General features: G+C 41.4%; 4 protein-coding genes across 4 annotated transcripts in view; all 4 read right to left on the reverse strand.

Moving 5' to 3' along the window:
* The window catches only part of LOC145438300 (uncharacterized), a 7624-nt gene extending 2693 nt beyond the window's left edge, over positions 1-4931 (reverse strand). Inside the window, exons 1-5 of the mRNA XM_080315693.1 lie at positions 4772-4931; positions 4389-4517; positions 4049-4280; positions 3785-3986; positions 2465-2603 (exon numbers count right to left, since the gene is read on the reverse strand). Coding sequence (XP_080171819.1) covers positions 2465-2603; positions 3785-3986; positions 4049-4280; positions 4389-4517; positions 4772-4847 — 778 coding nt within the window. The 5' untranslated portion in view covers positions 4848-4931. The remainder of the gene's footprint in view (positions 1-2464; positions 2604-3784; positions 3987-4048; positions 4281-4388; positions 4518-4771) is intronic.
* A 16314-nt stretch (positions 4932-21245) lies between these two features.
* On the reverse strand, positions 21246-25365 carry LOC145438298 (uncharacterized). The gene is made up of 6 exons (XM_080315691.1): positions 25204-25365; positions 25017-25145; positions 24651-24879; positions 24388-24589; positions 23767-23905; positions 21246-22606 (listed from the first exon to the last, which is right to left on the reverse strand). Exons 1-6 carry the CDS (start codon positions 25340-25342, stop codon positions 21354-21356), a joined length of 2091 nt encoding a protein of 696 aa, XP_080171817.1. The 5' UTR covers positions 25343-25365; the 3' UTR covers positions 21246-21353.
* A 12508-nt stretch (positions 25366-37873) lies between these two features.
* Positions 37874-45423, reverse strand: LOC145438020 (uncharacterized). Its single transcript, XM_080315383.1, has 6 exons — positions 45351-45423; positions 45159-45287; positions 43411-43660; positions 43135-43333; positions 42145-42283; positions 37874-39004 (listed from the first exon to the last, which is right to left on the reverse strand). The coding sequence occupies exons 1-6, from the start codon at positions 45421-45423 to the stop codon at positions 37935-37937; spliced, it is 1860 nt and encodes a 619-aa protein (XP_080171509.1). The 3' UTR covers positions 37874-37934.
* Positions 45424-52245: 6822 nt separating this feature from the next.
* Positions 52246-58240, reverse strand: LOC145438021 (uncharacterized; the record flags this gene model as incomplete). Its single annotated transcript, XM_080315384.1, has 5 exons — positions 52246-53524; positions 56711-56849; positions 57440-57641; positions 57703-57931; positions 58081-58240. Coding segments are annotated over 5 exons (1983 nt in total), but the record flags the coding sequence as incomplete, so codon positions are not given.
* Between the last annotated feature and the right edge of the window lie 13849 nt (positions 58241-72089).

The raw sequence follows: 72089 nt of genomic DNA on the forward strand, positions 1-72089 counted from the left end.
TTAATGAGCTTTCCTTAGTCATTAGGTTCACAAAGCTACTTAGAGGTGGTCAGCAACAAATACTTCAACTTTTTTGGAGGTATGCAACTAGTTCCCCTCGACTTGTAGTACGTACTAAGGTATTATGTACTTCCTATGAGGCAGTGGTCGGGAACCTATGGCTCGCGAGCCATATGTGGCTCTTTTGAGTATAAGATATTGCTCTTTGCCAAATATTTATTTTTGTATTGAATTGATCAATATTGCAGCGATGTGTTGGTAAATTTTCATCACAGCCAGAACAATTATTCTCGTGGCAGTATCAACATGTCTTTGAGAGGTAAAGACAATGCCGTCTTCAGGTTCAGGGGCTCGGACCCCCTCTTTTCAAAATCATCAAATTTTAGTTACTGTCACTGTAGCTGACTCAAGATATTGAATTTTGCGATACGTTGATTAATCAGAGAGCATAGCAGACATGACGACACCCATTTCAAAACGCAGTTTTCAAATACGCATTGTCTTGCTGATATACGGCGAGAAACAAACTGTCGTGGATGTGACATTCACAATGACAAACTCGAATTACAAACAACGTCATAGCTATCCACGCTCTTGATTGGTAAGTATAGCGCTGCGTAGTACCGGCGATAAAATGTAGGCGTGTAGCGCAACGTTATGTTAACGGTGAATACTTTGAAGATTGAGAAGTCGATAAGTATTCATATTTTCGGAATCAGTGTGACAGTCACATTCGATTAATATCAGGTATTATGAATTCTAGGCTACTTACGATGAATTGCGTTATCATTGGTGAGGCTTGGCCCGTCTGTGCCACATCTCTCGTTTCGAGCTTCATTTTCGAACAATAAATACCAGTTTTACGGAGAAGATATGGTGCACACGAGGAATCCCGTGTAGCGAGTTCGAATTGGTGCTACCATTTAAGTCATGAATTTTCAATTGTGACGTAGCAGTCGGTTGGCATGTGTGACTCTTCGGGAGTTGAGATGAAAAAATAGGGCCAATATGGCTCTTCGGACAAAAAAGGTTACCGACCACTGCTATACGGGATAGAGAGAGACCAAGACAGAGAAAATGCGGGTATTTTTTTCACGTTGATTCTAAAGCTTTCGTCATTCTTGCCGCAAAATATATATTAGTGCGGAGAACGGATCTAAGCCGGAATTTTTTCAATTTCGGCCGGAGCCGGATCAGTACTTTTTTGATACGACCAGAATATCTATTAACAAGCATGGCTTTTGTAACTGAATAACTACAACCACACGTCAGTCACTACCAAGCCAGTGCGAAAATAAACGAGCCACATTTATCAATTCACGGAACCCACCGTGCCGTCGTAGGGCGGAGCATGAACCGGAGCCGGATTGGATAACCAGCCGGACTGTTTCATTTTGGACGGAGCCGGATCAGTAATTTTTCTGATATGGCCGGAGCCGGACCGGAGCCGGACCAGAAAATTGGAAAAAAAAACAGGATCAGAGTCTGACCAGAGAAATTGTCGATCCGCTCCGCACTAGTATGTATCTACGACAGTCTCGGTCAATATAATAACGTAGCGGCTGCGTGTTTCATGAGTCAAATTCTATGTCGCTTATAATCACCCATATGACAGCTCCATTACGGCGAATAGAGCTCAGCAAAACGGTCGCATTTTCGGAAGGGGCACTGGGGTGAAAAAAAGATATACCACCACTGATATAAAGCAACGGTATCATTTGTGCCACATGATGCGGTCTAATCGAAAATGCTGTTGAAAATATATATCTCTTGCATGGAATGTATAGCAAGAAAAACTGCAGCGTCTGTTTATGCCAATTTCCCGGTTGCGACGAACAATGAGAACGTATTTATGACTGTTTTTCAAAACTACTTAATTGCCTGAGTAGTTTTCAAATACAGCGTATTCTACTTTTAATTGCTCAGAAAAGCAATTCTTCCACTTTTTGAAGCCTGCGTCGCTGCCTCTACTTGAGTAGCCTTATTGACTACACTCCAAACACCTGTGACAGAATTCGCATGTCTAACTGTTTCATGTCGACGGCCACCATCCTTACCTCATTTTTCCGCGTCGTAATCTGAACAGTTCGGTCGGCACTTTGGTTAATTACCACTGGCCTAATGACTGTCATTCGACAGAATAGAAGGAAAAATTAGGGCGGGATCTGTGATGTTCGCTAATCGCAATTGGGATTGCATGAATTTCGCTGTATATGTTTGGTACATGTATAGGCACAGCTTTTCGAACTTTCTAGTCATCATGCTCACAACTAAATCCGGGATTTGGGCAGGGTTTCCGGGTGTAGGCCTACATCCGGAAAGTTATGCAGAATTGAACATATTCAAGCCGCCCATCTCAGCTCACTATCGGATTGCGGGGCTACCGCACACTCATGGAGAATGTCTACATAATCTGAATGCTAACCAGTGCTACATGAAATCAATAGATCTGAGTCGGACTTACTTTTCCACCCGGCCATTTTCGGCGTTACGTGAAAGGTTTCCAATACCCGGATCAATTCGCACCCGACAGGTCCTTTGCGAATTTCGGAGTCATATTCGTTCAAAAGGCAGTTGGTAAAATATGGATTGAATGAACCGAACTGTAACAAAGAAAAGGTATCCTAAGATACTCCTCGCCATCTCATCCGTGCAAGCGCGGTATCTCAAAACACATGGAAGCGGCCATGCTACAAGTTGGCGAAAAACGGAATCAAAATAAAATAGTCTGCCTGGTGTGATTGGCGATTGTAGTCGACAAGCACCACGAATACCACGAGCAACATCGTAGCTGGAGTGCTGAAACGGGCGTGGAATGTGGCCTTAGGTAAAACCCTATGTACGAGAAGATTTGGTTAAGCAGGCCGCCATTACAGCGGGTGTATGTCACCGTGGTCACTTCACTCAGGGCGTATGTCATTCAACGTTGATATGAGCATTCTATAAACCTATTTATAATGTCATTGAGCAGGCCTACCTCACCTGCGTTGCATAATTTACAGGCTTACAATTGCAGTTAATGTTGCATGACAAATGCATGATAGTGGCTACACTTCAATAATATGCTACGTGACAACTATATCTCCAATAGGAACAGAACATTGAAAGCGCGGTTGCTTCTTAACAATATTGCGTTGCAATAGATAAGTCACGTAATTATTAGGGTGGTATTTAAACAAGCCATTTGGGACTTGTCGTGGAAAAAGCGATCAATGGAGCATCCACTCCATCGACCAAACCTCGATCGCCCATTATTATATTATGAAGTCATGGATATTAAACTAGTGTATTACACAGCTCAATAGGACGTAGAATATTTTTGTTCTTGATGTTTTTGCGGCATATACACCGACTCATGATTCAAATACAGATGATCTGTGGATATGCCTACCATGATTACATATGCCGCTGTGGACAGGGAAGTTGCAGAAATAGCCTTGTAAGGGTTGCTATAAGTCTTGAGCCACCCCTCCGCGTTATGCCAGTGATGCTGAGGGCAAAGCAGGGAGCCCATGGATACCAATGCTACTAATCAGGTCTGTGGTCTCACCCGACCGGGGATCGAACCAACGACCTACAGAATAAGCCGGGTGCTACACCATTACGGCATCTTGTCGGTCATACAGCTAATCAACAGTCATCATTTCAATGGCTACGCCGGTATGCCGTATATATATATATATGAGATTTTTGTTTTTCAATACCAGTTTACGCTTCATAAATTCAAAATCAATCAGGCATTGCTGCCGATGACACGACCGAATATACAGGAAAATTCAATTACCTTCGAAATAACTTTCTTTGCGTTATCTTGGAATGCTTTATTGCGGATCGCCAAATGACAAACTGGAACGCCGGACAAAACACTCGGGCCGAAAGCTTGCCTTAATTCAAACAAGGCAACGTCGAAATAGCACCCTGGCTGCACGCCGCACGCCCTGTGATTTGTCTCAAGCGGTTGGTTATCGCTCGCCTTGCAAGGGATTCTAAATATAAATAAAATGGATATGAAATCGGTAACGGATAGAACCAATGTTGAGGATCGCACCTCACGCAGTACGGGATGTTAACCGGAGGACTCAGGACGTAGGGCTCGTTTCTCTGCGGCTCGCAGTTACCCGGGAACGGAACAGGCGGTAAGCAGTGAAGCGGGATGTTCGGTAAAAACGGGCTCAGTATTTCCAGAGATTTGGCTCCGACCAATGCAGACTTGTTGATCGGTTCGTCTTTCTCTCTGAAATATTCCTTCATCATTTCACATTCGTCTTCCTCATCGATGACTGAAAAAAATATGTGATAAATTTGCAGCTGTCATCTCGAAATATACTGGAACCGATTTGAAGAGTTGACGACACTTCACGTGTGGCTGTAATGATAGGGAAGCTCACCATTACAGGCTTCGCAATTGCCATTCCGAAAGCAGCAGCGGCCGTTGTATTTTTTCTGATTGCAATCTGACGGACTGGTTACTTGGAATGCGTTTCCCTCCTCGTCAATATCCCAGCATCCCGGATTGGCTATAAACGAAGGAAAGTACAGCGTCGTTGAAGTTGGTAGTGTTAATTTAGTATTTGCTACATATTCTATTGATCGAGTTGGCGTAGTTGGTTGATCTATGGTCATCACAGTATACTTGCTCATTTTATGCTGTATGTTGATTACATCGTATTGTGTCTGGTTTGTAGCATTGTAGCCTACATTGTGTGTCTTGAGCGGATAGAAATCATATAACCACGATTATTACGAATATGATAACAGGTTTTCTACTTACGAGCTTTTTGCTTTGTTGCACAATCCTGCGCTAGCACGGCAGAGGTGCCGAGCAGAATGGCTACAAGTAATCTCATCGCTGCAGCAATTGAACCTTTGACTTTCTCTGTTTCGGATGTATATTGAATGCACCCTTCATTCGATGTGGCATATCTTGAGCCGAGCCTCGGATATATACCAAAGCAAGACGTCCCGAGGGCATGGTATGGTGGCTACGAGTTGCGAAATATTGAGATTTTCAACCGTCCAAGAGCAAGATGATTCATTTTCATCACACTAGCTAACATATGCGCTCTCGGATGAAAGAAGACCGCAACTCGTCATCGCGACAAATAGTCACGTCTGGTGAGATCGGTGTGACTCGCAAACGAGATTCGAAATGGGAAGTTACCGCTGAAATATTTTGGTGCGCGCGTCCAGAAATGCCAATTTCCTCATGATTTTTTGTGTCTAATTGGTCGATTGTGCCATGAGATTGAAAAATGCTTTCTGGAATATAACATGCCGGTGAGTGGCCATAAGCAACAGGTATGTAACTGCCACTTCCCGAACGTCCAATTTTTGTTATTTTTATAGGGGGTACTAATCTCAAAGAAGTCCAAAACCTCTTTCATAAATCAACATAAAGTAGAATTGTTTGGGGCAGGTATGTTCAACTTATTAGTTTACCTCGCGCGATTTAGTGTCAACAGATTTTCTGGTACTGCAATGTGTACCCGCCTCTCGAAAATTCTCGAAGCATACCCCTAAGTTAGAGAAACGGGCCCAACTGTATTCGAAATTGTGAGAGAGCGGTAAGTATTGTTTAGGTCCTTTGGAATGCTTTATTCAACAGGTTTACAACCTGCGTGGACAGGAATATTGAGGACAGGCATTTTAGCGCCGACCATATCCACGCCAGGATACATAAAAAATACGAAGTTTCGGCCAACTGCACGTAGTGCGCTGCCAAAAATATCAGCGACAGTAACACTTTGACCCAAGATAACTGCGGCATGTTTGCCGAAATATTCGACATTGGTGTGTCCATGCGCTGAAATGCCAGGTCCTGGTTGGTCCTGTATTGTCAATCTGAACCCAGCGGTACCAAAGCGGTCCGCATAGGAAACTCGTGAAGAAATGCAAATTATGAATCACGTGCATCTCACGAACTGTGATTTTGTTTTAGTTTGATATGATACGTATTATGCATATGCGCAATTACAATATCTTATGAGTAGCGGAAATCTATGCCGGAGCCCGCTGGAAGTTGAATCCACAAAATCCTCGTAGATCAGTGGTCGGGAACCTATGGCTCGCGAGCCATATATGGCTCTTTTGGGTATAAGATATGGCTCTTTGACAATTTTTTAATTTTGTACCTGATTTATCAATACTGTGGTTATTTGTTAGCAAATTTACATGGCGCTCCGAATTATTATTCCCGTGACAGCATGAACATGTCTTTGAAATGTCAAGACAGTGAGGTAGCAATGGTAAGGGGCTCTTACCCCCATTCAAAAATCCCCAAATTTAAGTTGCTGTCGCGGCTGACCAACACCACTAGCAAATTCCATATATCCGCCGTCGCGCACCTCGAAGTCTTGGATTGCACGATAACATGGTCGATCAAAGAAAATAGCAGACATAGCGACGCTAGTCGGACAATGCAGTTTTCTTCCTGATATATGCCGAGAAGTTAAATGCCTTGGAAGTGACCTTCACAATTACAAATTCCAATTAAAAACATTGCCATCGCTATCCTTGTTCTTCATTGGTAAGTAGCTTTCTACAAGCGCCGTAAAAAGATAGGTATGTAGCGCCAAGTTATGTTAGGCCGAATGCTTCAGAAGATGATCAATATTCAGATTTCCGCAATAGGCGCGGCAATTGCTTTTGATTAATATTAGTTACTATAAATTCTATGCTATTTACGATGAGTTGCGCTATCACAGGTGAGGCTTGGCTCGTTCGTGCTTCATCCGTGCCTTGCGTCTCCTTTCGCGGTTTATTTTCGAACAAGAAACATGAGAATTCCATGATTTTGGGAATGTTTAAAATCTGATAATTATTAAACATCGATAGAAAATACCAATTATAAGTAAATAGAAGGTTTCACAAATTTCCTTCCCACATCCCTGACGACATTTGAGGCACTGCCTCTCTTGCCTCCCCTAACCCCACGCCACTGACGTATCACACTTTGTAGTGCAGGGGTGTCAAACATACGGCCCGCGAGCAGCATACGTCCCGCCAAACGATTTCGTCCAGGCCGCAAAGCAACTCTGGGTGAATGTTGTAAAAGTAGGTAAGAAACTTTCATTAGAAAATCCCTCAATACAGCAAATGTCGAGCATGTTCATAGGCCACATCATAACCAACCGACAGCGTTGTTGTGATTTCAGTCTATTCCCCAATAGGAACGAGCCGGTGACATTTGCACACAATGCCAAGAAGGCAAAAAAGTGCACAGCGAGTTTTATGGAAATATGAATCAAAAATTAGTTATTCATAGAAGCTAAAACGCCGATGCGAGAACGTTATATTTTGGGTACGCATGGACAATCTACAAAAATATTATTGAAATATCAGTAGTCGCCCTGCTGTAACTCCAGGCTCAGGAGGCCGCAGGCCTCCAGATAACTCGAATCGCGAGTAAATAATAATACACCAAATTCCAACATCCGCGTGCAGTTATATTACTCAAAATGCATACGCTGCAGGGCTAACGCCATATAACGACGAAAACAAACGGATCTTAGAAATATGCCAACCTATAACGTCGTTATACACTCAGCTGTATTTAATCGAACAATCATCGTATTTTGTCAATTCCGTTATTTCTGAGTAATGGTGGTGCTAGAACAAAACCACGATTGACCAAAATATCATGTAATCCCTACTGTTATAGTCTTGAATATACAGTACTTAAGTGAAACAAGGGCATAGACTTTGAGGTAACATTTTAGAACCATTCGGCTTGTTCGACCGCGAGTGATCTGAAGGTTTGCATCCGGCCTGCGACGCAAGTTGAGTTTAACTGTAGTGGGTAGTCTCTATGTACTGCTGCTGTTACCATGTTTGGCTGCACCTATACCGATATGGGCTGAAAAATACGGCGCACACTACGAATCCCATATGTTGGTGCTACCAACGTCACCAATATTCAATTGTGACGTAACAGTTGATTGACATGTATGGCTCTTTTGGAGTTACAATTGAAAATTTTGGGTCAATATGGCTCTTCAGCCGTAAAAGGCTCCCGACCACTGTCGTAGATAGTATTGAACGTATGTTATGCACTTATCTCACGATTGGTATTTACGCCCCCTACATTTTTGAAGGCACCGCCTCCATCAGTTTCACCGGCCAATTTCAATATAGTCAATATCATAGCAGATATTTCTCAAATTTCTCAGCATACGGGTTAAATTTCAAAACAAATTTAGCGTAACGGCGAATATTCAAAATCAATCCAAGATAAAGCTACGGCAAAAGTATGCAATTCGAAACAAAGAATTGAAACTTTGATTTAATGAGAATTTCCCGGTTGTCATATCGATATTATAATTGAAGTGTCTTCAATTACAATGACTGTTGAAACCACCAACTCGATTTAGTCCGTTCGGTAGATTTGCAACTTCCCCGTTCGCTGGATTGTTTTAAATGTTGTTAAATTATAGTGCCGTATTTCGTCAAATTCTGTTTAAGTAAAGCCTTTCCAACGTTAACACATGACTCGTCCTAGATGAGGTATAGACCAGTGGTTCTCAACCTTTTTCCCCTCGCGGACCGGTAAAATTTCATAAAATGTCCTGGCGGACCGGTGAACTTTCAAAATTGAAATGAAGCTAAAATCTAGAGTATGAAACCGTTTTTTGCAATTATATGGTGCTAGCGAGTGACATTTAGCGGGTTATGATCGTAATTAATTACCTTCATGATGCCATCCATGTGATTTTATGGTAGTCAGTCTGCTGAGTGGAGGTAAAATTGCCTCGTCCAGATAAACGTGGCACCGCCGAGAGTCGTTTATAGTCTCTCGCGCCGAATGCCATGGGTTTAACCGACCTCGTCAACTCGAAAAATATTCTTCTCTTTGATAATATCGAGAGAAGAATCGTTTCGGAGTCGAACCAAGCACCTTGTCGTGCTACCTCGATCATGACCCACTGCCACCGGGCGCATAAGCTACTCTGGCAACTACGAATACAATGCGTGCCGCAAGAAAACACCATACAGCAACTATAGAGAGTTTATGTAGCTTAATCGTGCCAATAGCGAAAATTTCCGATAACTCATGACTGAATCGGTTTTCTCCCTGACGAATTTTTAGCACACCTTCCAGAGTCCCATGTTAGCCTAAACTTCATTATGTGTTGGTGCGTCGTGGCGTGGTGATGGCTGACGCCGAAATGCCTATTTCCATAACTAATGCGTATTTCCCGGAGAAGGACACCTAATAAGCAAGACATTTAGTGACAAGAAATCGCGCAAAGCGCAAAAAGAAATTGAAAAATGTTGGAAAAACTTTTAAAATAATACGCTGTGATGTATGTTAATTTGCAAAATAATTTTGGGTTCTTTTCAAGCTCGGCCCCTCTCCAATCGGGTGGTTTGGGGTGCCCAGTTACGGTCCTGCTGCACAAAATGAAAGAAATCGAAAACGAATGATCGCGATAACTGCGCTGTTTAGCGATGAGTCAGCTCGTACCTGTTGTGTACTTGTCGCTCGCATGTTGTCAAATGACACGTCTTGAACTTTGAGTCAAAACGAACATGTTACCAGCCCTAATGTTACCTCACGAAGTTTTGAATCAGTTTAAAATTTGATGTTTTATTAATTTTATCAATGGACAAGCCTTCGTCATTGCATCTTGAATTTAAGGTTAGAATTGAAATATACCTGGCGGACCGGTAGGAATGTCGTCGCGGACCGGCACCGGTCCGCGGACCGGCGGTTGAGAACCACTGGTATAGACTATCTAGGACAATTTGGTACAACACATGTGGCTACAGTTTTTCATTTGAAGGTTATTTCCACGCGAAAATATCTCCGAGATGAGTCAACGGCACATAGTTGATGTTATTCACAAACAGGCTTTCCTACGTAACGGCGGGAGGCGATTGAAGACGTTATCCAGGCGACTCAAAAATCGCTGGGTATTCATTAATCGATTCTTTTTTGTATACGTCTTCGAATTGCCAAATTTGATCAATGATTTCACCAAGAATTTCAATTGAAAATATAGCGCTAATATGGTTACCTTGGCAAAAAAGGCCCCTCAGCCGTCTTACACGGAGCAAGGAATATCTTTGACCAGGACTACATCATCATGCAGCAGTTTCACGTTCGGTGGCGATCATCATCAGAACATCAATGCTATACAAATAATAACCTGCATGTTATAATTGCTGAACCGACGACGATTTTATGGATTCCAATCATTCCATATTGTATACGTTGACTATGCCTACATCTAGTCGTTTGAAAGATCATACTACTACATTGGAGAAAAGCTCGTCGTTGTAATATCCCACGCATATATTAGCTAGGATCGGTCCTTAACATGATACCATTGCAATGCAAGCATTTTGCCGATACATAATGTTGTTAAAGTTAGATCTAATTGAATAGACTGCGAATAGGCTTAACGAAAACGTTACGCGGTAATGATGGAACGAAACTTTACCACCTAAAGAGCATTGGCATAATTACCGATGGTCTCATGCAACAGAACGTTCGTAAAGGGACTAGAAAAATCAAATGAGATATATTTCTGAGCTTGATAAATCGAGGAGTCGCATCTTGCTATGGCGAGAGTGTAGGATTGAAGTACACAATACACATAGATTGCCGTACAATTTACGAAGAGGCTCCAATACCCCAATAAGACATTTTGCTAGCTGATGTCGAGCAGACTCAGTCATTGAAAGTATATTGGACTCATTGCATCGTTGTCTTTGTGAGTTCTCGGCAGGCAATACATGTTTGGTCTTTGCGATCCCCTGGGCCTGATGGAGCTGTACTAGTACAGTGTACAAATTGTACATAGCTCCGCCGTCAAGACATCGTATTTCTTCAGCGTTAGTAAGCAGAGTTGTATCAAAGCTTCCATTTTACTGCCTTACCAAATTCTGAAACCGAGCCAAGCTTAAACATTTTGTTTCATCATGAAGTATTGACACCATTTTCGAAATGAAGTCAGCTACGTTCAAATGACAACACCAGCTGTACCCTTGTCCGATTTGGTGACTTGGATTTCGGTGTTGGAACGTAATGCTTGATAGCACTCTTTGTTCATCAGAAACCCGCTGAGTCGAACGGATATCCGCAATGGGAATGTGTGTAATGTCGTCTAGAAATACGTAGAGATTGTGGAGTATGAAGTGAAGGTGCTATGAGTAATAATGCTCGTTATGATGTAAACAAGCATCTAGTTTTCTTTTGTCAGCTGGCGCAGCATCCCGACTCGACAGCGGCTCTGTTCTCTCAATCATGCACCGTAACAAAGGGAGACCAATCGCAAACGCATCGAAATGAGAAAACGTGTTCCAAACCACAAAAACCCACTCACAAATAGAGAAGGAAGCTCTGTCGATCATTTACGGAGTCACTTAGTTTCGACAGTATTCTTGTGTAATAGAAAAGTCACGCTCGCAACCGACCACAAACCGCTATTACATACATAGATACTTATGTTTCCCGACTGGAAAATTCCAGTGATTACATCACAACGCCTATAGCGATGGACGCCAACGATCATGGTTTGATGATACGACATTCATTACAAACCCAAAAAATGATCAGCACGGAAACGCTGACAGTCTGTCCCGTCTATACTGACGGGGCCAGACACTGAAATTGGCGAACCAGAATCTTGCAAAAACACATTCGCACCGCCACGCTTAACGAGAGAGCGATGCAGCTAGTTAAATTATATGGAAGTGGATAAAACCTTGGATCTATAACCCAAGGTGACGATTCAGATTTTGAAAGTGGTGGAAATACTTGAGCGGCGTTATGAAGGGCTTTGGCAGGCTGTGGGAACGCCGAAGATAGATGGTTCAGCAGTACACAATATGCTTATACTTATCATGGCAAATTGACGTTCGATAAAAATGGCTGAAGATACAGATTTGTCGTCGCGCTCCGCGTGAAACATATCGACGGCAAGCCCATTTCTACGAATGCGCGGTCGGTTTGATTTATGTATAATATAAGTTACATGCTTCACAAAGTTTCTCCTTTTTCAGTTTCATAACGCTAGCCATCAAACTATTGTGATCTTGCAGCACACAGCATGCTGTGCATTCGAGTCCGACCGCGTTCGACTCCAGAATCTCTACCAAAGTGTTAAAGGTTTATGCAGGTTCCTCCTCGCCACCTAATCCGCACAAGCGGTGCCATATAAAGCCTAGAAGCGTGCCGTGCTACAAGTTGGCAGACAGAGAATCAAAATAAGGAATAGCGGCATGGTTTAAGCAACACGACGTGTCCAAATCTAGGAGCGTAATCTCTTACCCCTATTGAGCGTGAACCCTGTTTTAGGGTACATTTTGAAGCTTTCTCATCAAATATTTACCTCAATATTCTTGTTACAGTTATAAAAATTCACGCATATATATGATCCGAAGAGCTTCTTGGAGAAACAGAACTTCAATATACAAGTGAATAGTATCTTTATATTGAAATTTAGGCCCGAATTTATTCGTAAATATGACATATGGCCGGCATGACATTTCGAATATTCGGGCGAAAAAGGCGATCTACTAGTTCAATGCACTATGGAACACGAGCTCCTTCTGTTGGCACAGACGTGGTTGGTGTAATTTACTACAAGGCAACTTAAAGGCACCCAAATGAAAGTGTTAACGGCCTCTCTCGACAACGCGAAATCTACCGTCACGATAATTTTTCGTACAGGTAGCATAACAAGTTTTTACCAATGGCACAATCCATGGCCTTTGCCTGTTCTGAATCAAGCTTCGGAGATGAGTCAATAATGAGCATTTCTCCGAGCGTGATGCTCGTTTTCTAATAAATAATGAGACTTGCTGTATTATACGGTCCTGCAAACGTTGTGCCGTTCTTCTCATGTGGAAGTGACAATGATATTCATAGACTACAATACTGTGTTGAAGTGAAGGAAGAACTTCTTCCTGTGTTGCAGGGAGCAGTTGGGTTGCCCTAAAAATCATCGATGCTTAGCATATCTAACTATGTCCTCGTTTGGAGAGAATGTTTGCCAGACAAAAATCAAACAACTCCAATGTAATTCTTACGTCACTTTATCCATCCGCGAGGCGTATCATTGCCGCGCGATGGGCAATGGTGAATCGCAAAACTGAATCAGATGCTACATCGCGACATTCAAAAGCTCGTGAAGAGTTGCGACGCCTGTCGCAAAGTTGTTAAAGCGTCTGATCATCATTACCGTGGAAGGCCCAAACGTTCTCCATCACTTGGACTGCGCATGTCCAATAAACGGTGACATTTTTCTTATCGTCGTCGATGTGCAGTGCATTCAAGATATTCTTTCGTCAAAGTTGTTTTTGCTGGACCTACGGCAATGTCATGTGCAATGCAATATTCTCTTTTAGCTAAGTCCTCCCTGTAGATGGATTCACCAGCGATAATCGTTGCGAACACGCCTTGTGTGGGTAAGCGAAACGTTAAGTCCAGACTATGAAATCTGGGTTGATGAAAATGGCGACGGTAAAGTCTCTCAGTTCTTGTTACAAATAGACGTCCCCGCTCCCGGGCCTATTACCTGTAAAACGCCTGCTGAAATATTACACAGAAGTCGGCGGCAGACACGATGTGAAAAATCCATACTCGTCTTATCCATGCTCGTCTGTCGATAAGTCGAAACCTGTTACGCCAATACAATCAGTCCCTCGCTTCGCGATCGGTTCGTCGTAGTATTTACCTGAGCGGCACAAATTAGGTGTCAGAATCCGGGGGCGTGTTGTGTGGGTTATTAAATCGGATTGTTGATATTGGATAACGCATAAATATGAACTTCAACCACGTTTTCATTCAAATGGCAATGACGCAGTTCCATAGGAAATTGCTCAACCTCGGCAGTTGCAAGAAGATCAACCATTTTTTTGAGAGATAGGGTACAACTTCTCACATCTACTTTAGCACGTATTTCCGGTAAAAGTTGGACATAGATAAAAGTAGATAGGAAACAGACTGATTTCTATCGACCTACTTCGATATGACAGACCTTTTTAACTTAAAAAGAAGAAGAGTAATCTTCGATTTGGTATCTTTCGAATCTGCTTTGTAAAAGCCTAATTAATTACCGAGAATCATTACTTGCCGTGTGGCTTCCCTCCTTTTTTACATCCTGTGGTTAGTCTTTCTGAAATGACGAAGAAAAGTCAGTCAATTCTATTCGGATTGCAAACTGGCTAATGTATGTTACAAGCGCATCAAAACAGATTTGGATTGATGGATTCCCTGAATTGTGAAGAGTGTAACAAAAACAGATGTATCTAACTTTATATTGGTCTGTGACAAACCCGCGCTGATGAAAAGCGCTCTTGATTAACGGATGCTCGCGCCGGTACCACCGAAACTGGTAGTCTCGCCAACAGACCGACGCCTCTTCATGGGTGTCATCAATGCCCTGCCAACGAATGCACACACTTAAAGCGAACAATCATAGTGAATATGGCGAATAAAATCATTGACTTGAAGTGACCCAATAAATCATAAACGACAACATTAACCCCATGTTCCTTGATCTCTAGATATTCATGTCCCCTCTGCTCATCGAATAAGTGTCGGTATCTTGCTCGTCTGAGTTTGTGATTCTGTTGTATAAGATAAAATACTTTGGATTCATATTGGAACCTCGACGTTTATTTTTACAATTCTTACCAATACATAGATCCGGGAGGGTCGCCCTTACAGCAATCCTGTTTCGGATATGATACTGAAAACGTCAGTAGCATTTGGTCGCCTCGAGCGCAGCGTTTCTTCCATTTCCCTGATCTAGATCCATCTCTCTTACGCCAGCTTGCGTGTCTTATTTATATCTATACAGAATTGCAGATGTAAGCATTCATTTCAGTTAAAGATTTAACGGGTTTGAAGTTTTGCCATGATTCGGAGGCTATTTGTATCTGCGATTATTTCTTTGTTAGATTTGTATTTGGACTCGGGTAATCGGATATGACATGTTGCTCTTACTTTGAAGTTGAAACTGGAGATGATACGAAATCAATATTGGACGTGGATTATGATTTTAATTTGTAACTCAAATCCCGAAGATCATTCGGGTCTGGAAATTATACATCCGCACATCTCCAAATATTGTTACACCTATTATTGGATTGATTGATCGGAGCATACAAACATGTCATGGCTGGAATCCTCTGGCAGTTGGACTTTGTACTTGGCGTCTGGATATTAATTCAAGTATCGAAAATAAATCACTTCGGCCAGATTTTGGCATTAGGATTGGGCGGATTATTGAAATTGTTTAGAATTTGTTACTGTAAGATCGTACCATTAAGATATACTGCATTTCAACGTGATATTGTAGCAGCTCCGCTATATATACTGCCATTATGGCTTACAGTATATGGCCTTGCTCTATTAACCTATTTTTAGGGTTACCATACGTCTTCTTTAATGAGGATTTGTTATCTTTTTTGACATTTTTTAAAGTGTCCTCGGTAGACGCCCAGCTGTCCTCTTATTTCATGATTTTGTCTTCCTTTTTCAAAATTTGGGTTAAATGCATGTTAAAAATCAACTGAGATATATGAAATCAGTACTCAAGTAACGGTCCGGTTGGTCTTTCGGGATTTGAGTCAAAAAGTTGACCGTTTTTTTTTTAAATATTCAGTCAGTCAACTATAAACTCGCAATAAATTTACCAATTTTTCCGGATTTTACAACGGCATTGTAAGTCTAGAGATTAAACAAAACTGTACTCTTTTCAGATTCCCGAAATACGGTAACCCTACCTATTTTATGTCTGGTTGCCTCAGCGAGCAGAGTGTTATCAACATAGCCGTAGTTATGCAGCAATAAAGTATCAGAAGCAATGCTTGTATCGTGTATCATCAACTACACAAAGAGTACGGATAGTGGGAATGTTGTGGTCGTATTTGTGTCTCTCGTTCGCAAATGAACTTTGTTAGGTATAAGCTACTGTACTGCGGTGAATTTTAACATATTGTTAGTTATTAGTAGGGTCATTTTTATATGACCTTAAAAAATCAATTATATGACTATATTTTATGGAAAATATGACTTTATATGACTTTATGTGAAAATAGTGTATTTTTACATGTAACCAATGTCACTCATGGAACTGACGAGTAACACATACACAACATAACAGTAATACGCATCCATTTTTATTTTAAACCACTGTTGTAGTACAGTATCATGTTGTGTGGAATGTTGGAGTCTTTAAAGTGACAATTTGGACGTAAAAATGACTTTAGTAAGGAAAATGAGCGCTCCACAGACGCTGATGTGGGTTGACACTTTTGCAGTTTTGCATACAGCGCTGGTGAAATGTCTTGTTTTTGTAGCTCCATAATTTGTTTCACATCGTTTTCAGACATGGGGTGATTACTTCATGAATGTAATCGATTGCGATTACGATTACTTCTGAATCACGCGATTACGATTACGATTACGATTACAGCAAAATCAGGAAGTAGTCGATTACGATTACGATTACATTCGAAAAGTAACCACGATTACTCACGATTACATTTATTTTGCTTCTTCGAACTAATCTTAGGTATATTGGAAGACAATATAAGGAATGCGATTAAAAGGCCTAGTGAGATAACAGGTTTCGTTATAAATGACGCGTCATTTGCTTGTTACGTCATTATGTAGCCGTTGCCCAATTTTATAGAGGACGATTTATCGCACCCAACGATTTGCATTCTTGCCAGGTCCGTAACTGCCGCACTCCAAACTTCCCAATAGCGTGTGGAGCGAGCTCGAAGGGAACTCAAAAGTATTTCGTGAACCAACATAAATTATAGTGTATTTTCGAGAGATTTAATTACCGTAATGTTTCATGTATTGTACGCCTCCATGTATAATACGCACCCTGAAAATGGCGTGTAGATTCTGGAGAAAAGCCTGTACCCGTGTATAGTACGCAGTACGCACACTGCATTCGCAGTACATGAATAGTAGGCTACATGCGTAAATGCCGATTATACAGGCTTCTCGTGTTGACAAACTTGCGCATATGATAAGTTACTGGCGATGGTTATGTTTTAGTATTCGATGCCATTCTGTTTTGCGATATCACTGTTGAACAATCATGACATTACCATCGCTAATCATTATACATTTAACGTTAACGGCATTGTCTCCAAACGATTGTAAATAGCAGCCAAAGCTTGCGAGGGCCGCGGCGCGATAATTCGGGCCAGCTAGGATATCTTGCTCTCGAGGCAAATTACAGATACGATTGCTCAGACCAACGATTATATCGTGTGCACCAGGCCTGTTGGAGATGCGACGTGTAGAGGCCAGCGATTATATCTTGCGCAAATGGCCTGTTGTATATATGCGATTGTTCCTTTAGGCCTGTCGGTGACGCGATAAATTAGCGCGGATTGTCGTGCGCGCGTGCAGTAATCAATGACCTAATTTCGCTCGCGTACAAATGACAAACCAACTTAGCAGGAGATAGCGTGCTGTGTGCTGCGCAGACGTGGCAACACGCTTTTCGCTGAATTGGTAGCGCGCAACACTGATAATACGAATTAGTGGGCAAGATGGCTGAATGTGATGCGCGATTGAAAACAAACATGAAAAGAAGTGTGATTTTAAATATTATTTCGAAGGAGACATTTTAAAGACTTGTTGTACCCATGCATAATACGCACCCCCCCCCCCCCCGATTTTGGAAAATACATGGAAAATTACGAGTAACATGAAAATTTTCTTCGAGCTTTGCAATTTAAATGTGTCTAGATAGCTTAATTTTGAAATGCATACTTTTCGCTCTCCCCCTCAAGAAGAAAAAGCACAATTTATGGGAATAAGCATTTCGGTGCGGGTCATTACCGCGCCACGACACACCACAATACGTATACAGTCAACTGCCAACATGTGACTCCACGGAATGTGTTGTGGGCGTGAATAATAGGAATAGTCCTGTCTTTCCAATCCAAGCACCCACTGCAAATGCCACCCGCAGGCACCCAAAGACGAATAAAAGCATGACGATTTGTGTGTGTGTCTCACGAAAGTTGTTCTTTTAGTCTGCTACGTTTGGGCGACTACAATATCTTTTGATTAATTACAAAACAGACCAGAGGTCACGAATTAACAACATACAATGAAGTAATTATAATAACATACCAGATGTTATACTTATAAATTACGTGCCCCAGCTCAACAGGTAAATCTGACCATCGCGGGATGAGAGAGTATTCGAAATGAATAATAATATAAGGCAATTACCATTATTATTGACGAAATTCAGTCTTCAACTTGAAAATTGACCACCTTAAGGGGGCCAACACCCACGTTTGGAGTGGGGGACGAAATTATGTTTACGTTCTGATTCTAGCTACAACCCACACTGACATGGTGTATAAGCGGATTGCTATGACGGCAGGTCCAAATATTGAGTAAAGAATTGTGAAATAACGATTGGAGCCGGTTTCATGTAGACATATGAGAATAAGATAAAGCGAACATAAAATTCTGCCGTCAACTTAATACTGATATATAGGGCCTATACTGCAAGCTGCCGTTACGAGAAACGGCAAAGAATGACTCGGTTATGATAAATATCAGCAGCTGTTGATTTTAAATTCTTCGTTGAGGAAGCCGTAATGTTTTATTTGACGAGTACAAAATTTCAAATCTTTGTCTGGTGTACATTCGCACCACATAGGCCTACTGGTCGCGAAGCAGCAACAGTCAAACTGCGTTTAACTAAGCACAAACAAACATCAATACGTAAAACACTATTTGAAACTAGGCAGAGTGGTGACTATTACCCTGCTGCGAGGTAGTGGCGTCTGAACTGTATCGATAACCTGATGTTCACCACGGTGGGTGTTCTTACAATCACACTACAACGTTCGTTATACCTCGAATATATATTTGCCATGTGTAGAGATACTTCTTACGCAATGCCGAGCAAAGCTATTACTTCTGACGTAATAATGAGAAGTGGCGTTTGAAAATCAGAGGTTTGTGCTATCACTAACCTAGTATAATATATCTTCCTTTTTCACGAATGTTCAGTGTATGTCATAGTCCTTATACAAATAAAAAGTAATCGTTCTTTCTCAAAGAAATTGATTAGATATGGGAAGTAGTCGATTACGATTACGACTACTTCGGATTTTTTTCGAATGTAATCGATTGCGATTACGATTACTTCAAAATGCTGTAATCGTCGTAATCGATTACGATTAGTAATCGCGATTACCCCATGTCTGATCGTTTTTGTTCAATCGCTTCTTAATGTAATTTTGAGCTCAAGCGCATCTTTTCTGAAATCAAGGGCATTTAGATCAGCATTAGCCACTCTGATGGTGTACGTACAACCTTCCATTTTCAGTATCAAGTTTGAAATATTGTTGTAGTGGAGGCATATTTCTGTGACCGATTCTTCCTTTATTTATTATCGTGGTGCCCACCGTAAATACTATTTTATTCAAATCCAAATGTATTTATATATAAATAGACCCAAATAGAGCTTTTTAGCCTGCCTACCCACTGACTGAACTTCAAACGACGTCCTACTTTAGTGCACAGAAGTAAAACAGATTGTGTAGCAATCTAATGGAAAAGTCGATATAATAGCAACACACCGCAATGTGTGACCTCATAGGTCTGTGACTGTAATGTTATGTAGGCTAACCTTACAGCTTGCCTTCGTTCAATCAGAAATTGCCTTACTTTCTCGGTGCTTAATTGCTTCACCGGTTAAATTGGCACTTTTTATTTAAAGTATACAACAATATGACTTAATAACTCAAATATGACCTAACCAGGAAAATATGACTTTATATGACTTTATAACTTTCTTAATATACCCCATAGGGCCATGGTTTTCGTGTTAAAATTGATTTCACGACTTACTGATGCATAGAAAAAAATATGACTTTAACGACTTTAAATGGCGCTAATAAGTAATTAGCATCCTCAATTCGAATTCATGTAATGGTAACTTCCTATCACCCTCTACATGGCGGTGACTGCAGGGAAACTACATGTATGAGAACATAAGAGAGGTTTCCTTCAGATTTGACGCTATTACTGTCGTGAATGATATAATAGCATGCCTCCGGCACTTAAGTACTTGGCTCGAATTCAGGCTAGGCTAGGATGGGATCCTGCACCCTCCTCCAGCGCCGCGCAGTGGCAGAGTTAGTTATTTCTGGTAAAACTACAAATGACAGTTGTGTTCTGCATTGTTCCTGGTCTCGAAATGTTCTTTGAGCAGCCCATCTGTGGATGCATTTAAAACAAAAATCAATTGCAAACTTGTTGAAAACATGGCCTTGTTTAAAACATGATTTTTTTTGCAGCAATGACGTATCGATTCCTTAATTGTGACGCCGCAGCGGATCGACATGGTCAATTGAAAATACTGCTGTAGGCCTATAACTTGGTAAAATGGTAATTGGTATCAAGTACAGAAACCCGTTTTACACTCTGCTCAATATCAACGTAGCAATACTTAGACGCTGAATACATTGTCCGGTCTGGCCCAGACTGTTAAAGCGTAAGCTTATATTCCCAATTAAGCATCGGAAACGCGCAGCCCCACCATCATAGAAATTTATTTATGCAACTATAGCGTGCTAATGGTGATATTCGGGATTCTTGTTTTAGCTACAGTTCCTTTGCAGTGGCTTTCTGAAGGCTATGGCCGCGGCCAATTATTTTTTCCGATTATATCATTAATTTGAGACCACATTACATTTAGAGTGCAGTGCCCCTTTAATGAGGACTATACCGTAGCAACACTTTTAAATATATTTCTCACGTAAGTGATATTGTGGCGTTACATGACGTCATACCTTTATATTCACAACGAACATTTCATAAATGTTCGCATTTGCACGAATCAGAACCTTCTTGCGGTTCGCACCATCCTTTTTAGCATGCTGATCTACGATGACTACCTTGCTAAAAATGCAGCTTCACTCTCGACGCTAATCTGACTGCAATTCAGAAGGCTCCAGATGGTATGAGGTACGCGCATCTTATATATGGGGATAAATGCAACTGAGAAAAAGCAATAGCTTGCTTGAACCGATTGAATAAGTGGCTGCGTAGTGTGCTGCTTTTTACATAATAAATATTCTGGCTTTGTTGAAATGGAGACCCAAGAGTTGAAGGATTGCCAAAACTGACTTAATACATTCATTGTTCAAATACGCCACGACGAACGCCATCGCTGTTATAGCACTTAAACTGTAAACTTCATTGCTTCCCCGACGCAAACGAATTCGACCGAAAATATATTTTCATTGCACTTTTATTTAAACAAATTTGATCTATGAGTAAAAAACAGAGGTTAAGGCGCTAAAAACCGGTGATATCGACGAATAGATTTGAGAATTATCTTTTAGCACCCATTACAAATGTAACGCTGGGTCTGAGTGGACGCTCCTACGCAGTTTCCGGCGAAATTTCCTTGATACATACAGTACCGTATTTTGCCCGTTTGGCATTTTCCCTGCTGAGGGCCCAAGTAAGAGCACGGTTCGTTATTCCAAGGGGTCCACGATCCTTGACCACCGCCTCCGTGACAAGCGTGCTCATTGCATGATCGCGCTTCTTCGTCGTGGCCTTCGCACCTTGAGCCACGTGGTAAACATCTGCGTCTTCGTACTTGATTTCCGCCAGGGTAGCACGTTCGCGGGCACGGGGTCCATTTGCTCCATGGCGACCACGTTCCGCACGTTCTGAAGGTACCGAAACAAGGTTGTCTGTCGACCAATACGCTATTATCGCACAATTTCCTGTCGTTGCTGACGCATTTCCTGTAACGTTTTTTGAATCCAGGGCCGCAGGTGACAGAGCATTCGGAGAATGCAGTCCATTCAGTGAAGTAATGAGCCGGGCCGGAGTGCATGTTCGATATCTCTTTCTTCGGCAAGTAACAAAGGTTTACCTCACAGCACCCATCAAAGCTACCTTCCAATTTCTTGAAACGGGGGACGAAGAAAGGTTTATACGGACAGTGACTCTTCTTGGGCACAAATGGTGGGAATTTAGGCGGGCAAGGCCTTCCGCCGTACGCTTTGTGCGCGGGGCCGCATGCCTCTGATCCGCCGCTTGATGGAGGAGGTGGCACAAAAGCATTGCCGCCTGGCGGCAGGAACGGATTGCCTCCTGATGGCGGGGCTGCTGCTCCTGGCATATCAAACGGGAAGCCGAATGGATCGGTAGTCGCCGGTGGTGTAGGTGCGGATGTTGGTACACCACGGCCGCCGACGTATCCGTACTCTCCGAGCACATCAGGAATGTTAAATGGTCCGACAAGACCCTTTCCGACATCGCTCCAGTAATCCCAATGATTCTGAGTTGGTAGTTCTTGACCGATGCTGTAGAGGTGTGAATAGTACATTTGCGTCACGGACTGGTCTACAGAGCAGCCTGCGCTGAGGCATCTGTGATAACTCTTCAAGATATTGATCGGAGAGCTGTTGTCGAAGGTTTGGCATCGTGGACGTCCGTAGGCAACTTCATTTCGAATTTCTGAGAGGCTTCTCACGCCGGACTTGACTCTCACGTTCGAAATATCAACTGGGTAGAAGCAGCCACGTCCGCGAAGGAAACATCCGTCGATTAACGCGCAGCTGTAACTGTTGATATCTGTAAGAATAACAAGGCAATGATTTAACCTCTGTTGTCTCAATGGTATTCATTGAATTGTACGGTACAGAATGTATAATTTGGGTTGGATCCGTGATGTTCTCTAAACGCTATTGGGACTGGATGAATTTCGATGAGTGTTTGATGAGGACAAAAAGTTGTTTTTCTGGGCATACGTCCGGAAATGGACCTACACTTGAATACATAAAAGCCGCACATATCATCAAACTATTATTATTATTATTATTGATGAAAAGATGAGTGACGCTTTTCGCCTGTAAGGCCAGGTGCGTCACGGACTAGAATGAGCGATTTACCAAAATATGGTCAATAACAGATTTACAAGTAAGTACCACAAGATATAACAAATTCTGCAACATGGGATAACATTTCGGGGATGATCAGTAGATTTTCGAGTGTTGCAGTGATTTTGAGCTCGCGCGCCCTGTCGATTAAAAAGTTCCGATGAAAATCATATCGATTGCAGTGCAGCAAAAAATGCTCGACTGTATCAGGTACTGTACAATGGTCGCATAGGTCGGTGTCGCTACATCCAATTTTATATAAATGCGCTTTCAGGCGGCAATGGCCTGAACGAAGCCGAAATATTATTCGTTCGTAAAGCCTATGTCGATGCATCGATGGAAAGTGGCCATCAGTCAATGATCTATGGAAATTTCGATAGTGACCTCCACGCTCATTTCGTTGATATTCGGCGTTCCAGGTCGCTCTACAGTATTGACGTACTTCGGCTTTCGCCTCAGCGTGGCTAATTTTTTCTGGAAGCGTCTGAGAAGGGGTATTTTCGATATTGGTCCTGGCAGCTTGCCAAGCCAATTTATCAGCTAATTCATTACCACCGATATCAGCATGCCCCGGTACCCAGGCCAGGACAACAATGGCGCCTTTCTGAACCACTTGATTCAGCAAGCGACCACATTCAAATATAACATTCTGCGTTTGCGGTGCCTGCAGGTTGGTCATAGCGGATAGCACGCTCAGACTGTCCGATAGAATCAGATATGTTTGTTGGTATTCGATTGCACTTGATCGCTCATGCCCTTGACGAAAGTCGAAATTAAGTACCGACTACGATCTCTTAACGATGCTATAAGTCTTATAGTATAGTATAAGAGGTCAACATAACTAGTTGCACTTACTTTTCCACCCGGCCATTTTCGGTGTTACGTGGAAGGTTTCCAATACCGGGATGAGTTCGCACCCGACTGGTCCTCTGCGTATTTCCTCGTCATATTCGTTCAAAAGGCAGTTGGTAAAATAGGGATTGAAGGAACCGAACTGTAACAATGAAGACGCGTCGTTATCGCATCACCTTTTGAATGTGCTTCAACGGGCGTAGGAGAGAGCTTTGTTAGGGTTTCGTCCATTTGAGTTCACGCAGGTATTCTATAATCCTATCGCTAAGTTACTAGATTCTTTTACTGGATGATTATAGCCTGTAGTGTGTTTATATGCGAGGTCACCTGCGTGACATAAATTACAGACATACAGTGGCCGAGAACTCTACCGAATAAAAGCGATATTGTGACAACATATTACACCTGATGGTGCATGGCAACAGAAGGGTGTCTAATACATGTCTATGTCAATCACACCTCGATTACGCATTTCGGAAATATGATGTAATATTGGTAAACAATGTGCCGTATTTTACAGCGGGACAACGAACAGTAACCACAGTGTGTTCAGTTAATGGCTACGCCGTTTTGCTTGCAACTATAGATGAGATTCGTGAAGTTTGAACAGGAACGTTTAGTTACCTTGTCAACAACCTTCTGCGCGTTATCTCGGAATACTTTATTGCGGATCGCCAAATGGCAAACTGGAACGCCGGACAAGACGCTCGGGCCGAACGCTTGTCTCAGTTCGAACAAAGCGACGTCGAAATAGCACCCTGGCTGCATGCCGCAGGCCCTGTGATTCGTTTCAAGTGCCTGGTTGCCTCTCGCCTTGCAAGGGATTCTAAGGAGAGATCACATCGATATGAGTTGGCAACGGATTCAGCAGACAGTTGTGATCGTACCTCACGCAGTACGGGATGTTAACTGGCGGGCTTAGAACGTATGGCTCGTTTCTTTGCGGCTTGCAATTTCCTGGGAACGGAACCGGCGGCAAACACGTAAGCGGGAGGCTCGGCAAGTATGGAGTAAGCGTTTGCAGAGATCTAGATCCGGCCAAAGCAGCGGAATCGATTGTCGCGGCTGTTTCGCCGTAAAGATCCTCTTGTATACATTCAGTATCTTCCCCAACGACTGAAAAAATAATTAATAAATTTAGCATAAATTTGCTGGAGTTCTCTGATATCGCGATGACGTGTCTTTCATTTCCTAATAGCAGGATCGAAATAATATATTCCATTTGAAAACATATGGATTATAAGAAGTCTCACCATCACACGATTCGCAAGCATTATTTCGAAAGCAGCAGCGGCCGGTATATTTTTTCTGTTTGCAATCTTTCGCACTGATTACTCGGAATGCGTTCCCTTCCTCATCGATATCCCAGCATCCCGGATTAACTGAATATGGAAGGAAATTAGCATTGTTGAATTCGTTATTGAGAAGTTTTCCACTTACCAGTTTTTTTCTTCTGGCAATCATTCTGCGCTAGAACAGTAGCGACGCCGAGCAGAAAAAATACAAGTAATTTCATCGCTGTATCAATCGAGCTGTTGGCTTGCTCTATATTCTGATATGATCCGAATGAAACCTTCATTCAATGTAGCCTATCTTCATCCCGACCGTAGCATATATACCATAGCAAAATGTCCCGGGGGCATGATACGCCACAGAGTTACGAAACTTCGCGATTTTGAACCAAACTACCGCACGATGATTCATTCTCGTCACTGTTATCGAAATATTCGCTCTCGGATGCTGTAAACAAGATCGTATTTCGTCATGGCGACTGATAGTTTCGTCGGGTGAGATCGGTGCGACTCGGAAACGAAATTCGGAATGGGAAGTTCCCGCTGCGACATTTTATGAGTGAAAATGCCATTTCCACCCAGTTTCAGATGTCTTATTGGTCGACTGTACTGTCCGGAATGTTACATTCTAGTGGTGGTCGTATACTTGGTTGTAGGAATATTCGCTCCTTGGATGCTACACGTCCCTATTTCGTGATTTTGAATAGGGATGATGTGAACGTGAGGTTCACGTTCGCGTTCTGTGTGTGAACCTCGGAAATTCAGAGGTTCGCGTTCACAACAGAACCTCGGTAGGTTCTGGACTGTGAACCTTTTTAATATATTACAATTTTTACTTTATTATGACATCTTTGGTACGAATTTATTGCATTTCAACTGCGGCCGGTCCCTCTATGCATGACGCTGGCGGCAGAAAAAATCAACACAAAACGAATATGCACCTTGACAGTGTCAAAGATTTTACTTGTTTTGTTACAAAAGTTTGCTCCAAATATCCAGTTTTCCGATTGTGAATATCTAGCGACTCTCTGCTGTGAACTCGACTCGCAATAACACAACGTCACGAGCGAAATACACTTATAGTAGTCAGCGAATGATGCTTATTCAACCAGTCAATCTTGACTTCATATGTTTATTGGGGGTTTTGGCTACTGCTGTATAACCTATTAATGGGATAATAGCGGTAGCAAGCATAGAAACCCTGTTTTGCACTCTGCTCAAAATCAATGTAGCAATGCTCAGACGCCGAATACATTGTCCGGTCTGGCCAAGACCGTTTAGGTGTTTCATATATTCCCTGGTAAGTCCTCGTCGAAGTTGTTGGCAAAGCGACGGATCATATTGATTTTATGAAAGTATTATATCATTTGATTGCCTCAGTTGATACATTCAGCAACGTTTAAAACGCCAATATGTACTTCCGCATTGTGGGATTATGTGGCCCGAGTCGTCGCTAGGTATCGTGTACGTATACATGTACGTTATTATAGGCTATCACTTCATTGAAAGATAGGGTTGGAATTAGCAATATGACGTCACGTGACGTCATGTGGTTCACTTTCGTGTTCACACAGAACCTTTCAAAAAGGTTCGCGTTCACACGAACCTGAACCTTTCAGAGGTTCACACCATCCCTAATTTTGAACCACAACAATGGTGTAGTGTAGTGTAATATGATTTTCTACATATTTCTAGTTCTTTCGAGTATACATATTTGCCAAATTATGTTCGAAATTTGATCAACTATTTCATGCGATAGAAGTTAACATCAAGAAACGGAGTTAGGGCAAAACTGACTATGACTCAACACCGGTCAGATCAGAGCTAAGATTAGATTAGTGACACTGGTATCAATGACATCCCAGGCACTTGGCGCTCAGCATTACCGGGATAACATGGAAGGCTGGTTCAAGACATAGAAAGCCTTACAATGCTATATCTGCACCTTCCTTGTCCGGCGGCATATGCACATCAAGAACTCATGGTAGGCCTATGCATCGTACAGGTCGTGAGTATGAAGCGTATATCATGAGTCGGTTCATTAGATATACCGCAAAAACATCAAGCACGAAAATACATAACGTCCTTCCGTTCCTTTCCTTCAACATCGCTTTTGTCTAGGACCAGTCATAAAGCAATTATGATGATCCTGAAAAAGAAATGCACTACACACTGAGTAATGGATACTAAGGTTAGTATTAATAAAAGTTTATAGTGGCACTTATCACATGTTAGGACAATAGCATCAAGATAAATATACTACTATAGAGAGAACAGAGTCAGATACAGCGGACGAGCGGGCTGGGCTAGATAACTCGCCGAACAGTGTAAGTTAAAGGTTGAGCCTAGTATACTCGTCTGAAATCTGCAACATTTTTTTCAATATTCCGAACAGACAATAACGAAATGTTATAAAGTTACGGGTAAATAAAACGTTCGGAACGATTTTGAACAGGTGACTCTTCAGCTTGCACTCTCCACTGCGGAATCGAAACATGATGGAATCAAAAAGACGATTGGATGTCATCGGCGCAGGCGTGGAATCCTAAGATGGTGGTATTAAAGTGACTGTGGCCGGTTTACCCTCAATTTCAACATGTCAAACGCGTGCTCGGCAATATCAACGCATCATCGTATTTATTTAGTAGCTCCTGCTTGAATATGTGGACATGATTGTTGGCTCGATCAAAGAACTGGATGAGAAAGAGTTCAGGACTACTGCATTTGGTTGCACATTTGCACGGCCCATGATGCCGTATTCAACTCATTTATGGTCATGATCATACGCGTCAACACGTCATACACGTATAGTTGATAAATGTCGCCACATGTTGTGCTAGAGGTCCACCGCAATTCACGATTCTTCATCACACGCGGCGCTATGGGTCCGTAATCGAACACCGATCACAGCAATTCGAGAGACTGTAACCGCGCGTCGACACTTAAATATTCGACAAAGTATCAGATGTATTTACTGGGAAAGCCAGTGGAATTGCGTTGGGGCATAAAACTGTCACTCCATTTCGAAATTCAAATGTGAAGCAATCTTGTTCATGAGCGTATTTCTGGTCTTTTATAAACATAGTTCAGTATAATATGTCTAGTTGTCTACATAGCTTAAGCTCGGAATGGCTTATGCACAACCAATTTTACTTTTTATTTTTACTTTTACTTTTAAATACATATTTCATGCAATAACATGAATTTATTCCTGACACATAGATTCCTTTTACACGTATTTCATAGTGTCATATTAATATACGGCTGAAGATTTAAACCCCAATACTACTACTATGTAGTAGCACAGTGGTGGACAAACTACGGTCCGGCGGCCGCATGCGGCCGAAACACCGTTTTGTGGGGCTCGCGAAAGACGCAAGAAACGTAAATAATTTGTAAAAATGCGTTTTAAAAATCAAATTACTGTAGGTACTTGTTTAAACTTTATAATGATATATTTCAACATGAGAATGATAAGTTACATTCTTGTTATGGTATTTGTTATTTCATTGATGGCGCGATAGCCCGACCTCGAGGACCTTGCATTTTAAAAGGTTTCAATTGCTAAACATCACTGGAAGTAAAACGTAAATGACTTAATTCGGACCACGAGTGTTATTTTAGATTGGCAACACGAGTTTATTACTTTTAGTGCTGTAGGCTACTTGGAAAAAATGATTAGCGAGTGTGTTATATTGATTCGTTCTTTGTACGTGTAGAAGTGTTTATATTTAAAAATTTTATATAGTGTAGAAGCGCAAGCGCATTTAAAGGTAACATGGTTATGATGCTGTCAGCATTGTGTGTCATAGGTTAACGAAATATGCAATTAGCAATTAGCCAGACTGTTCTGAGTCAAGTGTACCTGTTTGATGCTGGTGTGATCAGACTAGATGACCTTCACGGTCTTATCGATCATTCCTATCTAATACCGAATACTGTGCACGCATATTTTCTGTACCACCATCACTGCCGTTTGTTATGTATTTTGGTTCGATGAAAATAAAGACTCTCTCTCTCTCTCTATGAACAGATCGCTCCTCACCGACTCAAATTTACATCCAGTTCGAAGAATCGGACAACCGACTTTCATCCCTAATTTTAACAGTGAGGACGACCAGCTTATAAATTCTCGCTAATGTTTCTGACGTGTGTATATATACGTTATCATCAAATCCATGTTTATTTATTTTAAATACACAAATACTTCCATTTCGTCGGTCACTACATAATCAAATACCAATATTGAGCTTGGGCTTGGGCTTAGTATTTCAATTTTATATAGTGCGGCCCGCGAATGGATTCGAATTTCGAATGCTGCCCGCGAGCTAAAAAGTTTGCCCACCCCTGTGGTAGCAGATAATTGCTTAGCCGCTTTTCGAGGTGATTCGGTGTCGGTGGTAGTGTAACACAATATGTCAGAGGTGATGAAACTATGTGGATCGTGAAAGCCGCAAGCAACAATATAACAACTCATGATGGATTTGCGTGAAATGTTGTTATCAACTTAATCATCGAATTCATTCAAGTTTTTTTCTAATATATTTCGTGATATTGAATATAGAGTATAATGGTAATATATAGTAGAGTTACCATACGTCCTCTTTTAAGAAGATTTGTCCTATTTTTTTTAGACTTTTTTGAAAGTGTCCTCTTTTTTAAATTTTGGCTAAACCTACCTGGAAATTGGACTGAGATATTGGAATTCAGCGTTGAAGTAACGCTTCGGGGAAAATTTACCATTTGTTTCGGATTTCACTCCAATATTGTAAGTCTGAAAATTTTGTAAAAGTGTCTTCTTATCAGATTCTCAATATATGGTAACCCTAATACATCTGATTAAAGTATCAGACATGACTAACTAGATGAAGGGTGGCCAACCTTTTTGCTATTCACGGCCGCATTTCGATTACTCATGTAGCCTACGGCCGCATTCCGGGTCATGGTCGTAATGAGCTAACTAAACTGTCTATGTCCATGCCCTCTGTCCATTCCTCGTGAACTTCGGACTATTATATTTATTCATATCGGCTCACTATACGCACCAAAATCGCGATTGATGGTGTTATGAATAGTTCCTGGTACCAGCCACAGTCGCGCGAAGCGCAAAAACTTTTCATATTCGCGAATGAATGTCGTCTTTAATATTAGTAGTTTCACCTATCCCGATTAAATATTTATCCTTTCTCAGCTCATGTGATCAAATTCACCGGTCAAGTTCAGGGCTTTGGAGCCGGAGCAAGGAGCCGGAGCCCCGGAGCCGTGCATTTTCACCGGAGCTGGAGCCAGAGCCGAAGCTCTACATAAAGTTCAGCCGGAGCCGGAGCCAGAGCTGGAGCCCGTTATTTGAGGAGTAGCTCCGGCTCCGACGTATTTCATAAGTTGAAATTATATATGCAACAACCATATCTGCTGATTTCACATAATATAACAGCAGACCTGAATTTTAATGCTATGCACAGCATAATGGCATGGAGTAAAGTGCGTTCTAGTGCAACTATGATGTTATCGACAATCGGTAAGTATTCATTATGACGTCACAAGCTGGCACGGCGACGCCTATGTCTTCGTTGCTGCATCCGATGTTACTGACGGCTGACAGACTCTAGATTACTATAGATTCTAGACTAGTAATCTATATAGACCAGGGTGGCCAACCTGTTCGGCCAAAGGGGCACATGTATTTGACGATCGAGTGCGCGGTCCACTAGCCGCGCCAAGCGGGTAAAATTTTCAAAGTTATAAATGGACTAGGTCATTATAATATTATTACTTGAGTATATTGCGTGTCTACTGTATGCCGCTCGCATGGCTCAGTTTGCAAGGATACGACTATTCAGCGTCTGGACACATCGATATCGAAGGTTTCCAGTAATATGCGACAATCATTTTGTGCCTACATTTCATCGTCGACGATCTATCTGCGAGAGCAAACGGGAAAAGACTTTCTCCCGTAATTGCGAATACACCTACACTCAATCGGGTAAATTCAGCGTTTTTTTCAGTTTCAGAAGGGGATAGGCTACCAAGCAAGAAATCGTGTGACAATTAAACACGCGAAGCGTGAAGAAAAATATCACTACTATTTTAGTTTATTGTAATGTATGACGATTTACTAAAAATGCGAGTGGACCCTGGATCTGCCAATGGGTCGGAACTGATATTTTAGTCATCAACATCCAAAGTGTCGCAGCCAGACTGGTAATTTTTGGTTGATTTTGCAAGTTCACAATCTGAGCATTTCATTTTCGATAATATAACATGATTTCGATAATATAATGGGAAATTACCTCTCGGGCCACTCAAAACACTCTCGCGGCCACATTTGGCCCGCGGGTTGACCAGCCCTGATAGAGACCGATTTGATAATTTTCAGATCCGGAGCCGGAGCTGGAGCAGTTAAAATTTACGGCTGCTCCAAAGCCCTGGTTAAGTTGGTTGATGGGGGTGGGGAAGTTTTTTTGAAAATTTAGTGTAAAGATACACAATTTTGGAAATCTGAAAAGGAGACACTGTTTCAAAATTTCAGACTCAAAATATTGGAGCAAAATCAGGAAAAAATAGGAAATTTTTCCCGAGTTTGTGGTTGGTTGACTAAAAAAAGGTAACTTTCCTGGCTCAAGTCCCGAAAAAACCGTATACCCGATATCCGAGAGCTGATTGCCTGTATCGATTTCCACTTACCTTTAAGCTAAATTTTCAAAAAGTGGATAGGTTCTTAAATAAGAGGATATTTAGGCGTCCTCCGAGGACACTTTCAATAAAGTCAGAAAAGAGAACAATTTCTCTTAAAAGAGAACGTATGGTAGCCTTAAGTTATGCATGATGATGTATCTTGGTATGGGCCAATTGTTATTATCCATGTCATTGGGTGCATGCTGTTATTTTTCGACCTCCCATTAGGATTGCGGGTATATAGTGGAAAGATATTGGAAAAGTATCACCTGATTCCACATTTGTATTTCTATATGGGGCGCATTATTTTCCTCCGCTGTTCGCATCTGTACTGCGGGGATCAAATTGCAAAGGACGCTACTACATTAAGGTCTAAAAAACAAGGTGCATTGAATCACGCAAAGCGCGAAGAACATTTCAAGAGTAATTAAATCTCTCAATAATTCGGGAGTCGATTCGTAAATTAAATTCGTATGTTGAAGGCCGCCAACACATACTAATTGAATTACGTATCGACGGCCGCACAAATTTCTTTCTACGGCCGCAGGTTGGCCAATCCTGAAGTAACTATTTACAGTTGTCTAGTTAAACTAAATATAACGAAATGCCGGCAGTCTAATTTTAATCTAATTGTGAAATATTTCTATGCTCTAATTTTAATTCTAGTAATATTTCTGTTATTCCTGGAAAAGATACAAGATAATTGTATAGCGGGAAACGAGTCAAGCTTTATGTATAGACATTTACCATTCTCATGATAATCAGAGACTCGGATTTGATTGTAGTACTAGTTTATAATTCAAAATTTAATTCAATATCAAAGTTTTTGCAAAAACACACAGTAGTGCTAATCTAATTTCAAAAAAGCTAAAAATGTTTCAAGTTGTCAAACTCTAGTTATGATAGCCCGACCGCTGCGATCGCACATTGTCCTGTGACTCGACCTTCCAATATTACGAAATGTTAAATAAAAATGTTAATTTCTTACTCCGCGTCACGATGTCACGATTTTCCATTTCATGTGAGTTGCAACCAAATAATGTTTGGGGAGTCATTTTTCTATATCTGTGAGTTGTTCTTCGTCCACCGTAAAATCAAATAAAAGATCGCGTTGTAACTAATGCAGATTTTATTCATATTTTCATAAACAATCACAGTGCCTCTTCAGCCTCTGTGCGCCACGACAGCAATGCCTTTCGTTATGTTCAAGCTTCCTTGATTTTGTATGGCACGTGCACGGCTTTTCACACTAACGCAGCACTCCACTCTCCATTCACTCTATTCCACGCACAATTGCATTTCAGGTGTTTACTACCGAATCTCACATATAGATGACCAATCACGTGGTCTTATCAAAACGCTATGACTATACATACAGTGCTGGCCAATGAGGTGCCGAAATAAACCTCGTACGTATGGCGAAGCCGATTCGTGAACCAGCTACCGTTAGCACCGTAGGCGTGTCGTGTCGTTATATGCACTGCATCAACCTCCTTCATGTTTTACTTATAATCGTAGTTAGTAAGGGATGGTGATAAGGTTCACGTTCGCGTTCTGTGTGTGAACCTCAGAAATTTAGAGGGTCATTTTCACAAACGAACCTTGGTAGGTTCTGCACTGTGAACCTTTTTCATATATTTCAATTTTCACTTCATTATCTTACATCTTTGGTTGAAATTTATCGCATTTCATCTGCGGGACACTCTATGCATGGCGCTGGAAGCATAAAAAAAATCACATTAGCATCAGCACCTTGCAAATTTCTAAAATTTTTCTTGCTTTGCACAAAAGTTTGCTCGTAATATCCAGCTTACAGCGTTTGTGAATATTTAGTGACTCTCTGCTGAGAGCTTGACCCGCAATCACACAACATCAAGAGCGAAATACACCACATACAGGTAGTTAGCGAATGATGCTTATTCAACCAATCACTGAAATTGATATCGTTGTCTGATGTAAACAAATTAGCAGGTGTATAGGGTCAATCTTGATTTCATATGTTTACTGGATCATAAAAAACAAATCCGTGCGACTGGGGTGCTGGCCACTGCTGTTAATGTTGTTAATGGGGTAATATCGGTAGCAAGCATAGAAACCCGTTTTACACTCTGCTCAATATCAACGTAGCAATACTCAGATGCCGAATTCTTTTTCCGGTCTGGCCGGAAGCGTATATTCCCAGGCAAGTCCTCGTCGTAGTTGTTGGCCGAGCGACGTAAGAGATATATATATATATATCTTATATATATATATTGATTTTATGGGAATATTATATCACTTGATTTTCCCAATTGCTACATTTGGCGACATTTAAAACGTCAATATGAACTTCAGCATTGTGACACTATGTGGCCCGAGTCATCATGGTATCGTGTACAATAATGTAAAGTACATTCACATAGGCTATGACTTAACTGAAATTTAGGTTTGGAATTAGCAATATGACGTCACGTGACGTCATGAGGTTCATGATCGCGTTCACACAGACCCTTTCAAAAAGGTTCGCGATCACACGAGCCTGAACCTTTCAGAGGTTCACACCATCCCTAGTGGTTAGCTTATGCTATATAGTGCAACCCGCTAACCGATTCCGATGAGGCTCCGAGCGAAAAAGTTTTCATCACCCCAGCATTAGACATGGTCCATTAACAACAGGGTCCATTTTCAGTTTGTGTAGATCAGCTGCTGTTACGGTTTTAGTTCGATTATTAGGTTGAATTAATAGCACCAAGATATTGGAATAAGTTGCTTCTTTGTATATTATAGCCTATACTTCACGATAATTGGTCACGATGAGTGTTGGACGGGTATTTGATTCCTGGTCGAGTGTAGATTTCGTCGAGTCGAGTGATGTGAGTGAATTCATTTTCGAGTACTGACTTTATACGCCCCATGCAACTAAGTATTTTCATCACCAAAATCATCGTCCTGAGGAAAGCGTGAAACCTACCTCGGTCATATCGCAGCATCCAAGACATGTGGCATGATACGTGACCTATTTTTCGTTCATAAAAATCATGTTGAGGCGTTTTCACAATGCGCACTATCGTGTGTATGGTATACACATATCTCTGACGACGTTTTAATGACAATATTTTGTTGTCTATATTATAGACTCTATAACATGAAAGGTCCGTAGGCTATTTGGTCTCCTGCGTGTGTATCACATGTCAAGGAGTGATATTCCAGTCGACTCGAAGCTAACGCCTTGCTCGTTATTGAATCATCTTGGTACATGGTACTCAATTTTGTTTCGCAAGCATCGCGGAACCTTCCAATGTGGTCACACTGAATTGGAACTTTTTTCCACGTTTTGAAGAGTTACAATAAGGATATCTAAGCTTGCTTTATAATATAAATGATTCATAATGAATCGTGTTGCTGAGCACGATATCGCAAGTGCATCTTAGATTAGCACATATCGTTGGACCCGGCTAAATGCACCAAATCGCCGTCAAACGTGAGATCGGGTAGAACATTCAACATTATCATTCGAATTTCTTAGCCTTGCCCGTGACTGTGAACGTCATTGCTTTGAGGAGAGAGCCATCTCTTCTATAGCGCTATGCATTTCGTCTCTCGATCTGATCCTATAAACAGCTGATTCCTGTGTTTTTCTGCCATGCGAACGGCGTCACCGAATACGTGGCTGTATATCACCGGATGATGAGATAAAGTCTGATGCATTGCCGTTTCAACTCCTTCCCGTTCTTTCATTGTATCTCCATTCTTGATTTTAAAGCCCATAATATCTCCAAATTAATGCATAAATTTATTTATTCAGTATCTTTAGTATGAAACTATATGAGGCTTCGCAAAGTTGAATATTCGTCGATCATACATGTCTGAATTCATCATGGGCCGCGTGCGACATTTTGAATAACAGTTACGAGATATTTTGGGATTAATGACGTACGTAAGGCGCAATTTCGAAAGTTGGTAGCCTATTGGATCCGAATCCACGCAAGTTATGACTTGCGAAGAGCAATGTATTATTGCTTGTCTGCAACTTTTTAAGCCTATCCGTTTGTTTTTGGTATTAGAAATAGCGTACAAGATTATCTATTCGATATACCCCCTACAATATTTAAGTAGAGTGTATTCAGTATACCTACAGTTTAATCACGAATGTTTCATGTCATGTTTATTTCGTATGATAGGTGCGATTTTGTTCATAAAAACAAAACTGCACACAATATTTTGTTTCTTCACAGTTGAAAACAAGGCCGAGCAAACCAAACTTCAAAGCTATACTACTGACATAATAGTTCATTCTGCAAACACTGATTTTATTGTTAAACTCTTGGGAGCCGTGAGTTAGCGACGTCTTATTTAAACTATATGGTAGATATATCTCAAAAGTGAAGACTCCAACGAACCACGCAATGATTTTCACATTGAATATAGACCGACCTCTAATATGGGTGGACGCTCTGCTGTAGAACCATCAGAGCCGGCTTTTAGTGTATCAATTACAAACGACGATTATCCAATGTCTGCGAACCAGCGCTAGAACACTAGTCCATCAGTCATGTGGATCATGTGCCCGATCAGGAATTAGCCTCCAACCTGTTACAAGACTAATTGAAATCTGTGACCGTGAAACTGTTTATGAATGCGACCGAGTATATTTAATCCAAATAGCTCGTAAACCAATCTGAAATAGCCCGCGGTCCCCAACATCTTCAAAACCTACTTCTATAATTACAGACGTTTGACCGCTGCAAAATCATATGACTGCAAAGTAAAGATAGATTATATATGTGCACGATGCAAATCGTTGCCCTGCATGAACGCCGACCTCATCAATTACCGCGTTTTGCTATGCTAATCGGTAGCTAGTTACTTATCGATCATTCCTATCTAATACCGAATACTGAGCATTAGGGCTGTTCAAAAATGACCTTTTTTCCTGAATCTTGCAGGTTACTTGATTAAATCGTTAGGTTGCCTTAAAAAACGACGCACCCCAAATTTGAATTCATTCCAACCAATATTCGCCGATTTCGTAGAGTTTGAAAATTTTAAAAACGATGCAAAACAAATTTGACTCAATTCGAAGCCGTAGAAGTGGAGTTATTCCAGTTTTTATTTGATAATTCGGGGATGATCCTTGATTGGTGGATCATCCCAGAATTATCATCAAAAAATTTGAATAACTCCGCTTCTGCAGCTTGGAATTGAGTCAAATTTGTTTTTCATCGTTTTCGAAGACAGCGCAACAATTTCATAAGGTTGGAAGAAAATTTGAAATTTTTTTTTTTTTTTGCATTTTTAGGCAAATTCAAAATTTTCAAACTCTACGAAATCCGCGAACATTTGTTGGAATGTAATCAAATTTGGTGTGCGTCGTTTTTCAAGGCAACCTAACGATTTAATCAAGTAACCTGCAAGATTCAGGAAAAAAAGTTATTTTTGAACAGCCCTACTGTGCATGCATATTTTCTGTACCACCACCACTGCCGTGTGTTATGTATTTTGGTTAGATGAAAATAAAGACTCTCTCTCTCTCTCTCTCTCTCTCTCTCTCTCCCCCACACACACACTTATATTTCAGACACGAAGACTCAGTATTGTAAGATGGAAACTCATGCGCTCGACCCTCACACTAGTCAATCTCACGTGATACACCAGTATATGCAGGGTAGCGTTTGGAACAAGACACCGCCTTCATTTCACAAGTCATATCCGGCCAAATCTATTGCTTTAAACTTAAGAATATTCATTTTATTTTGTACTTCTTCATCAAGTAGTTTTGACATGTCAGTGAAATAGCTACTTCCACGAGTGCTTTGGTAAAAATTGATGATATTACTTCTACTTTACTTGAGTAGCAATGTTCACTATATAATTTGACCACCTCTGGATAATTGGCATATAATTATCCGGGTATAGACCTGAAGAGCCTAAAATAAGGTTCTTGTCTTGGCGATCGCCAAACCTATATATTATGTAGTTGGTATTGTCATTGTCGATGTGCAGATTCCTACATAGTCATTATCCCGTCTCTCTTCCGTCGCCCACCTATACTCCCGAGAAACCACCTACATAGGGTATCACGTAACTAACTAATCACGAGCATACCTGAACATTGAACAGCTGAATATCAGTAGCACGTATGTATTCACCGTGGGAACATGATTCATAACATCAGTTTTGTGTCAATTGTACATAAATTGTTGCGAGGTAAATTATGCATTAACGTTAACCCCACGTCGGCACCTGGCATGGTTTTAGCCTGTTGCATTCTTGGGTTTCTTCACCGCTACCGTCGCAATGGCCGCCGGGAGGAAGACATTGTCTGGTCCTGGTCTGGATGCCACCTGGATGGCAACTATTCGGGCAGGGCGTGTACGGACTCCAGGTCGTCCATGAAGAACATTGAGCGAAGCATTCCATGGTGTCGACAAGTTTTTCCGTGCATTTGCTTCTGTCTTCGCTAATGCATCGCCTGTATCTCTTCTGTTCCCCCATCCCGCATGTCGCTGAACATTCCGAGTAAAAGCTCCACTCGGAGTAATAATGTGACGGCCCGGAGTGCATTTTCGAGATTTCCGCCTTCGAGAGATAACACAGATTGATATCGCAGCAGCCGTCGAATTTGCCGGTGAGTTTCGGGAAACGTGGCACAAAGAATGGTTTGTAGGGGCAATGCTTGCTAAACTGTCTTTCAGGAAGCTTCGGTGGCTCGCATGGTCGACCATCGTATTGTTTGAATGCAGGTCCACATCCACTATTGCCAGTTTGTGGTAGCATGGGAAAAGGTATTGATGCAACACCAGATTGCGGCGGGCCACTCACATCACTACCAGGGAAATTGAAAATATCGCCAGCGAATGGGTTAGATGGTGCGGAAGGTAGAGAAGGTGAAGCTGTTTTATCAGGTGGGGCAACGTATTCGTAATCTTCGAGAACAGCTTCAATGTTGTAAGCTCCAACGTGACCGCGTTCCACGTCACCCCAGAATTTCCAGTGATTCGCGCTCGTCATGCCTTCTCCGAGAGAGTACAGATGGTTGTAATACAGATTAGTAATGGAAGAGTCGACTGTACACCCGGAGCTGAGGCATCGATGATAACTGTTTAAAATGTTTAATTTAGAGCTTGTGTCGAATACTTGACATCTCGGTCTTCCGTGAATGATCTCGTTCCTCTGGAATGTGATCTCTCTCTGTCCGGACTTGACTCGTACTTGGGAGATATCGACAGGGTAAAAGCAGCCATTTCCCGGCCTCCAGCATCCATCGATAAGAGCGCATTCGTAACTGTTGATCGCTGAAATGGAAAAGGACGGGCTGGCGTATCTTCACAAATATTTTACACGTATAGGTTGCTCTCCTCCCGTTATATTATGATATGTGCATTGTGCATGAATGCATGAGATGCTCTAAGAGCATATAAAATATACATGCTTATTCTATGCCCTTATCCATATACATTGACTAGTTATCCTTGCTCTAGAGCAGAGATTGGTAGCCTTTTGTATACAGCGTATCAAACAAGTACTCGTGTGTCAAACATTTCTACATGTGCGGAAACGGTTGCTCAGAGAAACAGGTGCATCCAAACATACAATACTAAAGTTATATATATCTTAAGAGATAACTAATCTTCTCCGACAAAGATTCCTAAAATACCAAAAGCTCGTCTGTCGTCATAAGTATTGGTCAAAACCATTTCACACACGCACGACTTGTCGACAAACCACTAAATAGGTGACATCTTTTGCTGAGGTCACTGTCACGTTGCTATAGTCCAGTGGCTGGGAACCTATGGCCCGCGAGTCATATATGGCTTTTTGGGTATAGGTTATGGCTCTTTGGCAAATTTTTAATATTTTACCTAGTTTGTCAATATTGCAGCAACTATTTGCAACTTGAAATTTATTTTCATAACGGCCAGTACAATTAAATTCGTTTAACATCAGTGATTAAAAACTCTAAGCCAGTGCTGCTCAAACTGGAAGGTGTGAAGCATCTGAAGGGGGACGCGAAGCTGCGGTCAACTAAAAATTTGTCGCGCTTCGCGTGATTTACCCCCGATTCAGTGATTGCTCTGAGTATAGTCTGCATTTCATTTGAGAGATTTAAAGTCAGTCAATTCTACTTCTATTTCAAGTAGTTTTAGGTGGCTTATGGAAGAAGTACTTCTACTCGTACTTGGGTAGATTTTTTCGACGCTACTTCTACTTCTACCTGAGTAGCTTTCTTGACTACTTTGACCACCTCTGGTATACAGATATTCAAAATCTGCTAGTACTTCATAGCCATCTAACTCCGAATAGTAATATTGTTTACTACTTTGGCATTGTCCTGGACGTCGAACTATCATAACGGAACCCCCGCCATTTCAAGAAGACCGTGAATAATGGCATTCCGTCATGTCGCCGGTATAGGCAATGCGCCGTATCTTCAATTTATGGTGATTCTATCACATACTTCAATATATTACTAATTGTAATTGAGGATATTTTTAAGTGTTTATATATGTAAGTTACGTGTTAATGTATTTGAAACAAGAATAGCTGAATCAATCAATCTATATATTTAAAAGCTCACTGGTAATAATCTGACGAATATTGGTAAATGCTGCTATTCCATTTTTTTTAGAACGGGCTCGCGGGCTACTCATCTAGTCCTCGCGGGCTACCTGGGGTTGGTGATCCCTGGTGTAGACCTATCATTAAAATGTTTTGGTTTTTTCTCTCGGACAGAGTAATGTATCACACCAACTGTTTATTTGAAAGCTGATAACCGTAATTTCACGACCGCATCGATTTCAACCCTGTGAAAATATTTCAAGAAAAAGAGAGCAAATCGATAAAATCAAGATGAAGTTGAACATAACAGTCGGTCATGGTGTAATATATCGGCTAGTAATGGGAATCATAGACAATGGATTTCAGTCGCAGGAACGTCATGATTTTCCTATTTGAAATTTTCTGTCGCATTTTTAAAAATGGTTCTAATACACCGTGCGGGTCAAATCACTCGGCGTAACCTGACTAATAATCTCGCGTACTACGTGCAGAGGGTTTACCACCCCTGTCCTGATGAAATGTGTGCGCATGGTAGCTTTGCACTACAGGCTCATATTTAGAGTATAACTGTGCGATCATTATCTGAAAAAATGATCAATGTTGTTGGGGATATATCTCTAATGGATAATGATCAAGTGATGAAATGCGGGTCTCTCTTACTGCGTGTTTTGGAAAATCGATAATAAATTTAATTTGACCATGCGTCATGATCATAATCGTGCTGATTTCAAAATGCCGTTACATGTAACGTACATATTGTATATTAAGGTCCTGGCGGTCAGTCACTGATACATACATATATCAATATGTCAGGGGTATACACTTGTTATATGACATATGAATAACATATGAATGAACTATTATTGTAATCGAACAAAATTGAAAACATTACGTTTGCTTCTGCCACGGCAAGATGAGTATATAGTTACGTAATCAATATCTCCGAGGACATTAAACGAGACGCTTCTTGTGTGCCGCAACGAAATTGTTGAATGCAACATATACATACCTTATGCGAACTGATATTTCACGAACTACGCACGCTGAAGTAGGCTATGTGACTATAGTGTCCAATTTTGCACTTGAATATAACACCGCAAAAAACCATCCTGGCAATTACAGTGTTATCGTGTTCGCAGGAGTATTCAAACTCTTTCTTAGTGTACATTAACAGGTATTGAAATTTCGGGCCTCAAGTAATTTACGATTCAAGCCTATGGATCATAATATAGTAGCACAATGACGCCAAAAAATTCCCTGCTAAGAAAATTGAGTGCATAAAAAGAATGCCAGCATGTGTGTTTTGTCTTCTCATAGATATGCTATTGATATTTGCAATTATGGAAGCAAGTCAAGTTTCATTGATTTATAATTTGAATTCTAGGTAATGCTCCAGATCCCAAATGTGATAAACACTTTTATTTAATGCCAAACCCAACATTTTCTAATGGCGAGATACAGATTATAGCACCTAAATGGGAACCTTTGCATAATCTATTAAAGTGGTTCTCAACCTTTTTTTAGACACGCCCCCCTTTATGATAGTGAAAATTTTCGCGCCACCCTTATCGTCATATTACAAAATCCAACAGGGATGATAGCAACCCCAACAGATTGTTTGATGGCATGGAAGGTTATGACTGTTAATGAGAGAATAAAAAAATATGAAATTCGGTCTCTATATAGAGAAACACACGTGAATTTGAGGTAAATCGCGCAATGCGCGAAAAAATATTTCAGTGGACAGCTTCTTCGCGCCCCTTCAGATGTTTCAAGCCCCCCCAAGGGGGGCGCACCCCCCAGGTTGAGAACCATTGATCTATTATATGGGGACTTTAGCTTGTAGACCTGTTTAATATTGACTAGTAGTCTTTACTTTTCCATCCGGCCATTTTTGGTATCACATAGAAAGCATCCAGGATCCGAAGCAAGTTGCACCCTTCCGGTCCTTTTCGGATTTCTTCGTCGAATTGCGTCAAGAGACAGTTTGTGAAGTAAGGATTCCAGGAGCCATACTGAAACGGTATCAGATTGGTTAGCAGAGTTACATTGTCAACGAAACTGCTGAATCGGTCTGCACTATGTAGATTTAAAATGAAAACCATCCCTCCCAAATAATACTAATAATAAAAAAAGATAAAAGATGCTTTAAGCTATGGTTGTGCCATGCAACCTGCTGGTGCGGGATTATTAGGCATTGGTATTTCGGTGCCAGTCATATAGGTCCCGTCACAGGATACACCAACATCGTTTAAAGTTTCGGTCAAAATGTGACCCCGAGACATTGGACGCGAAAAAACCTTAAGAACGCTAGGAGAAATCTTCGATACCGATATCTCCAAGCGCCGACATTGTCGGGGCCGAAGAGTCCTTTCCCTGCAATCTAAGCCCGACGTAAAAATACGATTTACGACGCAACAGGGTTGTATAATGTATATGCCACCTATGAGTATGACACCTACGTCAGCTCCGTAGGTAAATCAAATCACGTGAGCTGAGGACACGAGACAGGACTATTACAATTAATAGCAACATATAAAAAGTACCAATGCTATTAACGAAATTCATTAACTATAACGTTAAAAATTCACTATTTGCGCGTATAACAAATGCCTTGCTGGCCGATGAAAGTAGATAGGGAAGTCTTGTATTCGTGAATTACGCAATGCCGGATTTCATTCAATACGGAAATAGGGTGTTGGTTTGTGAATCGTGTGTATAAAAGGTAGCGATGAAATAGGCTGTAACAGAAGCTGAGAAGAAAATGGACATGGCGTACAAGATATCTTATTGAAAGCTCTTGGGGTATACGAATGTTAAAATGCTCGGAAACACTGATCTTATAGACTATACTAAGCGATACTACCTTATTTACAACATCAAGTGACTTCTGTTGGAAAAACTTGTTTCGAATTGCCAGATGACAGACAGGCACTCCGGGTAGTACACTTGGTCCAAATGCTTCGCGATATTCGAACAATGCTTGATCGAAGTAGCATCCAGCTGTAGAGCCGCACGATTTCAAGTCTCTGTCCAAAGCGTCGTTCTTCTGGCGACATGGAATTCTGGAAATTTGCTTTGTATTGGTGAGATTTCTACAGTAGATTTTACTTAACCACAGCATCACGCGCAGAAGTCCCACCTCACACAATACGGCACAGAAACAGGAGGATCAAGTATGTAAGGCTCGTTTCTTTTGACCTTGCAATTGGCAGGAAACGGAGCAGGGGGGTAACAACTTGAGGGGATTCCGGGAAGACCGATTGGGAATGATCTTGCTCCTGCAATTTCTGCTGCAGTCTGGTCGGCATCTTTTATTGCTGCTCTAGCCTCCCGTATGAAGACGTTTCTGAATCTGTTCAAGTTTTGCTCTTCTGCTTTATTTCCGGTCCCTAAGAGTACAGTTTCATTTAGCTGGAGAACACCGCCAATCGGTTGGACTCGGATATATTCAGTGAAAGTGAAATATATTTCACGTAGACCGACCCGAAGCACGGATTTTCCTAGAATCACATATGACTACCTTAGCTAGTTATTGTAGCTGCTGTGATGAGGTTCAAATTTCTCGGTGAACTACTTGGTTACTCTACTCCCCGCTTCAGGTGGTTTCAAGGCTTATACCTGTTTAGTTTTGACATCGAACATTGACATTAACCAGTTCGATTCATGGCTTGTGGACTTCACGAGAGAGAGAGCGAATAGTGCCCTTTAGGATTGAACTTCAACTTACTCCGATGCGTTTCGACTCTTGACCGGATGTTACCAGCTTGCTCACACTAAGACTCTGCTATGCATATTTGGCACGGAAACAATTCTAAATCATGCGCTTCTATTTTGATAAGCAGGATGTCATGGGGACGGAAATGTCGCAATGGATATATTAGACCTCTACCTCTGGTGAATCCCGCGACATCTTGTATTTGACTTGCAGTTAATGTCATGCATTCATCGCAAACATTCATACCATATACACACTGTAGCTGAGGTTCTCAAACTGTTGTAACATTTTGAGTGGTACACCAAGAGTTCGGTGGATTTTAATTGTATTTAGTCTACAATTTTTTCCGCGTAAAAGTAGTTAAGTCCACTTTTTATACACAATGTAACAATTATTGCAACTGTGCAATAATTTATCACTGGAAATATTATCGCAGGGGATTCACGACAAAGAATAACCGGTAACTGGCAGGATTGGGTAACTCGAATGCTAGGGTTTAACAGACTAATTCACCAGTGAAGTAAGCAGGGTAAATTTTAATCATGTCGAAATGGATTAAAAAATTCATGAAGGGTGAATTCATCACAATGGAACTCAGGGGCGAATGTTCGCCACGCTGTGTGTGGTTTGTATGAAAATCCTTTCCAACGCAGCCATGAAACTCAGCCCGATAGAACGAAATTCGAACCATGCAGAAAAGTAGAATGGAGATCCGTACCACGACATGGGAGTGTGAGTAATGGTTCTCGCTCAGCCTTGATAACCAGTAAGGCCAAAAGACCGTATTGTCTAACTCAGTCGTTACATAATATCTGAAGTGCTGTGAGTACTCTGTTATACCTGGATAGACAAGCTTGTGCATAAGAAACAGTTAAACCTATCACATTAAATTGTGTTTTCTTCCTGTTCATTGGTAATATAAAATAATAATAATATCAAATACTAAGAAATACCGATATCTTTGATTGAAAATATGTCATCCAGGATCCAGGTGGTACGCGGTCGGAAGAAGTTTGAGAAACACTGAACTGCAGGCTCACTCTCATACCCCATTAATTACGTTTCTGAAACTTTCTAACATAGGCCACGCTCGATTTTGCATACGCCTAACTGAGATCCACACCATTGACCATATGGTAAATGTTGAAATAGTGAATTTTGATGTAACGTACTCTTTCCCACGCATTCTCCATCATATATGCAGCAATCGTTGCTATAATTAGCACATTCGCTGGCATTGATTTCATATATTGAGTGCTCTATGGTGATTACACATCTCACAACCTCGCTGCCATTCACCCCTATAAGGTAAAAAATGACATCATTATTGAAACCAAGAATGAATTCGAAAGATTTCGTCTCACTTGTTGGAACGCAATTTTCCGAATCAGCGAAGACTACTCCCACGCTCAGCAAAAACGCAATAAAAGTTTTCATCGCGCTTCCTTTGTTAGCTAGGTCTTGTGAAGACCTCTCTCTAGCACGTTGTCGCTTATATTCCCATAAAATTCCTCCAGGCGCATTTTCATTAGCTAATGTTCAAGCTTATTCCTGAAGTGGCTGGTTAACTGTTTTCATGATACACGAATGCCGCTACAATGTGACATATGAAAGGTATTTCTAACTACGTGTCGGACCGGGAATGCCTCACAGTGTTCACAGAAATCATGTCCGTCAAATATGATGGACAAAAAATTGAAAAATATGTGTTAGTTGTCATTCTTTTGACGCAATCGTCGTCTCTCTATGCTAGCCCGACACGCTAGTCGTAATATCAGGATAATCATACATAATTTAAAAGAAACAATAAAATCATTCAAGATAGCTATATATACCTTACAATAGCTGCATCATCAATAATGATAACAACCTAGTTAAAAAACTTCTTAGCTGGAGAAACATCTGATGGCTGAACAAATCGAATAATTCTGAAGTGGTCAGAGCGTATGGAAATCTATAATACCTACATGCCCTTTGCGGGAGATTGTGTCACAGGAATATGGATGATATCTGAAATAAGCTACTGTGCAATTATAAATGCCACGATAGTTGAAAATTCTGTGGCGAGGGCGATTGAGCCAACCACAGGTCACGTTTTAAGGCAATATTATAGTGATTGTCCAACAAATGGAGCATAAATTTGTTATAAAACCCCCTGTGTGCTCAGAAGTTTCACGAATTCTTGATATGATATCTTATACTTTATCAGAGTTTCCCACATGTTTTGCATACAACGCCCCCTTGCCCAGGAAACAAAGCAGGAGGCAAACGCATCCAACTTGACCGTAAAGTTTTTTTATTTATTCCAAACACAAACAACGGCTGTGCTGTTGAACATTCCAGTTTGATCCAACTCATAGGCAGCACGATACACGTCATGTCTGAGTAACAACTATAGAAATTGACCGATATAGGCTACCAATCAAGTAATACAATAGTGCAAGCTTTCACTTTCAAAGCCATCGTACTTCGTTGTGGCAAATTAAGCACTTACAATTTCATCATACTCTTTGTACGAACGCTGGAATGTGTGCTCACCAGTGTTGCCACTCTAGGTTCCTGAAAAAACACAATATTATGTAGTGAAAAAACAGTAGATTGGTGAAAAAAACATTAGTTTAGTAAATTGCATTAAAGATTTGCCGTTGCCAAGAAATCATAATGACCAAGGTACAAATCCATAGATAAGAAGTGTTCCACACATGAATTCGATACATAGGCCTGATATACTGCATGATTATTCAACGAAAATTAATAAAACGAATTTATATACTGCATGATTATTCAATGAAAATTAATGAAACGAACTCTACAGAGTAAGAAAAAATCAAATATTGTCTCTTTCGAATTGCACAGCATCATAAAAATTATCTTTCGATTCTACACCATCCACCAAACACAAGTATCTTTTGTGTGGCATCTTGCTCAGTACCGTACATCTTCAGGCAAACAATGAGGAGGTGTCCATGACCATGTGCAGCATAGGCTACTTCATTTCCACGAATGCAGTTGAATGTGGCAATGCGAAGATATTCGTCATGAGCTTCCCCAGTAAAGAGAATTTTGATTGACCGAATCCATTGAGCACAGATTTCAATTTTTGCTAAAATTCTGTTAGAGGGCATTGACTGATAACCTGCAGTTCATTTTGCGAATTCGCAAAAGCAGCCCATTATTCCGACAAATCATCAAGTTCATCAAATAATATCACATAGGGAGACTGCACAGTTACAGGAATGATTGATTTTACTCTTCTTTGTGTAGATAAGACAGTTAACGGATTCAATACACTCAAGTACCAAAGTATGCTGTCCTCGGCAAATGAAAATCTTCCCGAATCTGTAGAATGAGTTCAACAAGAAACGACAGAGCATCAGAGCATCAGAGCGAAATCGCTCTTTATTTTTTTCTGAGACTTTCGCTCATAAGTACGGATTCACACCACACTATGTTACGTCACTATTGCTTGCTACTGTACCACCACGTAGAATTGTTGGGAACAAATACAGCCAGAGACACCAAATCGTCTCATTAGCAATAAATGTAGTGTATAATTTAGTAGTCTAATGTTACAATATTCATTGTTCGCACAATTGTAGAAAAACGCTAGATTAGCAAAATTGTGCGAAAAAAAACACTAGGTCTAGTGTTAAAACATTAGGAGTGGCACCACTGGTGCTCACTGCTCATGTTCAGGTGATCTACAAACTCTAAATCAGAGGTCTCAAACACGCGGCCCGCGAGACCATTTTTTTGCGGCCCGCGACGGCATTTGGGATTTCGCAGTATTCGACAATATTTAACTACCTATTTTCTTTTTTTAATTTGAGAACTTAAAATTTGCTCTGAAACTACTCCAGAAGCCTGAAGCTACTCATCTAACTTCAATATTACATCACTTTCAATTAGTTACCACGCAGTGGAAGATCAACTATTACGTAATATTACTTGTTCGTGATGGTAAAACATGACTAGGGCTGGGCACAATGATTCGAGTACTCGAATCTGAATCGAGTATTAATTTTAATGATTCGAGTCGAGTAGTAAAAGACGATTTTTTCGAGTACTGAAATTATACGCTCCTCACCACTGAAAGTTGATTTATCAACGAGAAGTTTATCAACGATCAACGAGTTCATGCTAATTTCAGTATTGAAGCCTTGAAACCTTGATTGGCCGTATCGTAGCATACGAAACATGAAGTACAAAGCTACGAACGTTACTGGAAATAGCACATTTCCGAAGTCATGATCAATCCCACAATATTGTCACCGAGTGCAATGAAATCGGTATGGTCGAAAAAAATAACAAAGTATCCTTAATATGATGGATAACAGGCATTATATTCTTTGTGGTCGCTTAAAAGGTACATATTTGACCTTTGACAAATATTATTCTGCTATGACGTCATAATGAGTGATACTCGATTACTCGACTCGACTCGAAGCCTTTTACGTGATTCAGAATCGAATCACTCAGGTACTCGATTTTGCCCAGCCCTAAACATGACCCGTCGATGATTCGTTACTCAAAATTGTGATTTGGACTTGGGCGCGACTTTCTGTAGAATTACTCGTACTCGTCGCGTCAAACGTTACAATCAGAGGACTTTTGTGACACGGAATGACGTGACTTGCTACCACCATGGACGCAACAAACTATCAAACTGGTATGAGAAATAGTAAAATATCAAAAGGTCGTAGCTGGCGTTGCGTAGCTTATTTAGATATCTAAGCAGGTCGGTATGGCAACCGCCATTGGCATTATGTTGCCCCTTTGATGTATATGGTTGGCTACATCCTGTGTCACTTTGGTACCTTTATATATGTTATTATCGCCAATTAAATGGCGAGTATTTAGTAGTCGTAGCCTACGCGTCTCAGCTGTAACAAGTAACACCAATGGATTCTTCAATGATTGCACACTTATAATGCTATGGCACAGTAACCATTACGTTCAAGTTGTTATTGATCTGTTCCAATATTCGAAGGTAAATCTAACGCTGATTCTATTTGACTTTGGTAATGATATGATCAATATAGCCTAGTTATCACTAGGGCAATGCGAGAAACCTGGATTAGGCTGTACTGATCCAATGCTCTGATATCAGATCAATCTTATTTAATTATCCTGATGCATTTGTACTCTCGCATGGTGTCTACAGTTAATTACAGCAACAATTTTATTCAAATATTTTATAATGTGATTTTTGTTCTTGCCAGGCTTGAATTCACAATGGTAGGCTACATCACATTTTCACGATGCGTGTGGAATGTCAGTCTGCGATGTCCCGTCAAATAAAGCCTACTTGAAAATACACTGAATTCCCCTTTTATTGGTGCTGCGGCCCGCGGCGCCATCAAAAGTAGGAAATTGGCCCGCGAGCACATTTGAGTTTGAGACCTCTGCTCTAAATAGTAATTCTGTTCATTGATTCATAGATTTGATGGAAAATTCGTTGTTGCATAACAATGGCCATCTCGGGGAGCGTTGTTGAAGTTTTCATAGTGAATGTACTTGTACATTGTACGAATACGAACAACGTAACGTCCTCTTCACTCTCAGCGCCACCGAAACGCCCAATTTATCGCTAACGTACCCTTCGAGGTTGCTAACGTCCCAAGGGAGACGCTGGCGCCCACTTCGAAAATGCTGTACCAGTTGCGCGGCGCGGACAATCAATACCACATGCAACCACTTGTGACGTCGCCATACCCGACATCGCTCGCCTCAAAATTTTGGGTTTCACGAAGCCTTGATAAATTAAAGAGACAACGCAGTTTTCAAATCCACAGTGAAATTCCAAATTCCAAATTCAAATTACAATCGTAGCCATGTAGCCTACATTCCTGATTGTTTGATAGCCTGCTGGCACTGCCGTTAAAATTTAGGCTTGTATCGTTACCGACGAAATATCCAAGAATTGAGTAGTAAAGTGAACTAAATGGCATCAGTCAAATAAATTATCCGTTTCTGAAGTTATTATCCCGTTTTGAGGGAATCAATTGAAACGAGCATGGCTACCAGTAGAACAATTGACGTATGACTAACTTTGCGCGTGCTGCACTGATTCCTTAGACAACCGCTTAATTGTGTAGAGTGTATTTCTGACGAATAAAGTGCCTGATTCACGCTTTGATTTTGTCTAATAATCGTGGGGTTTGCCTTTAAAAGAACATGCTAATTACCTTAACTTTCGAAATATATCATTATTATCACTCTCATCAAAATATAATTAAAACTATGTAACCTGCAAAAGGTTCTCGACCCCTATAGTTAGGCTAAAGCGTCGTATGCCCAAAGATCAGGCTACCTGGTTGATAAGTGTGGATGTTTTCACATCACATGACGAATCCCGTGTTTTGAACTTCGACTTTAATCAAACATTACGACACGAATCTCTGATTGTGCCGTGAAAATTGGCTGACATCGTTGTATGGCTGTTTTGATATTAAAATCGAAAATATATTGCCAATACGACTCTTTTGACTAAAAACATTCTGGACAGTCTCATGATGTAAGGAATACAACCATAATAATGGGAGCTAACGTAATTGGCAAGCAAACACGTATTCATATCAATTAATAGGAATAGTGCAAAACCGTATATTGATCTACTTCAGTGTTTCTCAACTGGCGTGTCACGGTACTCTTCTGTGCCGAATGCAGATTGCAGTGCCCAGAGGTGCCGGCGCGAGAAAATGAGGTAAACAAGATCAACGTGGTTCGACGCCAAAGACACATATATGTAGCCTACAATGCCATGCAATGAACAGATAAGAGGATGCCGAAACGACTAAGTACGGTCTCTCAATCTGGCATCCCCTCAGAATCATGTCTGTTTTCGATCTCTATTTCTTTCTCTGCGCTTCCTCGCTCTTTGCGTACTCGTTCTTGGATGGGTGCTTGACCGGTCATTCTCTGAGCATTTTATTGTACAGACTGCCCATAATCAAATCTGTGTCCCAGCCGTCAATGGTAGTGCGCTAACTCGCCCGCGTATATGGTATAGAAGTTTGGGAGGTAATTACTAAGCAAACGGTCATCACTTGGGCAATTTGGCCGTGATGTTACGGTTTTGCCGAAGGTGTTGACTTTTTTTCTATAGTCACTCACAAGTCACGTCGTCGTGACGTCGCAATGCTAATCTCAAAATTACAGCAGATGCCCAAAACACTTAATATCAGATTGTCATGCGGCCGTTCTAAAATACAAAATTTAGAAAGCCAACTTGAGCACGTTTTAACGCTCGCTGACTATATCCATGCATATACAAATTGCATTTGTAGGCCTACTGTACATTAACTATTAGGATTGGTCGATATTAGCATACGTTCATGAACCTGCTTGATTGTTTCAAAGTTCCTTTATTTTAATCGTCATTTGCGGAAGTATTGAAGCATATTGGAAATCGTCTTTTGTCTTCCTCACCATACTGCTGTCTGCATTACAAGATATAGTCTCGGTAGTAATTCCGACACATGGCAGAGCGGAGACTCGAACCATGAGGCATCGGTTTCCTGGCGGTGTCGCTTAGCACATTGCGTCGCTCGCTCCCCCACCGCCCACACAATCCCTATTGAATACCCCCGCAAAATCATTGTGTACTGGGCCTCTCACTCTTTGAACATGGTCTTAATGATCAAAGTAATGTTTGAATCATCATGGAACACCTATGAAGTCACCAGGCATATTATCTCTTCACTACAGAGAGATTTCACAGACTAATTAGTTTGGGGATTATAATTCCCTTATTTTGATAAATCAAGTGGTGCGATAAATACAGTAGAGCATGGTTGTCAAACGTCAATTGCGTCACGGTCCTGATTCAGATCTTTAGATCACTAGCGAGCCGGGCCAGTCAAATGATTTCACAATGCTGACTCAAAATCCATGCCCCTCGATTTTTCGCTTCAATACTTTATTATGGTCTTGAGGAATCCAACCTCTGACCCTGAATTTTCACGCCTCCGTCTCTCTCTGGAAACACATAATAGGCTACATCTACTTGATAGACTGTAAGTATAGAAAATTCTAAGTAAGGCGTAGAAAATGGGGAGGCTGAAGTCGAGGTAGTGCGCAAGCAGAGTTACTTGAATAAGTGCTGAAGACAAAGAAAAACTTCTTGACTACTCCGAAAAAGAGAGGTATTTCACCATTGACTACCACTGGCTGACAGCTATTTTTTCTGGCAGAATCATCAAGCAAATTCGTGTAGTAATTGAAATATCGCACCGGCAAGCGAATATAGCAGTGATATTTTCGGGCTGATTGGAAAATTGTATCTAGCACCCATTACAAATGTAACGCTGGGTCTGAGTGGACGCTCCTACGCAGTTTCCGGCGAAATTTCCTTGGTACATGCAGTACCGTATTTTGCCTGTTTGGCACTTTCCCTGCTGAGGGCCCAAGTAAGAGCACGGTTCGTTATTCCAAGGGGTCCACGATCCTTGACCACCGCCGCCGTGACATGCGTGCTCGTTGCATGATCGCGCTTCTTCGTCGTGGCCTTCGCACCTTGAGCCACGCGGCAAGCATCTTCGTCTTCTTACTTGATTTCCGCCAGGGTAGCACGTTCGTGGGCACGGGGTCCATTGGCTCCATGGCGACCACGTTCCGCACGTTCTGAAGGTACCGAAACAAGGTTGTCTGTCGACCAATACGCTATTATCGCACAATTTCCTGTCGTTGCTGACGCATTTCCTGTAACGCTTCTTGAATCCCGGGCCGCAGGTGACAGAGCATTCGGAGAATGCAGTCCATTCAGTGAAGTAATGAGCCGGGCCGGAGCGCATGTTCGATATCTCTTTCTTCGGCAAGTAACAAAGGTTTACCTCACAGCACCCGTCAAAGCTACCTTCCAATTTCTTGAAACGGGGGACGAAGAAAGGTTTATACGGACAGTGACCCTTCTTGGGCACAAATGGCGGGAATTTAGGCGGGCAAGGCCGTCCGCCGTACGTTTTGTGCGCGGGACCGCACGACTCTGATCCATCGTTTGATGGAGAAGGTGGTGCAAAAGTATTGCCACCTGGTGGTAGGAACGGATTGCCTTCTGATGGCGGGGCAGCTGGTCCTGGCATGTCAAACGGGAAACCGAATGGATCGGTAGTCGTCGGTGGTGTAGGTGCGGATGTTGGTACACCACGGCCGCCGAAGTATCCGTACTCTCCGAGCACATCAGGAATGTTGAATGGTCCGACAAGACCTTTTCCGACATCGTTCCAATAATCCCAATGATTCTGAGTTGGCAGTTCTTGACCGATGCTGTAGAGGTGTGAATAGTACATTTGCGTCACGGACTGGTCTACAGAGCAGCCTGCTCTGAGGCATCTGTGATAACTCTTCAAGATATTGATCGGCGAGCTGCTGTCGAAGGTTTGGCATCGCGGACGACCGTATGCAACTTCATTTCGAATTTCTGAGAGGCTTCTCACGCCAGACTTAACTCTCACGTTCGAAATGTCAACTGGGTAGAAGCAGCCACGTCCGCGAAGGAAGCATCCGTCGATTAACGCGCAGCTGTAACTGTTGATGTCTGTAGGAATAACAGGGCAATGATTTAACCTCCGTAGCCTCAATGCTTTTCATTAAATTAGACGGTACAGAATGTATAATCTGGGTTGGATCCGTGATGTTCTCTAAGCCAGTGCTGTGCATGTGCATTGTGCAACCATTTTCGTCGTGTCACATCCTTTCAACGTTTAGTCTAAAGTCGTACACCCATGACCACATCACACACTGATTTCGTATAGTATGCCTTATCGAGGGGTGTTCAACCTGTTGCTGTTCACGGCCGTACTTCGATTCCATATAAAGCATACGGTAACATTCCGGCGGAGAGTCGTGATGGCCCATCTGGGCGTACCATACCGATGTTAAATTGACTACTGTGAACTTCGCACCGTGGAGAGACCTTGTGGTGTTCTGTGACACCACTGAAATACACATTGCATTTAGAAGTTATTCATTGTAGCAGGTAGCAGCAGAACACCCAGGCAATCTTACTATCTATGAACCGAAATCGCGATTTTATATGCTAGGAAAAGCTAGTTGGAATTCCCGCTGTCGTCGCGCCGAAAATGTTTTCACCTTGACAATTAATTTTGTCGATAATACGGGTTGCTTCATATATTACTGTTAAATATTTATCGATTCTTAGCCCGTATGTTCGGATTAGCTGGTAGATCCAGTGGGGCGGGCAGGGAGGGCAGGGAGGTATTTTTGAAAAAATTTTTCAGAAAATTGATGATGATGCATCTTCCGGTCTTGATACCTCACATCAGGATTGTAGACATAGTCTAGATATTTATTGGAATCTCCCAAACTCCAGAGAAAAACTTTCATTCGTGAGACGCACATGATTCTGACTTGGTAGGCCTACTTCTATATGGGCCGCAACATTTTTCTCTGCTGTTTGCATTTGAACGCTGGGAATCAGAGTACACGATTATATTGACAGCGAAAGATCCGAGTCACCCTGAATCAGGGCAAACTTGAATAAAATTTTCAACTTTAATTAAAATTTCTGAGATTCGGGAACCACCAATTCGTTAACTTAAATTGCATATTGACGGTCGCCAACACACGCTAATTTAATTATATGTAGAGGGCAGTGTTGGGATCAAGTCACTACCCTCGAGTCACGAGTCATCTCGAGTCATTGGACATTTTGACTCGAGTCAAGTCAAGTCAAGTCAATCGATTACAAAGGTGACTCGAGTCAAGTCAAGTATCTCGTTTTTTGAAGGTGACTCGAGTCAAGTCGAGTCAACTGAAGTCAAGTCACGAGTCAAGTCACGATTCAAGTCCAATTGAATTTTCTAAGTATGAGTGATGATGCAAAGTCATTACATTTTGCTAACTGGATGAAGGACAGATTAATTGGCCATTTATCTTGCATCAAATAACGAATATAAAGTTATACTATAAAGCATACGAAGAACCGCTAATAAAATACGTGAGTAACTGTATGTCTACATGCTACAATCTGTTATTATCTGCCAATAAAGAAGATCGATTACGAAGGCACGAGAAGTTGAACAACTTGACGTGGTACAATACACTACCCACCCATCTACAGTTCTACACATCCGTGAGAATATAAACGCAGAGACTATATTTGCTCGATTTAATTTTAAATCATACATGAGTATTGGTAAAGGTGAGTACTGCGCAATGTTAAGCACTGGGCCGCCTAAGAGACAAAGATACGTGTCTCTTAGATTAATATATTGCTACTACGACTACGGCAACGTAAGCTGTGATCATTTCGTTTGCGGTCCATATATTTGTGAGGTAACAATGGAGGATCAGTGAAACGCATAGTCAGTGAATGACTATGGTTGCTCTCACAAGTGACACTGGCGCATCGTGAACAACCCGGACATATATAAGATAGGGTAATTTAATTGACGCCGTTTACCTAATGACTTGAAATTGACTCGTAAATTTTGCTCTGAGTCACGAGTCAATACATATTTTTGAAGCGTGTAGTCAAGTCAAGTGATTTTTGCAAAGTTACTCGAGTCAAGTCAAGTCATACGAAAAAGTTGACACGAGTCATCCAAACACTGGGATCAAGTCACAACCTTCGAGTCACGAGTCATCTCGAGTCATTGCACATTTTGACTCGAGTCAATTCGAGTCAATCGATTTTTGAAGGTGACTCGAGTCAAGTCAAATCACCCGTTTTTTGGAGGTGACTCGAGTCAAGTCGAGTCAAGTCGAGTCAAGTCACGAGTCAAGTCACAATTGAAGTCGAATTGAAATTTCGAAGTATGAGTGATGATTCAAAGTCATTACATTTTGCTGACTGTGTGAAACACAGATTAATTGGCCATTTATCGTGAGTCAAATAACGAATATAAAGTTACATCAACATGTAAAAAGACGTTGTATTGTAGAACTCCAACAATAAACGTGAGTAGCTGTACAGTTACGCGCTCCAGTCAATAATTATCAGCCAAAATATAGGATCGAGTACGTAGTCCCGAGAAATGGAAACGAATTGATATGGTACAATACCCTACACTACCCATCTACACATCCGTAAGAATATAATCGCACAGACTATATTTGCTCAATTTAAATCATACAAGAGGGCTGGCAAAGGTGGTCACTGCGCAACGTAAGCATTGAGCCGTCTTAGAAACAGAGACACATTGAATAATCTACTACTGGTACGACTACGTAAGCTGTGATCGTTTCGTTTGCGGTCAACTTATTAGTGATGTAGCAATGGAGGATCAGTGTAGCATACAATCAGTGAATGACTGGTTGCTCTCACAAATGACACCGGCGTATCTTGAACAATACGAACATACACAAGATACAGTATGATTTAATCGACAGCGTTTACATAATGACTTGAAATTGACTCGTAAATTTTGCTCCGAGTCACGAGTCAATGCAGATTTCTGAAGCTCCGAGTCAAGTCAAGTCAAGTCATTTTTCCAAAGTGACTCGAGTTAAGTCAAGTCATACGAAAAAGTTGACTCGAGTCATCCCAATACTGGTAGAGGGCCGCATAATTACTGCTGCATGCGATCGCACGTCTACAGTTTAGTCACCTCTGCCCTGTTGAAATAAGGATGAACAAGGCTGAGGCGTGTTGGAAATGCTATATACTAATCAGTGTTCGAGGTTACCAGACCACCATCTAACACACTGGCTCTTAAACTCGACCGCTGAGACTGCTGAGAACAGAATCAGTCGCACGTACTTTTCCACCCGGCCATTTTCGGTGTTACATGGAAGGTTTCCAATACCGGGATGAGTTCGCACCCGACGGGTCCTTTCCGTATTTCCTCGTCATATTCATTCAAGAGGCAGTTGGTAAAATAGGGATTAAAGGAACCGAACTGTAACAAAGAAGTTATGTCGTAATCGTATCTAATTTTCATTGCTCCAAACGGGCGTAACGGGCGAGTTTTGGGTAGGGCTGCGTCCATTTACAAGTCCATGTCGGTATTTTGTAATCCTATCGCTAAGTTACTATATTCTTGACTCGATGATCATAGCCTGTAGCGTATTTATATGCGCTGTCACCCGCGTGACATCAATTACAGACATACAGTTGCCGAGAATTATACCGAATAAATGCAATATAGTGACTCAACATATGGAGTGTGATGCTGGCTGCATGGCAACTGAAGAGTATGAAGGGTTTCTAATACGTAAATAACTTCGGAAGTTTGACTACTGATGAGTACATTCTTACAAATGAGTCTGGAAAACTCTATAACCGATCAATGAACCATAGTTACCATGTCAATCGCACATTTACACCAAACCTCGATTACGCACCACGGCAATACGAAGTCATATAGGTAAACAATGTGTATTTCACGACGAGACAACGAACAGTAACCCGCACGGTATGTCCTGTCAGTGGCTATGGCTTGCAACTGCTAATGATATTCGTGACTTTTGAGCAGGAACGTTTAGTTACCTTGTCGAGAACCTTCTGCGCGTTATCTCGGAATACTTTATTGCGGATTGCCAAATGACAAACTGGAACGCCGGACAAGACGCTCGGGCCGAACGCTTGTCTCAGTTCGAACAAAGTGACGTCGAAATAGCACCCTGGCTGCATGCTGCACGCTCTGTGATTCGTCTCAAGTGCCTGGTTGCCTCTCGCCTTGCAAGGGATTCTATGGAGAAATCACATCGATATGAGTTGGGAACGGAAACCGCGGACAGTTGTGATCGTACCTCACGCAATATGGTATGTCAACCGGTGGGCTCAGAACGTATGGCTCGTTTCTTTGCGGTTTGCAGTTTCCTGGGAACGGAACCGGCGGCAAGCACGTAAGCGGGAGGCTCGGCAAGTAAGGAGTAAGCGTTTGCAGAGATCTAGATCCAGCCAAAGCAGCTGAATCGATTGTCGCGGTTGTTTCGCCGTAAAGATCCTCTTGTATACATTCAGTATCTTCCTCAATGACTGAAAAAATATTTCATAAGTTTAGCATAAATTTACAGGAGCTCTCAGATATCACGATGATGTGTCTTTCATTTCCTAATAGCAGGATCGAAAAAATATATTACATTTGAAACATGTGACGCGGGCCTGTTAATGATAAGAAGGCTAACCGTCACACGCTTCGCAAGCGTTATTTCGAAAGCAGCAGCGACCGGTATATTTTCTCTGTTTGCAATCTGTCGCACTGATTACTCGGAATGCGTTCCCTTCCTCGTCGATATCCCAACATCCCGGATTAACTGAATATGAAGAAAAATCAGCTTTGTTGAATTAGTTATTGAGGTTGTGGTTTTCCACCTACCATTTTTTTTCTTTTGGCAATCGCCATTCTCTAACACGGTAGCGGTGCCTATAGCAAAAAATTAATTTCATCGCTGTAGCAATACGGTAGTTGATGTGCTCTATTTTGGGATACGTTCCGATTGCAACCTTCAATAAATGCAACCTATCTTCATGTCGACCATAGCGTATATATCAGTGGTTCCCGAACTGGGGTCCGCGAGATATTGACACTTGGTTCACGCGCTGCCTAATTCGATAATATTCTGGAATATACGCTCGATAATGATGGGTAAAAGTAATGTTCAAACGGGTGTTTGGTATTCAACCGGTGCGTCTAAAAGTACATGACCAGGGTACTGAGAAAACATCCACTCGAATCTTAAAATGTTCCATAATTTTTTTCTGCATGTTACAGTCTAATTACACAAAGCCTTAAGGATGGTTTCAGTAAATGGAATGAAGAATAATTCAAACTTCATCATAAAATTACATTTTGAATGAAATTGAAATCTGCAATATCTTGGATGCATGGACTATATACACCTTTAATAAACTATTGGACATCATTCTTCAATGTTGCATTGCTGTGGCTATTCTAAAATATAGGAACAGGTTATACATACTGTAGCAGCCCTGCTTGCTACTGCCGCAAGTGACCAATATTATAGTAACGCATGCTGTATCGCACTCTGCCTCTTTCGGGCTGGACTGTCTCGGCGAGCGGACTGTCAATGCCGCACGTCCGATGTGTTGTGTACAACCGGTTTGGGTTATGTTGCTGGAATAAACACTTGCCTGTACCGTGAACGAAGGCCTCTACAGTGGCGAACCCGCCAGGACCACGGTGCGGGCAGTGTGTTATTGAAGAATTAAAGATGGACTGAATTTCGGTAATGACACGAAGATATTCATATCTTTGGAAGAGTGCTTTGCAATCCGGATTGAAGACTACTCAAGCCACTTTGCTTTGCATGGATTGTGTTATCGGCGGAACTTAGTATGAGTGACCTTCGTTGAGGGAAGACATTAAAAGGGAGGGCGCTCCCGGGTGAGGACGATCTAGATCAGTGGTTCCCAACCTTTTTCGGTGGCAGGGCCAAATTTAGAATTTCAGAGTACGGCCGGGGCCGCACGAATACCAAGGCAATGAAAGGAACCCAAAATAGTCACCAAAATATGAAAATTGGCATTGTTCCGATCATTTGCTTGACGCCATTGGCCATTGTGTTGCCGCGCTCCCGTTGTTCAGAACAACCAACCTTTGCTGGCTATTTCGGAGTAGTTTTATTGCCCGGGCGAGATTTCGATTCGTATTTTTTGAATCAGTGCAACACTTGCTTTCGATAAACACCAACATATCAAATTATTCAGACGCTTGGGTCGCGAGCTATAGGACTACCAATTATGCTGCTTTTTGCCGGCTAAGCAGTACGCATAGCGGCGCATTCAATCGTGAGTCACTTGTTGCACATCTATCCGTAAATTAGTTATCAATACCCAGGGCCGTAACACCACTTCGTCAGCCCCCCAAAAAACGTTTCTCCTTTATCATGTAAATCGGGTGTCCGTTTTAGGCAGCTTCTCTCGACTAATCGCGCGAAGCGCGAAAAATTTCTATTATTCATGATTGAATCGGTCAATATAATCGTGAATTGCATATATATTGGTATCAATTTTTATCCTCTCTCTGCTCACGTAATCAGATTGACCGGTTGAGCCGAGTGAGTTGTGTTTGAAAGGGTAGGACCACTCAATAATAATTAAACATCTTCGGACGTATACCCGTTGGCAGGAACGAAACAGCACTTCGTCAGGCCCCCAAAACACTTAGGTCTTGAGCTCCCATAGGGTGATAAACCGGAACCCCGTGCCGGTTGTGCGCTTATGCCACGAAATCAGGATCCCAGTTTAGTGAGCCAGCGTGGAGCGCGAAAATTTTCGATAATTCAAAATAAAATAGGTCAATAAGATCGGGAATTGCATATATATTGCTATCAATTACTTGTCCTCTCTGCCCACGTAATCAGATTTACCGGTTGAGCTGAGTGAGGTGTCTTGGAAACTGTAGGGCACGTAAATAATAATTAAACATATTCGGACGGGCGGCCCCGTTGGTACGACTTCGTTACATGATGTTATTTGTTATTTCATGACCTCCAGTCTGCTATATCAAGAAATATAGGATCGCCCTAACATACCAAACTAAAAGATGCACACGATTTCAAATTGGTAGTTCTTCACTGGCATATAATTATTCCCTGCGGGATGGTAGCCTATTTGTGTCGTGACTTTCAGATTGCCAAGATAGGAACATTCGGCGCCAGTCATTTAGGCGCCTATGGTCAATTATACCTATATGTATTTTGAATATACATAACGAAGTTCTCGGTTAGCGTAAGGGCAGTCCTTTTCGGCCAAGGTTTTCTCGCTGCCGATCGTTCTGGCACACTTCTTGGAGTCGCATGTTACATGGCGTAAAACTTTATATGTCTTCGTGCGTCGTGGCGCGGTAATGGCCAACGCCGACATGCCCACTTCTGTAAATCTTGTATATTTTATCTTGGTCGAAGAGTACCCCATAATTAAGATTGTTTGAAACTTGAAATCGCGCGCAGCGCGAAAAATCTTCGAAAGAGTTGCATAAAATTTGATAAAATACTCGTATAATTTATGCTAATTCACTAAATAATTTTGGGCCCACTTCGAGCTCGCTCCCCCCAATTGGGGTGCGGCAGTTATGGTCCTGTCAATACGTATATCTATACCTATATCTATAGGTACTGCCCGTTCAACTGGAAAGTTAGGGCGCATTGCATTGAAACAGCAGTGACGTAATCTTAGCAGTCTACTCACAACTTTCCTGCAATCTTAATTGAAGACTCCAACCCAAGCAAGAGTATTTTATAAATATAATATATTTTTCATAAATCGATTTCTCAATATTTTTGTGGGGGCCGCAAGAAGGGTAGCTGGGGGCCGCGGTTGGGAATCACTGATCTAGATCGATCAGAATCATAGCCTTGAAATCTTGACGTTTGGGATGGCTTTGTCGTTCGTCGACGCTTCATGTGTGTGCCTGTGTTGCAGTTCTCTCCCTGTAAGGGATAGACGGGTCGGTAGTTTTTTGTGGGTTTCGCTGTAAGGATGGGATCGATGGATGTTGCAGTTGCTGAACGACATATCGTGATATGGTAATGGCATTCTGTATTAGTGTTCTGTGTTGCAGTCCTGTGGGTATTAGTGAACTTGTTCGATGTCTTGCCGATTGTGACGTTACTGCTTTTTGAACGTGTTTCTGGAATGTATTGGATTGTGTGAGAGTGCCTGTTCGGGCATTTCTCAAGTTCAGTGAAAGGTGATGTAGCAGTCGTGCTTGCTACTGTCGTAGGTGACCAATTTTATCGTAACGCATGCTATATCGTACACTGCCTCTTTCGGGCTGGGGTGTCTTGGCGAGGGGACTGTCAATGCCGCTCGTCCGATGTGTTGTGTACACCCCGTTTGGGTTATGTTGCTGGAATAAACACTTGCCTGTACCGTGAACGAAGGCCTCTACAATACCATCAAGACAGCAGAATCGAGCTTCGTAATCTTGACACCGTTTATCTGCCTGCTCCGAGTTTCTGCATGTGATGCCGGTTTCGGGGCTTATATTGACAATTTCTTTGGCGGTTTTCCACGAGACCTTATTTTGGACGATGCGGGCCTGAATATATTTCGGCTTCTCACAGATGTAACCCGGATTTTCCTTTCTTTGAAGACGAATAAAATCGTTAACCAGTTGAAAGCGACAGTCTGATATACTAGACCACGACTTTATTATACGGTATACACAGCACACACTTCACTTTTGTTCGTTACGCCGTGAAAATCCTATATAGCGGTATTGGACAACAGCGTGGCCGATTTCCGAACGACTCTACGGCGTTGTCTATGCCAAGGACTACGAGAGTCATGTAGAGCTGATTGTTCGATAATTTACCTAAGGTGTCCTAGCGTTTCAAAGTCTCCAACTCCCGACGGATTATCTCTATCAAACCATCGACTCCAATGGTACCCGATTGTACACGACGGCTCTGAAACGGAATAACATGATAAATAGAGAATGCTTCCATTCCGAGTGCGAAATGAATGTGATGTGCGGAGACGATATTTTTTCAATATTGGACTTCCAAAGGCACACCCTTATTCTATCCTCAATTGCATGTGGAATTGTGGGAATAGCTGTACTGACTGACGTGGAGCTATTCTGAGCGGCCCGCGAAAAGTCGCCCGGAATTCAAAACATAAAAACTACTTTTTAATGCTGCTGCGTAGACTAAATCCTTACGCTACAGCTGGTTCAATAATATGCCACAATTAGGTGTGAACGCGAACGTGAACCTCGTGAAGTCACGTGACGTCAAGTTGGTAATTCCAACCCTACATTTCATTGAAGTGATAGCCTATAACAATGTACACGATACCAAGCGACGACTCGGGCCTCATCATGCCACAATGCTGAAGTACATATTGCCGTTTTAAACGTCGTCAAATGCATCAACTAGGGCATGGTGCAATCAAATGATATATTGATCCCACGAAATCAATGTCTTCGGTCGCTTTGCCAACAATTTCGACGAGGACTTGGAAGGGAATATAAGCTTAGGCTTTAACGGACTAGGGCAGACTGGACAATGTATTCGGCGTCCGAGTATTGCTACGTTGATATTGAGCATAGTGTAAAACGGGTTTCTATTCTTGCTACCGATATTACTCCATTAAGAAGTTATACAGCAGTAGCTAACACCCCAATCGCACGGATTTGGTTTTTATGATACACTAAACATATGTAATCAAGATTGACCCCGTACGCCTACCAGATTTTTACATCAGACGACGATAACAATTATTTGATTGGTTGGTTGAATAAGCATCATTCACTGACTACCTACAGGTAGTGTATTTCGCTTTTGTTGTTGTGTAATTGCGGGTCAAGATCACAGCAGAGAGTCACTAAATATTCACAAACGGAAGCCTGCATATTTCGAGCAAACTTTTGTAACAAAGGAAGTAAATTGTTTGTAATTATCAAGATGCATGCTCGCTTGGCGTTGATTTTTCTGTGCCGCCAGCGCCATGCATTGAGTGGCCCGCAGTTGAAATGCACTATATTTCAACGAAAGATGTTGTAATGAAGTGAAAAGTGTTTTATATGAAAAAGGTTCACAGTGCAGAAGCTACCAAGATTCGTTAGTGAACGTGACCCTCTAAATTTCTGAGGTTCACACACAGAACGCGAACGTGCACCTCACGTTCACACCATCATGTATGAAGAAGTGGTTTTCAACCTTTTTTTATGATCGATGTCCGACTTGAAAATGTTACGCGACCCTCCTCGACATTTAAGACTCTGATTACTTATAAGTTCAGCAAATTCACCCATCCCTTATTTGGTTATAGCGTTCTACTAGAAAGCACCTTTAACTGGACCCAATTAACGGCCCAGCCTCTTCAGAAGTGTAAGACGCTCTGCCTCACTTGGTTCTATTACTTCATTATTCATTACTCGAATCAAAGTTGCAATAAAGTATCCTTTACTTGCTGGAGATATTCCAGCAAGAATGCACTCAATCCATTGCGAAAACTACAACATCGGGTTTTACGTATTATTGCTTAGGGCTTTAATAGGACCTACTGGGTGTGTGGCCAACAACTCATTGAGAAGATTTGTTGTTTTAAGCATAAAAGAATCGCTGAGGCTAGAGAATTACACTTTTATGTATCAGTTACATTACGGTCACTGCTCCACGAGGATTTAAATGACTTCCTCACGTCAGAATTAATGACGCATAAAAATATAACGTAGCCCAGTGCTTGTCGTACAATTTTTTCATTTGTTCGGCATGAATTACAAGGAGTCGCATCTCTTTATGAAATATGTAGGATCGCAATTGTGGAACCTATCTCGCCGGTAATACGACAGTCTTCGACCATGTTTAGTGCCTACATTTGATTCAAAATACGGGCTGATTCTATTGGATGACAGAGCTCAAAATGATCGAATCTTGATCTGATGATTAGATTTGGCATTTCCATTGTTTGTCGACTTTTTTCGTATGATTTGACTTGACTTGAGCCACTTTGCAAAAATCACTTGAGTTGACTTGGCGTAGCAGAAATGTGGATTGACTCGTGACTCGGACCAAATTTACGAGTCAATATCAAGTCATCAAGTAATCAGTTTCGATAAAAATCACTGTATTTTGGATACGTCCGGATTGAACTCAAAACGTTGCTGAGCGACTAATGATTCAATTAGTGTACACTGCATCATATCAACTCGTTTCTACTTTCTCGGGTATCGTATTCTATTCTATATTCTGTCTGATAATTATAAACTGAGGCCATACAGTTACTTACGTAATTTAGCAGTTCTACAATATACATATGTGTGAGCGATACAAAGCCTTTTTGCATGAGAGAGAGAGAGAGAGAGTCTTTATTTTCATCGCACCAAAATACATACCAAACGGCAGTGATGGTGGTACAGGAAATATGCGTGCACAGTATTCGGTATTAGATAGGAATGATCGATAAGACCGTGAAGGTCATCTAGTCTAGGGTTGCCATACGTCCGGAATTTCCCGGACATGTCCGGAATTTCACCGAAAAAACTGCGTCCGGGAGGAAATTCAAAAATATGCCTAAATGTCCGGAATTTTGAACGCTTGAAGTAGGCTCAAAAGTTTTTCGTAAATTAACATAAACAATATTATTTTCAAGTAGCTTTATGCTATTCGAAATTTTCTTCGCGCTGCGCGCGAGGTAGTGCTACGTATGTGTGTATGTATAGGAGAAAGGGGTGCTTCTCGGCTAACTGAAGCCTTTTGCACCATGCTTGTTCTGTTCATTAATACAACTATAAGTCTCTAGCGCTACGTATATTGATATTAGTATGGGCACCAGGCCCCACCATCGCAAAAATGCAATAAAAAATAAATATAAATAACCATCATTTACTGAAATAAGTCTAATTGTAATCGCAATTATAAGCTAACGGTATATACCTAGAGTTGGTTTGGCCGATTAGATGCTTCAGTCACAGACAGTGGTTCACAATCTTGGAGTCGTTTTCCTTTATCTGGGGATAGCGATGATGTTAGACATAATCAGCTTCCTAGGCCGTGAATTAGTTTGGGCAAGCTGAATTTTTTTAGTAATCAACTTTTCACGTTTTGAGGTCGCGACCATAAAAGGTAGGAAATCATCAGATGTGCAACCTGCTGGTGAATTTATAGTAGCCTAATATATGGAAAAATCAATATAATTGACAAAATTTATTCATAAAATTTAACAACCAGATGCATATACTAAGTGCCCATGATGTTACATCGATTGCCCTATATGGTGCAGCCAAGATCAGTGCTTTTTTGGGCGGAAGGGGGCTGAAAAATGTTGTTTCGGACCTGATTAAAGCACACAACCAGATAGCAGCACCGACCTAACAGTAGCCTATAGCAGGGCTGTCAAACACAATACAATCCCGGCAGGCCAGACACGGCCCGCCAGACGATTTCATCCGGCCCATCAAGAAATCTATTGCAGACCCTAGCAAGTATAGCAATCACCAGAGCTCACATTACAGATGGCACAATTAATGACCTATGTTCCACTCCATTCCAAGTGTATACCATACAGTCGATGGGCAATGCTTTGCTACTGTGACGTCATATTGACAGCCATTGTGTTATAACTCATTTTAAAATCCGCTAGTGGGCGCTAAAGAGTGTCCGGAATTTGCTTCACAAAAATATGGTAACCCTAATCTAGTCTGATCACACCAGCATCAAACAGGTACACTTGTGTATCCGCTTGGCTCCGGAGCCACATTGACTCCGGACTATCTGGTTGCAAGACCAGTCATGCGAAAGGTAGCATGCGGGATTGGGAAAAGAGGAAGTGATTGGAGTTAGTCTTTTGGGTATGTAGTTGGATTCGGTATGGAGTTGGTCTTGGAGTATCTTTGTGTGGAGTTGTTACTGTGTTAAGTCTTCGATTGGATTGGAAGTATTGATGTGTTTATTGTGCCTGCCTGCCTTCGTTGTAATATATCCGCCGAATCTGCAATGTGTCTCTGGATCCAGTCGAACCTGAAGTAACTTAGCCGCATTCAGTTAGATAGCGAAGACTACGACCGAACGGCTACACTTGACTCTGAACAGTCTGTCTGTAAAGAAATGTTTAGTTGTAGCCTAAATTGTATATGTAACTGTATATTCATTCCTCGATTCAAAATATGTGACCATCTTAATCTGTATATTCCAAACAGCTAGCAAAATGCAACGGCGAATTGATGTTTCGTTCACCAAAAAGGCAACTTGACTTGAATTGTGACTTGACTCGATGCAATGACTCGAAATGACTTATGACTCGAAGATAGCGACTTGATCCCAACACTAGTGTAAAGTAGGCTTACCATGTTTTGGAAATCAAAAAAGAGGACACTTTTTCAGAAATTTGCAACTGGCATATCAGTAATCAAATTCTCAAATACCGGTTAATTTTTCCCACTTCGTGATCAGTTAACTAGAAAAAAAAAAAAGGTCATCACTTCTGCTCAGAGCTCAAAATAACGTTTTTTACTCCACATTGCCGGGTGGATGACTAAAAAAATAAAAAAGGTCATCTTTTCGCTCAGAGCTAAAATCACCGTTTTTCACTCCGAAATACCCGCCGGAGCTTCATTTCTGTGCAAATTTGCGGCATATCACTCGCAATTTGCTCTAAATCTGCCTAAATTTTCAAAAAAGAGGACAAAATCTCAAAAAAGAGGACAAAAGGGCGTCCTCCGAGGACACTTTCAAAAAAGTCAAAAAAGAGGACAAATCCTCTTAAAAGAGGACGTATGGTAAGCCTAGTGTAAAGGCTATTGCTATCGTTCCAAAGTTTGACCTTTGACACACCTGACATAAGAGGCAACACACGAGGCTCGAGATGCGCATGATATAGTTAGCCTATTACTTGTGCTTGGTGAATGTATTCACAAATGTTCTCTTAATTCTCGCACATGGCATCAAAACTTCACATTGATTACTGCTTCGGCAAAACTTACGGTTTCCACCAGCACAAACCAGCCATTGATTCGCACCAGGTGAATCAGTCACTTTATTAGTTTTTGACGCGAGAATAATGCCTCACCCGTTCGCCAGATGTATATGTAGATCATGATTGTGCGGAGGGCCGTAACATCACTTCGTCAGGCCCCCACAAAACGTTGGTCATGCCCCCCCCTCCCAGAGGATGATAAATCAAACTCCAGACCCCAAGCTGCCTATACGCTTTTTGACGCTCATTCTCTTCTAATTTGGGTGTATGTTTTGTTTTGTGAGTCAGCTTTGAATCTCCCAAACGCGCAAAGCGCGTACAATTTTTATAATTCATGATTGTATCGGTCAATATGATCGGGAATTGCATATATATTGCTATTTATTTTATCCTCTCTCTGCTCACGTTATCATATTTACTTACCGGTAGAGCTGAGTGAGGTGTGTTGGAAGAGGTAGGACCCCTAAATAATAGTTGAACATCTTCGGGCGTAGGTCTAACCGTTAGTATAATGACTTCGTAACATGATGCTATTTCGTGACCTATCTGCTATGTCAAAAGATATTGAAATCGCACCTACGTACTAAACTAAAGACGTACACGATTTCAAATTGGTATTTTTTACTGGCAAATAATGGTGCATTTGGCCTGTGGGGCTTAGATCACCAGGACAGGAACATTCGGCGCCAGCCATTTAGGCGCCTATAGACAATTAATGATATATGTTATTATGTATGTATTGTACTTGTACATCGAAGTTTTCGGTCAGCTTAAGGGCAGTTCTTTTCGGTCGAGGTCTTCTCGCTGCTGATCATTCTGGCACACTTCTCGGAGTCACATGTTACATGACCTATACCTTCATATGTCTTCATGCGCTGGGGCGCGGTAATGGCCTACGCGGAAGTACCATTTCTATATATCATGCGTATTTTTGGTTGGGGGGAAGGTACCCAATACCCTAATGATAAAAAAATGAAAAATTTGCATATTTTCCGATAAATAGTCTATGATTTGTGTTAATTCACGAATTAATTTTGGGCGCCCTTCGAGCTCGCCTCCCACCCACATAAGGGGATTGGGGGAACGGCAGTTACGGTCTCGATTATACGTTGTTTGTATATCGCGGGAGAGGCGGTAGCCTACATGTATATTATAATTAATTTTTTCAACATATTATATTATAAAACTGTGAGAGATCATTTGAGAAATATCTGCACTGAGGACTAACCGCTCGAATTTAGCACATTAACATGTTTAGACGTGATACATAACCATTATGAATATTGAAATGAAAGACAAGTATATATTTTGTCGTACCGAATTTCTGTCGCTCACATCGATCCCCGTAGTACCTCATACTGCAAATGCAGGTGAATTCTCCCAATTCTGCGGACTCTTCAACACAAGTACCGCCGTTGTAGCATGGATCAGATGTACACGGACCTATAATAAATAACTGTTTCAGAGCAGAGGTGCCCAGCTTCTGTTTGATTACAGTCGACTTTTTGCAGTCGACCTTTTTTTTAGTCAACCAACCACAAATTCGAAAAAAATTTACTGTAAGTGTCCGCTTTTCAAATTTTCAAAATATGGTAACCCTAGATACATAGATAGTTTGCTGTGTTTTATCTCCAATTGCGCACACTCTGAGCAATATCAATTTTCGGGGTAAGCCATACATGCAAATTTATTCAAATGGTTACGCAGTCCGAAATACTTTGTGAACAAAGGTCTTAGAGCAGTGGTTCTCAACCGGGGGTCCGCGGACCCCTAGGGGTCCGTGAAGCATTTTCAGGGGGTCCGCGAGACCTCTAAATTTGCAAAATGATTGGGAACGAATTTATAACTTTTTTAAAAAAAAATTAGGGAAATCAGGAACCAGTTTCGCTTCAAACTGCTAATGTTTCAGTAAGCACATCACCAGGGGTGTCAAACTCAAATTACGTCGCGGGCCGGATTAAAACATTCCAATTCCTCGCGGGCCGCACGCTTTGCTTTTCACTTGAACACCTTATTATCAAGCATATATAGATAAAGGTATATTACAATTGTATCACGGATCATAGATGCTTTATTCTAGCAAGTAGAAACACTCGCCAGCAACGGAATTGATGATGATGATTTGCTAGTTGAATACACTTATGAACCGCTGCGAAAACAGTGGCGGTAACGACGATGCAAGTTCACTTATTTCTATGCTCCATTTGCTTAAGTCATAATTTGGCGTTAGCCATGTATATGCGTTGTCAGGAATACAATATATTAAACTGTAAATATATTATCCATGTAAACGTCATATAACGGTCCGGATTTGTCGTATTCGCTGGTGTGAATAACTACTTTTTGGCACAATATTTTACAAAAATTCAATTCAGCGTGCATTTTTTTGCCTTTTCGAAATTTGTTGTCAATGTCACTGATTTTTTCCTCCAGTGGTAACAAGTGGGAAACCAAAACACAGTAGTCTGGTTATTATAATGTGGCCTACCCCAAGACTCAACATTTGTTGTCTTGGGGGAATATTTAACGGAAGTATTTTCTTTCAAACAATTCAACATTTGTGACAAATGTTCCGGATAATACAAGGATTTTTCAATCTACTCGGAATGGCTTCGCGGGCCGATAGCCTACTGATACAAACATATTGCTATTTAAAGATGTTTTGTTGAGGTTTGTTAAAAATAGTTTTTTCTAGTCTGTCTCAAAAAAGGGGTTAAAACGTCTTCACAGAATCCATTTGCTCCTGTGATATACATATTTCATAACCACTATTCCAGAATATCTTGAAGATGAGCTGCTACATAGAAATTACTAGTCTGGAAGTGATAACTTCATTGAAAAATCTGTTTCTCAATTTTGGTGCCATTTGTATTGCGATCGTGCTCAACGGTGTCGTCGGAAGCGTCAAGCGTTAATTTTATACATTCGCCGCCAGCTATACTTTTGTGGAAAGGGACTTTTGGCATTCGTTGATATCAAATCGAACGAGTGAATTTTCAAGACACGACCACATATGTCAAGAAATAAGAAATACAGCAGCAGAAGTCAGTTCGAAATAATAAAAGTCTATCCATATTTCCACATATAATATGATATTGGTTCCAAGAGCGGTCATTTTGTTGCTGTTTATCACTAGCCTAGAGTTGATATTCTCACAAGACAGATGACGGTTGTACGATAATTGAGTTAATTTTGAACTAAAACTGTAGGGGGTCCGCGGGGTCCGTCACGGTACAAAAGGGGTCCGCGAAGACAAAAAGGTTGAGAACCACTGTCTTAGAGGGAGGGCGCAATTTTGTAAACCCTTTCATGTAGAAGAATTATCTATTTGTGGGAACATAAAATCTATTATGGAAAACGTCAATTAGTTGTTGCATATTCAGTGAAGTCTGCTGGGAACTCCACTCGCTATTTGTTGCATGAAACCTTTCCCGAATAGAGGACAAAAATCTTTCGAGCATTCCATGCCGTGAACTCGCGCGAAACACTATATGTTATAATTTTGGATGCTATTTTTCGTCTGTATAGGAAATCATGGCTAAATACAAGCACAAACCAACAACAATAAACATATGTTTTAAACAACAAAGACGGTCATAAACATGTTTGTGGTAAATTCAGTTTTGTTTTAAATTTAAATGTAACCCTAGGCCGCGAACTGTTAACGCAATTAACTGTTGTATACTTTGACAATTGCTATTGGCCGTCCACAGAGGCCCATCTTTTCGGGTAGCCTCCGCATAGAGATTAGTAAAGTTAGTTCTCCATTTAGCCTTTGTCCCCGTTTTGGGGCAGTATCGATCCGAGTAGAGTAAGCGAAAGACATCACGTTGATCGTATGGAAAATCCATCGGGATAGTTCTGAAAATATATTTGAAATTACGAGACTATCGTTGGTGATATAGGCCCATACCGACGCGGCAGATTACAATACCTGCAGAATGTATAGTGATTTTGTAAAAATTCGGCGTTGCTTTCGGCATCGAGATTACGGAGGGATGGATATTTTACTTCCAAGATGGTAGACTGACTGTCAATGCATTGCGACAAATCTTTGCTGTGAGAAGTTGGATTTGACGGAATGGCACGTTTACGTCTGCTATTGTCAGGGAAATCTGGAATGAAAAATCGCAATCAAGTATATTCCACTTTTACAATAAGGCTATATCTTGCAATTCGTTAGCGTTTTGAGAAATTAAAGAATTACGTTCAGGTTGATATTTGGATATATTTTAAATAGTCGCATTGTGTCGTCTTCGTTGCATAGGCTACCAATTTCATTCATTAATTCATTGATTCAACGATTTTGACAATCCCAAGAAAAAGAAAATACGGCCTACTTGAAATAATAATAGACGTTTAACAGGTAAGAGACCAGGCTACTTGCCACAATTGATATGAAAATACATATGAATGTCATTCTGTTCCAGAATGTCATTCTGTTCCAATCAAGTCGAAGGGGGAGGTTATTTTAATAGCAGCTCAAGTATAGATTGAAGTATTGATTTTTCAGACTCTAGGTATGTTTACTTTGAAATATCTCTTAGTATCTCTTGAAACAAAACTTAAAGTATGGCATGGGATAGAAAACACGCCCAGTTTATACCGCAATTGGGAGATGAATTATAATAAATGGAACTGCTTCATTACTGACCACATTTATTAATATATTAGAAAAATCGATTATAATGTTGAATTTTCATTCACCAATCCAGCAATCCTGATCCCAATCACAAATGCATTTAGCGGC

Source organism: Botryllus schlosseri, chromosome 4 (genome assembly GCF_051294905.1).
Source record: "Botryllus schlosseri isolate E-star chromosome 4, Bs_hap1, whole genome shotgun sequence".
Lineage (NCBI taxonomy): Eukaryota > Metazoa > Chordata > Ascidiacea > Stolidobranchia > Styelidae > Botryllus > Botryllus schlosseri.

Bases quoted from the DNA above. Each gene is read 5' to 3' on its own strand.
- LOC145438298 (XM_080315691.1), bottom strand. From the start codon at position 25,342: ATGAAGGTTTCATTCGGATCATATCAGAATATAGAGCAAGCCAACAGC. The intron at 25,146-25,203 runs GTAAGTGGAAAA...TTCCATATTCAG, and splicing joins TTGCCAGAAGAAAAAAACTG to TTAATCCGGGATGCTGGGAT. The intron at 24,880-25,016 runs GTGAGACTTCTT...TTATTTTTTCAG, and splicing joins TGCTTGCGAATCGTGTGATG to TCGTTGGGGAAGATACTGAA.
- LOC145438020 (XM_080315383.1), bottom strand. From the start codon at position 45,423: ATGAAAACTTTTATTGCGTTTTTGCTGAGCGTGGGAGTAGTCTTCGCT. The intron at 43,334-43,410 runs GTGGGACTTCTG...GCAAATTTCCAG, and splicing joins TCTGTGCCGTATTGTGTGAG to AATTCCATGTCGCCAGAAGA. The intron at 42,284-43,134 runs GTAGTATCGCTT...ATACCGTTTCAG, and splicing joins CACTTGATGTTGTAAATAAG to TATGGCTCCTGGAATCCTTA.